The sequence below is a fragment of the Wolffia australiana genome, chromosome 6 (assembly GCF_029677425.1).
Source record: "Wolffia australiana isolate 7733 chromosome 6, ASM2967742v1".
Lineage (NCBI taxonomy): Eukaryota > Viridiplantae > Streptophyta > Magnoliopsida > Alismatales > Araceae > Wolffia > Wolffia australiana.
In genome coordinates, this window is record NC_135840.1 from 10018662 (window position 1) to 10088928 (window position 70267).

General features: G+C 41.1%; 5 protein-coding genes across 7 annotated transcripts; 3 read left to right on the forward strand and 2 right to left on the reverse strand.

Annotated features, from left to right (window-relative positions):
- The first annotated feature begins 4911 nt into the window (after window positions 1–4911).
- CBSX6 (Cystathionine beta-synthase (CBS) family protein) lies at window positions 4912–8048 on the forward strand. The gene is made up of 2 exons (XM_078577505.1): window positions 4912–5386; window positions 7035–8048. Exons 1-2 carry the CDS (start codon window positions 5046–5048, stop codon window positions 7870–7872), a joined length of 1179 nt encoding a protein of 392 aa, XP_078433631.1. The 5' UTR covers window positions 4912–5045; the 3' UTR covers window positions 7873–8048.
- On the reverse strand, window positions 6913–11780 carry LOC144704918 (uncharacterized). Of its 2 annotated transcripts, none has more exons than XM_078577504.1 (15): window positions 11398–11780; window positions 10726–10848; window positions 10549–10620; window positions 10211–10309; window positions 9996–10076; window positions 9804–9922; window positions 9582–9683; window positions 9384–9503; window positions 9240–9305; window positions 8656–8722; window positions 8537–8590; window positions 8308–8394; window positions 8183–8227; window positions 7949–8095; window positions 6913–7861 (listed from the first exon to the last, which is right to left on the reverse strand). In XM_078577504.1, the coding sequence occupies exons 1-14, from the start codon at window positions 11626–11628 to the stop codon at window positions 7997–7999; spliced, it is 1365 nt and encodes a 454-aa protein (XP_078433630.1). In that variant the 5' UTR covers window positions 11629–11780; the 3' UTR covers window positions 6913–7861; window positions 7949–7996. The 2 variants fall into 2 exon arrangements, with proteins under 2 accessions (XP_078433630.1, XP_078433628.1); XM_078577502.1 differs by having other exon boundaries at window positions 9996–10079.
- A 7147-nt stretch (window positions 11781–18927) lies between these two features.
- LOC144704358 (uncharacterized) lies at window positions 18928–25060 on the forward strand. Of its 2 annotated transcripts, none has more exons than XM_078576768.1 (7): window positions 18928–19202; window positions 19584–19673; window positions 19740–19879; window positions 20238–20310; window positions 23507–23628; window positions 23738–23965; window positions 24880–25060. In XM_078576768.1, exons 2-6 carry the CDS (start codon window positions 19592–19594, stop codon window positions 23957–23959), a joined length of 639 nt encoding a protein of 212 aa, XP_078432894.1. In that variant the 5' UTR covers window positions 18928–19202; window positions 19584–19591; the 3' UTR covers window positions 23960–23965; window positions 24880–25060. The 2 variants fall into 2 exon arrangements, with proteins under 2 accessions (XP_078432894.1, XP_078432893.1); XM_078576767.1 differs by having other exon boundaries at window positions 18928–19177.
- Window positions 25061–25991: 931 nt separating this feature from the next.
- LOC144704536 (putative sucrose-phosphate synthase 2) lies at window positions 25992–40248 on the forward strand. The gene is made up of 12 exons (XM_078576985.1): window positions 25992–26475; window positions 27418–27647; window positions 28715–28778; window positions 28842–29540; window positions 29977–30084; window positions 30169–30300; window positions 30380–30556; window positions 30622–30675; window positions 30752–30814; window positions 31388–32269; window positions 39003–39134; window positions 39820–40248. The coding sequence occupies exons 1-12, from the start codon at window positions 26119–26121 to the stop codon at window positions 40102–40104; spliced, it is 3183 nt and encodes a 1060-aa protein (XP_078433111.1). The 5' UTR covers window positions 25992–26118; the 3' UTR covers window positions 40105–40248.
- A 2187-nt stretch (window positions 40249–42435) lies between these two features.
- LOC144704953 (putative transcriptional regulator tpeD) lies at window positions 42436–43654 on the reverse strand. The gene is made up of 3 exons (XM_078577537.1): window positions 43120–43654; window positions 42623–43008; window positions 42436–42498 (listed from the first exon to the last, which is right to left on the reverse strand). Exons 1-3 carry the CDS (start codon window positions 43652–43654, stop codon window positions 42436–42438), a joined length of 984 nt encoding a protein of 327 aa, XP_078433663.1.
- Window positions 43655–70267: the final 26613 nt, after the last annotated feature.

Sequence of the window (70267 nt, forward strand, 5' to 3'; positions counted from 1 at the left end):
ATTTTAGACTTAATGGGAATTGGGATTGGCCAAAAAATAATGTATTTAAAATATATCTTTTGGCATGATGCGCTGGGGCTCGAGAAGCGAGGCAAGTGGACCATACTGACAAGCAAAGTGGGAGACAACACAACATGTAGCCAATGGGGTGTGGTAGGTAGATGGGTAGCAAACACTAGCATTGCATGGTATCCGGAGGATAGACTATATGTCCACATAAGACTTTTTTCAAACAACTGGTAAACACACGTTAAATAAATCACTATGTTGAAAGTCCAAGAAGTGAAAAGATGGGAGGAGAAAGAATAGAAATGAAGAGAGGAAAAAGAAAAGTGATGAGATATGGAAGAAGATTGAGAGAAGAAAGGAGACAGAAGAATCAGTTGATATCATGCATATTCTGCAAACATTAAAAAATTGGTTGGTTGATATTTATAATGTATATAATAGCCATTATAATAGTTGTTGGGTTCTAAAGGCCTAGATCTGGATGAAGAAATCGAAATGATTCGCAGTAGAAGACTTGAACAGAATCGAATGACATAGATAAAATCATGCAACAAAGTACCTTTGCACAGATCGCATACACGATTTCTTGGATCCCGGAGGGAGACGAGTCGAGCTTCTCAACTGTGCTGCCTCTAGACGTATCCACGCGATCCTCGGCACGTCAAATCTCCTCCTCCTTGACGAGCCCCGTTCTACATCCACCGTCATCATTACGTCATTCCGATCGCATTGGGCATGGAGAGGGGGTGTAGGGAGAGTGGAAAAGAAGGGGAAGGCCCCTGAACAACTCTGGCCTGGGTGAATTTAGTTCAGGGCCTTCCTCTATTTATACTAAGTGGGTATTTTTCAAAAAAATCCCTAAAACTTAAGTATATCTTCTAACGTCCAAAAAACCATTTGCCTGTGACCCTCTAGACCCATGTATCAGTCTAGTTAACGGCTCAAGCGTCCCTATAACCTTTATTGGCCTTCCAAAATAATTAAATATATCATCATACATATTAATTAATGTCGGATCGATTTTACCCAATCAATAGGTCGAGTCTCCAACACGTGGGGTGCCAAGCTACACCTCGTGTCCTAGAAGATACAAAGGAGTGTGTATCGACTCACTTCATGGAACATGTTCGTCATCAGTTACCGTGTATGTATAGACCCTCATCCACTTGATGCTCCTTGGACGACTTAGGGTATGGTCAACTGTCAAACCCTAATCGGTCATCCAAGTTAGTACTGATGCATTTGGAAATCATTGGAGAACTCTTCTCCGATATTTCACTACCTTGGCCAAGGACTTCATTGCATCGTCTTCCTTGATCTGTCACCTCTTAAACCGATGGTGGACGATCCCATCTTGACCCCTCAATCGTCTTCTTGAACGTCTTGATGTACCCAAACTAAGACCATTTAGAATCCTATGACTAGAGACTCATTGGCCATAGTCAATGTACAACCTTCCGTCCACAAGACGTCTATGGTTTCTCATGTCTAAGGACCACTTACACAACCATGATGTGAATACACCTGATTGACAATTTGTTAGAATACCATTCAGGGATTTGTATGGATCAATTTAGTAAAATATTTCCACTAAAGAGCACCCACTATCTATCCTTAGTGTCTCCACACTAATGGCTATGGGAACGGCCATACTCATCATATGAGTGAGGCTAGATAGTGTTATTCTATCCGGATACTTCGATGTCCTTCTCGCGTATCCTTCGAACAGGAATGTTTAGAACACATGCTTAAAAACTAGTGATCTCCGTATTACGATCTCATCATAATTCACTAAGTCCAATCATGTATTCATGGACCTCATTACAAGCATCACACGTGCACTATAATGAATATGTTGTATTAATAAACATGAAACGAGATGTGGAATGTGTGATTGACTTGCCGGCCACATATATTTCCATCAATAGTAAGTTTCTAACTTAATCATAGTCATTATAACTAAATATAAAGGCTATATTAAGATATGATCCTAGCCATTGATATGTTTTCTATCTAGGTTTAATCTAGCCATCTATGTTTAATCCTATTCCAGAGTTAAACCTAGATTGGTTCCTAGCTGCTAATTCGCATAACAGACATAGGGACATGTGTTCAATTATTACTAGCTACTCTTTATGAAGAATCTTATCGATCCAACATGCGACTGACTGGATGCCGAGTCTGCTGATTTTTAGAACATGAGCGGCGTGGGGTATACAGAGATGGAACCATACCATGATTGTGTGAATCCATAGGGTGATGGCGTCTAGTGTAGCCGGGGTTCTTGGTGTAGCTGAGGATAATTGTTCTGTTACGTTAAAAGAGTGTGCGATAAGAGAGATATGAGCAAGGATAGAGAGAGATAGGAGACAAGGTGAGAGGAGAAACAAGAGTGTGTGTGAGATAAGAGAGATATGAGCAAGGAGAGTGAGATTGAGATAGAGAGAGACACGAGATGAGACAAGATAGGAGGATAAACAAGAGAGTGTGTGATATAAGAGAGATATGAGCAAGGATAGAGAGAGATAGAGAGAGAGAGACACAAGACGAGACAAGATGGGAGGAGTATCAAGAGAGTGTGTGAGATAACAGAGATATGAGTTATGAGATATATATATATATAGAGAGAGAGGAGTTGAGATGAGACGAGACGAAATGAAAATTAAGAGTGTGTGAGATTAGAGTGAGATGAGCTACGAGAGAGAGAGAGAGAGAGAGAGAGAGAGAGAGAGAGAGAGAGAGAGAGAGAGAGAGAGAGAGAGAGAGAGAGAGAGAGAGAGAGAGAGAGAGAGAGAGAGAGAGAGAGAGAGAGAGAGAGAGAGAGAGAGAGAGAGAGAGAGAGAGAGAGAGAGAGAGAGAGAGAGAGAGAGAGAGAGAGAGAGAGAGAGAGAGAGAGAGAGAGAGAGAGAGAGAGAGAGAGAGGCAGAGATAAGAGTGAAATGAGCTACACGAGAGAAAGTGTTGAAGAAAATATAACCCAAGATGCTATGGTAGAAATGCAGAATATATCAACTAGGACAAGATAAGTATGTCGGTGTATAGAGACATATAATAAGAACCTCCTTGCGTCACTGGCGTGACGTCAACATCCAAGGCTCTCGGTGCAGGGCACTAGCTTCTCGTGCGGTGCAGTAGAGCAACTCCTTCAAATTCCAAGCCAAGGGAGTGACCACCAAGGAGTGATGAAGACAAAACAGGGGAGAGAGAAAGAGGATAAGAGAGGAAGAGACGAGAAGAATAAACATAAAATACTTTGACGGCTGCAGATCGGATTAGGGTTCAAGTGGGATGAACACCCCCTTTAGATAAGAGATAAATGGCCCCCCAAATGGGCCATTTCCTCACAAAAGGACAAGAGGGGAGGGGCGCACCTAGATTCCGTGCGCCGCTCCCTTATTGGGGCTTTGACCAGTCATTCCCGCATGATGGGCTGACAAACCCCAACAGAAAGAGAGCGAGAGCGAGAGAGAGAGAGAGAGAGAGAGAGAGAGAGAGAGAGAGAGAGAGAGAGAGAGAGAGAGAGAGAGAGAGAGAGAGAGAGAGAGAGAGAGAGAGAGAGAGAGAGAGAGAGAGAGAGAGAGAGAGAGAGAGAGAGAGAGAGAGAGAGAGAGAGAGAGAGAGAGAGAGAGAGAGAGAGAGAGAGAGAGAGAGAGAGAGAGAGAGAGAGAGAGAGAGAGAGAGAGAGAGAGAGAGAGAGAGAGAGAGAGAGAGAGAGAGAGAGAGAGAGAGAGAGAGAGAGAGAGAGAGAGAGAGAGAGAGAGAGAGAGAGAGAGAGAGAGAGAGAGAAAGAAAGGGATAGAGAGAGAGAGATAAGAGTGAGATGAGCTACGCGAGAGAAAGAGAGAGAGAGAGATAAGAGTGAGATGAGCTACGCAAGAGAAAGAGAGAGAGATAAGAGTGAGATGAGCTACGCGAGAGAAGAGCGAGATAAGAGTGAAATGAGCTACGCGAGAGAAAGAGAGAGAGATAAGAGTGAGATGAGCTAGGGGAGAGAAAGGGAGAGAGAGATAAGAGTGAGATGAGCTACGCGAGAGAAAGAGAGAGAGAGATAAGAGTGAGATGAGCTACGCGAGAGAAAGAGAGAGATAAGAGTGATATGAGCTACGGGAGAGAAAGAGAGAGAGAGATAAGAGTGGGATGAGCTACGCGAGAGAAAGAGAGAGATAAGAGTGATATGAGCTACGGGAGAGAAAGAGAGAGAGATAAGAGTGAGATGAGCTACGTGAGAGAGAGAGATAGATAGATAGATAGATATAAAGAGAGATAAGAGTGAGATGAGCGACGGGGGAGAGGGAGATAGATAAATAGAGAGAGAGATAAGAGTGAGATGAGCAACCCGGGAGAGAGAGAGAGAGAGAGATGAGCGACGCGAGAGAGAGAGATAGATAGATAGATAGATAGATAGATAGATAGATAGATAGATAGATAGAGAGAGAGAGAGAGATAAGAGTAAGATGAGCGACGGGGGAGAGAGCGATAGATAAATAGAGAGACAGAGAGAGATAAGAGTGAGATGAGCAACGCGGGAGAGAGAGAGAGAGAGAGAGGAGAAGATCAGAGAAGAGAGATGAGCAACGAGAGCAACGAAAGAGACATAAGAAACGAGAGAGATGGGAGACTTGAAAAACGAGAGCGCGAGAGCGACAAAGAAACGAAAACAAACGCCCCGGAATCGCACAACCGTTCTGCTCGAGACCGCGCGAAAAAAAAAATCGACTATTCGAACCGCATCGCGCAACCGCACAACCGCGCACCGCACGTTATCCCCGTAGGATGAGGATAAAATACAGGTCCCACCAAGCCACGTGGAAACATCTAAACCCCTCGAACGAGGCAGAGCCCATCTATCCGACGGTCAGAATCTCACTCCTTCCCTTTCTCTCTTATTTCTACTCTTCCCCAACGATCGACGGCCATCGCTGCAGTCTCTCCGAACTCGAATCTTGCTCCGATCGATGCCGATCAACGCGCGAATCGATCGCGATTCTGCCGGATTCTGATTCAGATTCCTGTTCATCTTGTTCTAGTTCGAATCCATGACTTCGCCGGTGTTCTTGAACTACGTGGTGGGCGATTTGACGTTGGGGAAGCCCGATCTAGTCGAGTTTCTTGAAACGGAGACCGTCGAGGCGGCGATCAGGGCCGTCGGCGAGCAGAGCGAGGGCGCCATCGCGGTGTGGAGGAAGAAGGAATCGAATCTGCCCAAGATTCCAGAGAAGGGGCCCGGGATGGGGAGATTTGTGGGGATGGTGAATTCGCTTGATCTGGTGGCGTTCATGGCGCGCGTCGGGGACGCGGAGGTCGCGCTACGGGCGCCCGTCTCGGAGGTGGTCACCCCCAACGATTCACTTCTTAGCGAGGTGGATCCCGGGACCAGGTCGGATTCCCTGATTCTGATTGATTTCGGGTTTTTTAATCCCCTTTGATCGTCGCAGTCATTGATTGATCTTCTTTCGGTACATCGTTATTGGAATTTAATTGGGTTTATTCGTTTTGGATTTTTTTATCCCCTTTGATCGTCGCAGACATTGATTGATCTTCTTTTGGTCCATCGCTATTGGAATTTAATTGGGTTTCTTTGAATCCGGTGTTTTAATTCGATTTTGTAATCCTCCTTATTATAATGACTTGATTCCCTCATTCTGATTGATTTTGGATTTTTTTATCCCCCTTGATCGTCGCAGACATTGATTGATCTTCTTTCGGTCCATCGCTATGGGAATTTAATTGGGTTTCTTTGTATCCGGCGTTTTAATTCGATTTTGTAATCCTCCTAAATCATCATGACTGGATTCCCTCATTCTGATTGATTTTGAATTTTTTTATCCCCCTCGATCGTCGCGGACATTGACTCATCTTCATTTAGTTTATATCGATGGGAATTTATTTGGTTTTCTTCGTATCCACCGTTTTCTTTCGATTTTGTGATCCTCACCGATCATCATGATTGAATTCCATGGTTCTGATAGATTTCGGCTTCTCTTAGCCTCCTTGATCGTCGCAAATATTGATTCATGTTCGTTCGGTCCATTGTGATGGGAATTTAGTTGGGTTTCTTCGTATCCGGTGTTTGGATTCGATTTTGTTATCATCCTTGATCACCATGATCGGATTCCCTGATCTGAATGATTTCGGCTTTTTTATCCTCCGTGATTATCGCGGACATTGATTCTTCGTATCCAGCGTTTTCATTCGATTTTGTAATCCTCACCGATCATCATGATCGAATTCCTTGATTCTGATCGATTTCGGTTTTTTTAATCCTCCTAGATCGTCGCGGACATTGATTCATCGTCATTCAGTCCATTGCGATGGGAATTTATTTGGGTTTATTTGTATTCGGTGTTTTAATTCGATTTTGTAATCCTCCTTTATCATCATTACTGGATTCCCTCATTCTGATTAATTTTGAATTTTTTTACCCCCCTTGATCGTCACGGACATTGATTCATCTTCATTCAGTCCATCATGATGGGAATTTATTTGGGTTTCTTCGTATCCGATGTGTGTTCATCATCCTCGATCATCATTATTGTCGTCGAGGTCTGTTTCTTCTGCATTGGATTCTTTGAATCGAGTTAATTTTTGTTTGTTTGGTCTATATCGGTTAGGATGTGGATGTCGATCAGCTCGTTTCAATCAGTTTCGAGATCTTGTTAGAATCTAGAGAAAATCAAATTCCACAATCCAGCAAATCGTTTCCAATACTTGCGAACAACAAATTCGGTTTCAGATAATTCCATTTCATTTCAATCCGCAAAAACAAACTCAGACGGAATTATTTTCAAGATTTCTACTTGAATCACCCTTCCAATTCTTCCTCGATTCTCGATCAAAATCTTTTACAATAAAAGGGGACGCAAGTTTTGGAAATAATCTGGAAAAGATGAACAAAACAGGGTATTCATGAATCATGAAAATAATTGAATTTTTATAATAAAAAAATGTATACAACTGAATTTGATTCTCCTTTCTAATACCTTTTTCCATCGATACTGAAACTTTTTTTTTGGGTGATGATCAAGGCTGATCGATGCGCTGGAGATGATGAAACAGGGCGTGAGGCGGCTCCTGGTCCGAAAGACGGTGCCATGGCGAGGCATGAGCAAGCGCTTTTCAGTCATCTTTAACGGCCGGTGGATGAAGAACTGCGAGTCAACGGCCGGCACCTGGTCAACGGCCATGTCGTCCTTCTGCTGTCTTACCAGAGAAGATGTGGTCCGCTTCCTCCTCAGCTGCCTCGGCGCCCTCGCTCCCCTCCCGTTGACTTCCATCGCAGAAGTCAACGCCATCTCCGTTGACTACGCCCACGTGGACCCCGCCACTCCCGCCATCCATGTAGCCCAGAACATCCCCCCTGACCCATGCGCGGTCGCTGTGGTGGAGACGGCATCCGACGGCACGCGCAAGATCATCGGCGAGATCTCCGCCTACAAGCTCTGGAGATCAGACCACGTTGCAGCGTCCTGGGCCATGGCGGGGCTCTCCGCCGCCCAATTCGTCACCGGCTTCGAGGATACGGCCACGGTGCCCGCACCCGTGCCTCCTCCGCTGCCTTTGTTTGGCGGCACTGCGAGGCATAGAAAGTTCAGCAGCCGGCGCGTGGCAGGGTGGAGCTTTGGGGCGGCGGCGGTGACGGCGGCGGCAGGGATGTACCGGGGACGGAGCCGCCCATTGACTTGTCGTCAAAGCAGCTCGTTGGCGGCGGTCATGGCGCAGATGCTGTCCCATAGGGCCACGCACGTGTGGGTCACCGAGCCCGCCGCCGATGCCGCCGACGCCGAGGATGATGACGTCCTCGTCGGCGTGGTCAGCTACGTCGACATTCTCCGTGCCGTCACCCGGGGCTATGCTGATGAATAAAATTGGCTTGTGAGAGAAGAGATAGAGAGAGAAAGAGAAATAGATAGAGAGAGCGAGAGAGGAGCTAGTGATTTACAGGGATCTTTGACCAGGTTCGCCGGTCGTTGACCAATTGGTGTTTTGACTATGTGGAGTAAGGATCAGACCAACAGGTGTCCTCCTTGGCTGCTTTTTCCCATCTCCTCTTGAAGATTTCCATCTCTGCATGAGACTGCCTTCGGACCTGTGAGACAACCCAACATGTCACTCTCTCTCTTCCCATTACTTTCTCTCTCTAGGAGTCTCTCTGAAGGTAGAAGAGTCAACTCACGTTTGATCTCGAGGGTGATGACGATGGGGATGGGCTCGGAGCGCCCTAGAGAAGATAGAGAGAGAAAGTTTGAGCTTGTGGAGATGAGGGAGAAAGAATGTGCAGAATGACGAAAATGCCCTTACCATGTCATCAGATCCACCCAGGGTGGGAATGTCCTTATGTACCACATACTCGGCATCCACAACCCCAATCTTTAGGCTTCTCTCTCCCTGCCACGTGGCAAAATGGGAATTTTCTTATATTCTAGATTTTTCCTTATATTCTGGATTTTTTAAAATGATAATCTGATGATAATGCGTATTTTTTTAGATCTTCTGATTTTTTGGATTTTTAATGAAGAAATTGGAGTACCTGAGCACAGTAGCCGAGTCTGTAGTCTAGTCCCCAGGCGTAGATCAGATCGTTCTTAATGAAAGAGAGAAAATATTAAGATTTTAAGAATATTAGTTTAATGATGTGGAAATGCCTACCTGGATCATATGCCATGTGCAGCGCCATGCGGCCCTCGAAAAGACCGGTGCCATCATTTCCACCCACCTAAAAAAAATAAAATTTAGATATATTAAAAAATGATATCCCAGTTATGTGATAAGATTTCTGAGTAGATAATATTTCTCTTTGTCCACGGGGGAAACAGTTATCATATTTTTGTGAAATATTTGTTTAAAAATTCAAGAATTAATTTTCAGGTATAATAGAAAAAATATTCCCATTCATGTGAATATTTGAAATATGGCACAAAAAACTCTTGATCATGTTGACATATTTGGACTCAATAAGCATATATTCTGTGGAATATATTAAAAAAACTCAAGAAATAATGTTCAGGCATGTTGGATAAAAAATATACTTCCATTCATGGTAGAAAAAAAGTGTATAATGGCACTAAAAGTCGAAACCATGTTGGTCAATCGGGAGTCAATAATCATATATTTTGTGATTTTTTTCAAACTCAACATCTAATTTTCAGGTATATTGGAAAAACTTATACTCCCATTTATGTGGTAAGATATTTATGTCCATTTATAAGTTTATCTAAAAAAACTACTCATACCCTGTGCAGGGGGGACCTGTTGAGTTTTCGTAACACCTAAAACCACCTGCGTGTTTATAGATTCTCCTGGAAAGAAATTAGTAATCAAATATTAAAATTCAAGTTTTTTTCCCTGTGGTGAATAATATATAAATAAGTTTAAACCTGTGGAGTTTTTGTTTTGGATCACGGGCGGTGATGCGATGATGAACCTTAGATCCATGTCTGGCATCCAAAGCTGGTTGAGATATCTCCAGTCCTTCCTCCTTGATTATCTTTAAATATCTGAGAGTATTTATAATTTAAAAACATGAATCAATATTTTCATTTATGATAACGTAAATTTTGTATAATTATTACTACCTTTCTGGGTGGAAATTTTCCACGTCGAGATCTTCATCCCACAAAAATACATAATTGTACTCAGAAATTATGTCTGGATGTAAGAAACGTTTGGCAAACCACCTGCCAAAAACAACAAAAATAATCAATTGTGGAGTGAATAAAATAGAATAGGACAATTTGAAAATTTGAATGAATTAAGTAAATGAAGTAAAATTAAATAATTCGATTTCTTATGGTTACCATTTTGCCTGGTTGATTGCAGAGACATGAATTGATTGGTCATACCAAGGAAATACTCGCCATTCATCCACAAAACCATCATAATGGAACATCATCACTTGGAATCCACAGGAAATGAACTGTCCAAGATATTGTAATAAAATAAGAGATATAATTCCGTCAAACAATAAGTTTTTTATATTTAATTGTTACCTTTGAAACTATCTGATTCACGATTTCCTTTTGTTTGATCCCCACAGGAATGGCTAGCAAGTTCTTCAAACTGCTTGAACTCTTCTGGAATAATTAAACCGCGATTTATAAATTTTAATATCTTTCTCGATCATATACATATTAAAATTCAGGGAAAACCATATACATGACAAAGTTAATGATTTTTTCAAAAAGTGGATAAAAATTGCACGAACCTCGGATGTTCGAGGCCCAAATAAAGGTTTCAATTCAAGATCAGAAGTAGATGTGATTATGCCCCTTGGCAAGGAATCAATCACTGGCGGCTTATCCCACTGTAAGAACAAAAAAATCATTAATCTGTATTGCATAAATTAATAGATTAGATAAATAATTCTGTATAGAAATTTGGAAATCACTGAAAGTATTTTTTGAGCTCGATGGAAAAGCATTTTAATTTCTAACTAAAGTAGTTCTAAACCAGTTTTCAGCGTACAAAAATTAATTTTCTGTTTTGATCAATTAAATACATTGTAAAACCTTGTAATCTAAAACATAAAAATCTCATAAAAACCTTGCATTTGCCGGATTCTGTTCTCCGTTGGGAAACGATCGTTGAACTTACTTGAGATTCCTCAAGAACGGCCTAAAATAAATCCAAAAAAAAGAAGCAATACGCAAGTAAATAAAAGCTTTAACTAATAATACTACTACAAATAAAAAAATATTGATCATTAGGAGGGGGGATCACCGTGGTGGGAGCGAGAGAGTAGAAACTATTCCATAAGATGATGAACAGGATGAGCAGCGCAACGAAGCAAGCAGGGGAGGACCGAAGCCACCGGTTTATGGTGATCATTATGGGATTAAATGGCTGGCAAAGACAAGTATTTTATCAGAAAATCTCAACGCGATAAAATCTCATTTAATCTCAACGCAATAAAAGCAAGCAAGTATTTTTTAGCCCCGGGGAGAAAAAATAATTTCAACGGGGTTTTTTGACATTAAATGAGTTTATTGCGTGATATCACATAAAACAAGCTTAATGATCAGTAGAGACGATAATTTTTCTAGCTCCAGAGTCCAGCGGAAAATTTCAAAATTGTAGAGCAGAAAAAATAACGAGCTCGAAGTTCTCTGAAAGTTTCGGTCGAGAAAATGAAAAAAGAGAGAAACTTCCGAAGTTACCCATAACCAGGGAAAGCTTTGACGGGTTCTTTTCACAGTAAATGACAGACCAAAATTCACTTAAAACAATGCAAATAAACCGAGAAACGATGAATTTTCAAGCTAAACAGTCCGGCGGAAAATATCACAATTATCGAGCCAATTATACAAAACCAGGAAAAGAGAGATAATTCGAGAGATTTCTCTATGAAGAACGCAATTCTCGAAAGTACCCATGACTGAAAATCAAGCTTACCGATCGTGGAAAAAGCTTTGGGCGATAACTTTTCCAGATCCGAGAGCATGCATGTACAAACTGGAAGAAGCAGCGGGAAAGAAGATAAAGGGAAGAAGATGGACGAAATGGAACGGCGTGGACAAGAAGCATTCGCGCGTAGTGTCGACGCTCATCTTCACGATATTTGGAGAAAAAAGCTGACGTCCGCGTTGATCTATCGCTCTTCCTTGTTTCTGACCTGGTCTTCATTTCTCTTTCCTCTTCTCCACTTCGACAACGACGAGCAAAGACTATACCAGTGGGTAGATTGCCAGCTAGACAGATCGGTAACTTGAGAGAAAGAGAGAGATGATTAAAGAGAGAGATGTAGATAGACGAGAGAGAAAGCGGGAGATGGATAGAAAGAGAGATGTAGATAGACGAGAGAGAAAGCGGCAGATGGATAGAAAGAGAGATGTAGATAGACGAGAGAGAAAGCGGCAGATGGATAGCGAGAGAGAGAGATGTAGATAGACGAGAGAGAAAGCTGCAGATGGATAGAGAGAGAGAGATGTAGATAGACGAGAGAGAAAGCGGCAGATGGATAGAGAGAGAGATGTAAAAAGAGGCAGATAGATGGAGAGAGAGGGGGGCCAGATAGATCGACAGATTAAATAGATCTACAGTTAGAGAGAGTAAAAGAGAGATAGAAAACTGGAGGGAGAGATAGAGAGATTTAGATAGATATACAGCTGAGAGAGAGTAAAAGAGAAATAGAGAACTGGAGAAAGAGCTAGAGACATTTAGAGGGATAGCTTGAGAGAGAGATTAGATAGATAAAGAGATAAAGAGAGATATTGAGGTCGACAAATCGATGGATAAATAAAGAGAGAGATTGAGAGATGTATAGAGAAAGAAAGAGAAATGAAGAGAGAGGTAGATAGGATTGAGAAACAAAGAGATGAGAAGAAAGAAAGAGAGATGAAGAGAGAGGTAGATAGGTAGATGGATAGAGAAACAAAGAGACGAGAAGAAAGAGAGATGATGAGAGAGACATAGGTAAATGGGTAGAGAAAGAAAGAGAGATATTGATAGGAAGATGGGTCGTGATAGAAAGAGAGAAAAGAAGAGAGAGAGAGAGATAAGGAGAGATATTGATAGGAAGATGTGTAGAGAAAGAAAGAGAGATAAGAAGAGAGAGATGAAGAAAGAGAGAGAGAGATATGTAGATGGTAGAGAAAGAAAGAGAGAAGAGAAGAGAGAGATGAAGAAAGAGAGAGAGATATGCAGATGGGTAGAGAAAGAAAGAGAGATAATAAGAGAGAGATATAAGAAAAGAGAGATTGCTTGGTAGATGGGTGGAGAAAGAAAGAGAGATAAGAAGAGAGATATAAGAAAAGAGAGAGAGATTGGTAGATGGGTAGAGAACGAAAGGTATATGAGAAGAGAGAGAGAGAGAGAGAGAGAGAGAGAGAGAGAGAGAGAGAGAGAGAGAGAGAGAGAGAGAGAGAGAGAGAGAGAGAGAGAGAGAGAGAGAGAGAGAGAGAGAGAGAGAGAGAGAGAGAGAGAGAGAGAGAGAGAGAGAGAGAGAGAGAGAGAGAGAGAGAGAGAGAGAGAGAGAGAGAGAGAGAGAGAGAGAGAGAGAGAGATGATTTTCAATTTTAAATGCATTGGCGATACGTGTAGAATAGAAGTGGCTTTGCCGGTTGTTGACCGGCGGACAGTCCGTGAGTTGTCTTCTTCTTCACGCGGCGGGGAACCCACGCCGTTGCTTGCTAGCATCGCCCATCCCCTGTTTCCCTTGTCCGTTAAATTTCTCTTTCCTTCCGATTCTACCCTTTCATAGTTAAACTACATAAAAGATACATCATAAACTTTATTTTTTCAATGAAGATGCAGAAAATCGGGGCTGTGTGTGGTCAGATCTGTCGGCAGGGCTGGTATGTGTTTCAAATGTTTCACATGATGAAGCTCTGCTCCAGAACGAGTTGAAGAGACATTAATAAGATTAAAGAAGAGAGAGAATTCTTTCAAGCTGTCTCTCTCTCTATCTATCTTTCTCTCCAAATATCGCGGGAACTCTGCACTTTAGATTTGCAAATAGGGAAAGTAGGTGGGTGGGGTGAAAATTTGCTTGTGCGTTGGAATATATCAATGAGAAGATGAAAATATAGGTAAATAAAATGCATGTAGTGATAGGTCAAGAAACACATTGAACTGTATGGATGGACATGCATTCACATGGGATAATATGTCTGAGATAAGATGTAAAGATAGGTAAATAAAATGCATGAAGAGATAGGTCAAGTAACACATAAAACTATATAGGTGGACAGGCATTCACATGGGAGAATATGTCTGAGAGAAGATGTAAAGATAGGTGAATAAAGTGCATTAAGTGATAGATCAAGAAACACGAAAAACTATACGGATGGACAGGCATTCACATGAAATAATATGTCATGAGAAGACGTAAAAATAGGTAAATAAAATGCCTGAAGTTATAGGTGCAAGAAATAAATAAAAATATAGAGCTGGGCAGGCATTCAATTGAAAGAATTTGTCTATGAGAAGAAGTAGCGATAGGTAAATAAAATGCATGCAGTGAAAGTTCAAGAAACAAAAATATATATACCGATGGACAGGTATTCACATGGAATAATACGTCTATGAGAAGAAGTAAAGATAGGTAAATAAAATGCATGCAGTGAAAGTTCAAGAAACAAAAATATATATACCGATGGACAGGTATTCACATGGAATAATACGTCTATGAGAAGAAGTAAAGATAGGTAAATAAAATGCATGCAGTGAAAGTTCAAGAAACAAAAATATATATACCGATGGACAGGTATTCACATGGAATAATACGTCTATGAGAAGAAGTAAAGATAGGTAAATAAAATGCATGCAGTGAAAGTTCAAGAAACAAAAATATATATACTGATGGACAGATATTCACATGGATATCGATTTATTGCTGCGACAGATAGAGGGGTAGGTACATATAGAGAGAGAGAGAGAGAGAGAGAGAGAGAGAGAGAGAGAGAGAGAGAGAGAGAGAGAGAGAGAGAGAGAGAGAGGGAGAGAGAGAGAGAGAGAGAGAGAGAGAGAGAGAGAGAGAGAGAGAGAGAGAGAGAGAGAGAGAGAGAGAGAGAGAGAGAGAGAGAGAGAGAGAGAGAGAGAGAGAGAGAGAGAGAGAGAGAGAGAGAGGGAGAGAGAGAGAGAGAGAGAGAGAGAGAGAGAGAGAGAGAGAGAGAGAGAGAGAGAGAGAGAGAGAGAGAGAGAGAGAGAGAGAGAGAGAGAGAGAGAGGGAGAGAGAGAGGGAGAGAGAGAGAGAGAGAGAGAGAGAGAGAGAGAGAGAGAGAGAGAGAGAGGGAGAGAGTGAAAGAGAGAGAGAGGGACAAAGTGAAAGAGAGAGAGAGGGATAAAGTCAAAGAGAGAGGGAGCGAGAGAGGGAGCGAGTGAAAGAGAGAGAGAGGGAGAGAGGGTGAAAGTGAAAGAGAGAGAGATAGGGAGAGAGGGAGAAAATGAAAGAGAGAGAGAGAGGGAGAGAGAGAGAGGAGGGAGGGAGAAAAGAGAGAAAGAGAAGAGAGAGAGAGAAAGGAGAGAAATGAGAGAGAGAGAGAGAGAGAGAAAATAGAGTGAGAAAGCGAGAGAAGAGAAAGAAAAATGAGAAAGCTAGGGAAGAAAGAAAGAATGATGATGAGGAAGAGAGAGAAAGAAAGGAGTGAGAAAGAGAGGGAGAGTGAGAGAATAAAAAGAATGAGATATGCTGAGAGAGAGAAAGAATGAGAGATAAAGGAAAAGAAGGAGAGAGATAGAAGACATAAAGAATGAGATACACTGAGACAGAGTATAGAATAAAATGAGAAAAAGGGAGAAGATAGAAAGAATGAGATATAGTGAGAGAGAGAGAGTATGGAAAGAACAAGGGAGAGGGAGAGAAAATAGAAAGAATGAGATAGAGGGAGAAAGAGATCGGAAGAATGAGACAGACGGAGAGAAAGAGAGAATAGAAAGAATGAGAAAGAGGGAGAGAAAGACAGAGTAGACAGAATTAGAAAGAGGGAGAAAGAGGGGGGGAAAAAAGAGAGAATATGGAAATAATGAGAATGAGGGAGAGAAAATAGGGAGAATGAGATAGAGTGAGAGAGAGATAGGAAGAATGAGAAAGAGGGAGAGAGCGAGTATAGAAGCATGATATAGAGGGCGAGAGAGCAAGCATAGAAAGAATGAGAAAAAAGGAGAGAGAGAAGATAGAAAGAGAGAGAGAGACAGAGAGAAGATAGACAAGAAGAGAGACATAGAGAGATGATAGAAAGAAAGAGAACGAGAGAAAAGATGGAAAAAAAGAAAGAGAGACTTTGGAGAGAGAGAGAGAGAAGAAAGAAAGAGAGAGAGACAAGATAGAAAGAAAGAGAGATATATAGAAAATATAGAAAGAATGAGTTATAACGAGAGAGAGAGACGATAGAAAGAATGAGATACAAAGAGAGAGAAGATATAGAAAGAGAGAGAGAGAACGAGAGAGAGAGAGAGACAGAGAGAAGATAGAAAGAAAGAGATACAGAGAGAGAGAGAAGAGAGAAAGAATGAGCGGGAGAGAAAGTATGAGGAATGAGAGAGAGAGAAGAGAGAAAGAATGAGAAAGAGAGAGAGATGTAGAAAGAAAGAGAGACAGAAGAAACGAAGAATGAGAAAGAGAGAGAGAGAAAAAAGAAAGAATGAGAAAGAGAGAGAGTAGAAAGAAAGATAGAGAGAGAGAAGATAGGAAGAATGAGAAAGAGAGAGAGAGAGAAGAGAGAAAGATGAGAAAGAGAGAGAGGTAGAAAGAAAGTTACAGAGAGAGAGAATGAAGAGAAGAGAGAAGATATGAAGAATGAGAAAGAGAGAGAGAGAAGAGAGAAAGCACGAGTAAGAGAGAGAGAGAATGAAGAGAAGAGAGAAGAGAGAAAGAATGAGACAGAGAGAGAGAAGGAAGAGAGAAAGAATGAGAAGGAGAGAGAAGGAATGAGAAGGAGAGAGTAGCGATCGGGGATTCGGACAGATTGTTCGAATGTTCAATCGGATTGGGCATTCGAACCAACGAATCCGAACACCGATCTGTCCAGTTCAGATCCGATCCAAACACGATCTGCGTGTTTGTTCAGATCAGATTGTTCGAACAAGATGGCTGTTCGGATCGAATGTTCGAATACGATCCAATTTGAACACGTTGTTTGAATCGGATTGAATCGAATGTTCGAACCAGCGGCGCCAGCGGCATCCAGCAGCGGCCAGCGCCGCACAGCAGCCGCCAGCTCCGGCCAGAAGCCGCCAGCACCGCCCAGAGGCCCTCAGCCCCGGCCAGCGGCCGCCAGCGACCGGCAGCGTCGGCCGGCGACCGCCAGAGAGAAAGTCGCTAGTGGTCGCCCGCTGGCCATTTGTTCGAACAGTTAGAACAAATGGCTGACTAAACACGAACGAACCAATTTGTTCGTTCGAAACATTCGATCAAACACGAACAAAGGGTCTGTTCGATCTAAAGATTCGAAAAGATCAGTTCGAATAAGCAATTGTTCGTTTGAATCTTTCGAGCAAGATTCAAATGATCCAATCCGTTCCGATCCCCGATGCCTCGGAGAGAGAGATCGAGAGAAAGAATGAGAAGGAGAGAGAGAAGAAAAGAATGAGAAGGAGAGAGAGAGAGAGAGAAAGAATGAGAAGGAGAGAGAGAAGAAAAGAATGAGAAGGAGAGAGAGAGAATGATAGAGATAGAGAGAGGGAGAGAGAGAGTGAGAAATAAAGGGAGAGAGGGAAAGAATGAGAAAGAGTTAGAGAGAAAAATAATGAGAAAGAGATAGAGAGAGGGAGAAAGAATGAGAAAGAGAGAGAGGGAGAGAATGAGAAAGTGAGAGAGAGGGAGAAATATGTGAAAGAGAGAGAGAGGGGGAGAAAGAATGAGAAAGTGAGAGAGAGGCGGAGAAATTTGTGAAATAGAGAGAGAGAGGGAGAAAGAAGAGAGAATGAATGAGAAGGGGAGAGAGAGAAAGAATAAGAAGGGGAGAGAGAGAGAAAGAATGAGAAGAGAGAGAGAGACAGAAAGAGGTTGAAAGAACGAGAAAGTGAGAGAGAGACGGAGAAATATAAGAAAGAGAGGGAGAGAGAGAAATGAGAAAGCGATAGAGAGAGGGAGAAAGAAATATGTGAAAGAGAAAGAGAGAGAAAGAATGAGTTGGAGAGAGAGAAAGAAATATGTGAAAGAGAAAGAGAGAGAGAAAGAATGAGTAGGAGAGAGAGAGAGAAAGAAATATGTGAAAGAGAAAGAGAGAGAGAAAGAATGAGTAGGAGAGAGAGAGAAAGAAATATGTGAAAGAAAAAGAGAGAAAGAATGAGTAGGAGAGAGAGAGAAAGTAATATGTGAAAGAAAAAGAGAGAAAGAATGAGTAGGAGAGAGAGAGAAAGTAATATGTGAAAGAGAAAGAGAGAGAGAGAAAGAATGAGTAGGAGAGAGAGAGAAAGAAATATGTGAAAGAAAAAGAGAGAGAGAGAAAGAATGAGTAGGAGAGAGAGAAAGAAATATGTGAAAGAAAAAGAGAGAGAGAGAAAGAATGAGTTGGAGAGAGAGAGAGAGAAAGAAATATGTGAAAGAGAAAGAGAGAGAAAGAATAAGTAAGAGAGAGTGAGAAAGAAATATGTGAAAGAGAAAGAGAGAGAGAAAGAATAAGTAAGAGAGAGAGAGAGAAAGAAATATGTGAAAGAGAAAGAGAGAGAGAGAAAGAAATATGAGAGAGAGAGAAAGAAATATAAGAGAGAAGGAGAGAAAGAGAGAGAGAGATAGAGATAGAGAGAGAGAAGGAGAGAAGGAGAGAGAGATAGAGATAGAGAGAGATAGAGAGAGATAGAGAGATAGAGAGAGAGAGATAGAGATAGAGAGAGATAGAGAGAGATAGAGAGAGATATATATATATATATATATATATATATATATATATATAGAGAGAGAGAGAGAGAGAGAGAGAGAGAGAGAGAGAGAGAGAGAGAGAGAGAGAGAGGGGGGGAGAGAGAGAGGGGGGGAGAGAGAGAGGGGGAGAGGGGGAGAGAGAGAGAGAGAGAGAGAGAGAGAGAGAGAGAGAGAGAGAGAGAGAGAGAGAGAGAGAGAGAGAGAGAGAGAGAGAGAGAGAGAGAGAGAGAGAGAGAGAGAGAGAGAGAGAGAGAGAGAGAGAGAGAGAGAGAGAGAGAGAGAGAGAGAGAGAGAGAGAGAGAGAGAGAGAGAGAGAGAGAGAGAGAGAGAGAGGGGGGCCCACAACAACGGCCTAATGTTTAAATATCAAAAGCTTGATGGCTAAGCGCTTGTCCTTTTTCCTCTGAAACAAGGGCCCATGCATTTAATTGCTCTGAACAAAAACAGGCCCATTGAGATCCATCCGAGTGAGCCTATTAAGGCCCAAACCAACATGCCCAAGCCCAACCCAAAATCCCAACAATATTTTAATTAATATTTTTCTAGATTATAATTTTCTAGATTATAATTTTCAGTTATTTATCCATTATTCATAGTCCCACACACCAGCACTAGTTCTTTTATAAGGGAACGCGGCGGATGCGCTCTAAAGCGCTGGGGGGTGTCTCCGAGGAAGAAAGAGACATCCCGAGGAAGGGGAAAATTCGAAATTTCTTCCGTGATCATCAATTTGGCATATTTCGATCCGATCGAACGGTGGGCGGTGCTCATCTTTGCTGGAAAACCATCTGAAGATTAAAGAAGGGATCTTTGGGGGCTCGTTCTTGGGCTTTTGCTACGATTCCTCTTCGAATCCTCCCCGGACTTCCACGGGTGATCTTGCCTTCTTCTTTTTCGCGTACCCTTCTATTTTTATGGTTTACTTCTCTTTGGTTGTCCTTCCGCGGTTATCCTGTTGGATTTTGGGGGTTTTGTTGGATCTTTGATTGATTTAGGGCTCCGTTTTGTTGTTTCCATGCCAAAGGTTTGATTGTTTTAGATTCCTTCATCTTTTGAAAATTTTGAATTTTCTGGACTAGAATGAGTATCCCAGTGACATCGAAGCGGCCTTCAATGATATCTTTAATCTAAATAAAAGTACTTGATAAACTTCATTTTAAAATGATATCTTAGTTTATGGATGACTCATAAGCTTAGATTGCCGATTAAGATCTTCGATTCCGTGCTGTTTATCTCATCATGTTACTTAGTTAAATGAGCATCTTTTTTGAATTTTCAGGACTAAGAATGAGTATCCCAGTGGCATCAAGGCGGCCTTCTCGGCGGGCTGCATCGGAATCAAACAGCGTTAATGGAAAGATTATACAGAGTATGGATTCGAATTTAGAATCAGATGCATCCTTTGGGAGTGTTAATATGCGTGGTATTCAACCAGGAACGGATGCTATGCCCACTTCTCAGTCAAGTGTGATTCTGGGGCGACAGTCTACTTCTCTGCATCCAAATTCTCCTATCAATGTCGAGGAAATAGACGATGATGTCCAGCTTCTGTCTTCTTCAAGACACTTCCACCGGGTTTGTTAGCCAGTTCCTCTCTCTGTGTTGTCGCCTTTCCATCTTTGAAGAACTCTCTTAAAAGAAATTGCCTTTTTCTTCATAGAAAAAATTAAGTGACTGCGTTAGATACGTTATTCTTTCTCGTCATTTATAGTTCAAAAAAAAAAAAAATTCTTTCTCGTGATTTGTTTTATCCATTTCAATAGGATATATTGGATAGTGTATGAAAGGATGGATTTCCATGGTACCTGGATCTCTATTTAGATTTTTCAAGTTAATATCTCGATAGTTTTGTTTTAGTATTTACTTCAACAATAGGATCAACTTGTGCTGCTTTGCGCATGACGTCGCATCTTTTCTTGGTCTCCATTTACAGATAAGGCCGAGAAGGAACCGTCATATCACGGTAATCCTGGATGATGAGTTAGATTTGGAGGTGCCGCAGTCAGGTTGTTTATATTTTGTTTTTCCTTGTTAACGAATACGTAACTATTTTCATATCGTTATTGATTTTTCTCCCTCAGTGGCGACAGTTTGTTTGAATACGATAATACTATTGAGTGGTTTAATCATTACTTTAATCTAGCATTTTCCCTGAATAGTTAGAAGAATGGTGGGAGCCTTCAATTTAATCATTTGCCCTCTGGGAAGTGTAATAGTCGGAATCACTGAATATCTGATCATCGGCTAGCATATTGAATAACTGAATCCCTTCACTGTTTCATTTTCGTCTGGCTTATTGAATATCTGATCATTGGACCTTGTCTTTACTGTCATAGGAATCACTTCATCATTAGCACATTATGTTTAAACCAAATTGACAGATTTTTTATGTTATCAGATTTCGATGTAATGGTGGATATTAAGATAGTAGGAAGTTGATGGGATCTTTGCCTAATTTAATGACGGCAAAGGGGCCAATATTTATTTTACAACCATAATGTAATGTGTATTATAGTATATATTATAAGAAGAGGAGAATAGTTTTCTTTTGATTCTTGAATGAAATCTTGTGGTGGTAAGGGTTTATGAGAACGTCAGCTGGCATGTTGTCTTTGTTGAAAACTTGTTCTCAAATCTTGGACACCACCTGTTCATTACATACTTGGAAAAAGTGACATGACTAAATTGAGCTCTTCGAGGCATAAGCTTGGATTACAATGAATATCATGGAAGCTTCTTCTTTAGATCAAAGGGAATGATATTCAACATGAAGTGACAGATTGCCCTTAAACAATCCTCAAATTTTTATATGGGTGTTATCTTTCAAAAAAACTTTTTGGTGGGGTATTTCTGTTATTTTAGCCCACTAGGGCATTTTGATCTTTTAAGTACAAGTTTTCCTTTAAATAGGATAGCCAAGAAGTATGAGGTTGAAGTTTCTGTTCCCCTATCCATTTCCTCAGCCAATTTCTGTAGTCATCCAATGAATAGGTCGATGATAAGATCCTTGAGAGAATCCTAAACCTATCTAGGGGTAGTTTCGTCATGTTAGCCCATAGGGGCATTTCAGTCATTTGGGTATTATGTATTTCCTTTAAATAGGGATGCCCTCCCTTTAAGAGGGCAGCCAAGAAGAAGAAGTAGATTGAAGTAAGGTCTTCTTGTCTCCCCTCTCCTCATCTAGGTCTGGCCTTCCCCTCTCCCTCTACGATCCCCGTTCTCGAGATCGTCCCTTTAGGAGGGCAGCCAAGAAGAAGAAGTAGATTGAAGTAAGGTCTTCTTGTCTCCCCTCTCCTCGTCTAGGTCTGGCCTTCCCCTCTCCCTCTATGATCCCCGTTCTCGAGATTGTCTCTACTTCACTGCGTCTTCAGGTGGCTCGTCCTCGGCCGATCCCTACCCCTTCTGCTTGGCCTTATCCGATCCTTCCTGTTTCACCTCTCTACCCTGGGAATTTCTACCTTATCTCATCCTCTACCCTCCTTCCGATACAAGCCTAGATCCAGCTTCGTATCAGTCAAGTTGGGAAGGGCTCAAAATTTTCCAGTTGAAATCTTGAGACAACAGTTTGTTTCCTTTGCTGAACAAGAGTTGGATCGCAGCCGCCCATCCTTTTTGCTGCGGCACCGCAGCGCAGGCAGACACAGGGATTAGTTGGTTGAAATCACATGGGCTGTGGTCATAACAGCTTGACTGGTGGTTTAACACTGGTCTGGATTAGGTCATTGCGGCCTGGGTAACGTGGGGCTGGGCTATGATGGGCAGGATAGTGATACGATCCCTGCCATAGATATGTCTATTTCATTATTCCAGTCCAATGGGGGCATTTTAGTCATGTGGACATTATGTAATTTCTTTAAGTAGGATAGCCCTCCCTTTAGGAGACCAGCCAAGAAGTATCAATACATTGTGTTTGGCTCTGTGGCAATGCCCATCCCGCCGTTATCTTCCCTTTGGTGACATCCACCCCGTTGGACCTCCTCCTGGGCAACGCCCATTCCGCCTGCCTCTCATCTGGCCAAAGTCCACCCCGACCTTCCCTGTTACGACGCCAACAACCATTTTAATGTCTTCTCCCTCCCTTCCATCCTCTTCCCAATACAAATTTGGGAATCTCTGCCTGGACCTGCCTGGTGAACTGAGTGGGGTGGGGTCACCCCAGGGTTTCCCTGTGGGTCTGGTCTGCAGGGAAAAGCCCAACCCTAAACCCTAAACCCGAAACCCTAAACCCTAAACCCTAAGCCCTATGGTTTAACACAGGTGAAAGTCCTATGGTTCAACACAGGTGGTGCCCCAGCAGTCGTGACGGGTGCCATCAAGACAGCAGGTAAATATGATGATGGCTGGTGGAACGGCGACATTGTTTGCAGTGATGGTGGCCACTGCTTGTAGAGGATGGCAGACTCTCATACCACTGATAGGAATCTTGATTTAGGTTCCAATCAAGAAGGGGTAGAGGATTGATCTATTGGAGGCGATAGGGATGGACTGGGAACGAGCCGCCTGTAGATGTGGTGAAACGGAGACAATCTTGGGGACAGCATATTGTAGGGGGTTAAGAGGAGGAGCCAGAAAAGGAGGCAAGGGTGGTGATATGTTCTTTTCCAAGAACCAGAAGTTAGCCGGTCAACGGCCCGTTGACCTCACGACCTGACCAAGGGAGGGTCACGCCCTATAAATAAGAGGAGAAAGGAAGGAGGAACTATCGGGCTTTTCTTGAATCTCGAGGCTGACAGTTACGACCACCAGAAAGGGCTGGAGCAGGAGCAGGGAGGAGCCACCCGGCAAGCCACCCCCTCTATTTCTTCTCATCTCATCCTTTCTCTATTCAATTCGGAATGTAAATTGGTGAATTCTTGGGGATTTCTTGAGTTCCAAGTCGAGAAGTGTTCATCAATACCGCAAGTCGCATCAGGTGCCAATCCCATTGAGGGCTTCAAACTTCAATACTCTTAGTTTTCCTCCTAAAGGGAGAGCCACACTATTTAAAAGGAAGCACACACTTAGGAGAAATCACAAAAGTGTCACTAATTAGCGGAAATGTCTGGAATACCGCACACAAGGGCTGGGGTCGGTATCAAATTTATTGCTCGTTGTTGCAAAGTTGGGAATTAAAAACAGTTTCCTATTCGTTGTCTTGTTCTTCCTTTCTCCCTTGTTTATTCATTCTCAAGCTTAGACTCTTTTTCATTCTTTTTTGAGCAGGTACGTCCAATCGCGAATCGTTTGTAAGGCCTCCGAGTGGCGGTCACAACAGGCATAAGGTCCCTAGTACGCGAATCACTTTGATCAACTCTGAAACACCTGATAAACCAGGCGACACAAAGGTGAGAACAATCATTCCTTAGCAGCAGCAGCAGCAGCAGCAGCAGTAGTAGAGAGAGAGAGAAAGGGGGATATTTTTCAAATTATTAAATATTGAGGGTTGAATTGCAGAGGAGACGCATTTCTCCGAGCTCAGAGCCTCCAAAGGAGCCGTCATTCACGTGCAACATCTGCTGGGGTACGCTGTTGGAAGAGACATCTACCACGTGCGGGCACATCTTTTGCCTGGGCTGCATCAAAGCTGCCATCCAGGCACAAAAGAAATGCCCCACGTGCCGCCGGGCCCTCACCTTGAAGCACATTCATCGGATCTACCTTCCTGTGGCCAAGTGAGATTAGGTGAACCCCCATAATTCTCTCTCTTTCTCTCTCTTGATTTATTTTCCTGGACGCGTATCTCTCTGTTTCATTTGTAATTATGTATTCAAATGAGTTTGGTGATTCACATTCTCCTTGTCTTTATCTCTCTTTCTCTCTCTTGATTTCTCTATCTTTCTTTTCAGTCACACAAGTTTCTTCTGTAATGATGTATTTTATTGAGTTGGGTGATTTCCATTCTCTCTCTCTCTCTCTCTCTCTCTCTCTCTTTCTCTCTTTTGTTATCTCTATCTTTCTATCTCTACTTCTATTTCCTTTCCTCAGCACATTTCTCTCTGTTTCTTTGTAAATATGTATTCGGTTGAGTAAGGTGATTCTGATTCTTTCTCTTATCTTTCTATCTCTTCCTATATTCCTTTTTCTTCATACACGTCTTCTGTTTCTTCTGTTATTATGTGTTTGTTTGAGTAAGGTCATTCCCGTTCTCTCTCTTTATCTCTCTCTCTCTCTATCATTGTTCAAGAAAAAAGTTTCTCTCTCTCTCTTGATTTTTCTCTCTTTCTATCTCTCCATCTACTTTCTGTACCGTAACACTATTCTTTAACACATTTCTCTCTGTTTCTTCTTCTGTAGTTATATTTTCGATGGAGTGTCTTCCCATGCCTTCCATATATCTCTCTTTTATTCTCTTCTTATCCGAATATTGTTTTGTATAATCCTTTTATGTTATCATGTGAATCTTCCTCGCATAAACATCTATTCGTCTCAATCTGTTTCTACTTCAATATTTTTGTTTCATCTCTCTCCCCCTCCCTGTCTCTATTTATCTCTCTTCTATATCACTTATATTTACATATATTTCTTATTCATCTCTCTCTCTTCTACTTGTATATGTATCCCCTGTGTCCACGTCATTAATCGAGTTTTCCCCTCAGGCTTCCGCCTCGGGTGCCACGTAGGCTTCAACGACGGGCATCTCCGACACGTGGGATTCCAGCTCAGAATCGACTCGCTCTCTTTAGATTTGACTCTTACTGTCATGAACTCGAGTCCACGTCATCCCAGTGGGACCCACTCTTTCAGTCAATTCAGTCAAAAAGAAATCCGTTGACCAAATCTCTTCCGCGCCTAGAACTGGAGGACGGACGACATTTCGTCATCTGTCCGTTCATAAATCGTCATCTGTCATCGTCCGGAGCGACGGACGGATGACTGAACGAAAGTGACAGATGATGGATGAATTTTCCAATTTATATAATATATTAATGAAAAAACTCTAAAGTGACGAGAAGGTAAGTCGACGGCAAGAAGGTAACTCCCGGGCTAATTCTACGTCAGGGGATGGCAAGGATCAAGATCTCCCACGGCGAGCTAGTGATCTCCACCGATCAACGCCGAGGCGAGGGCGGCGCCGCAGGCGTGCCCAGACGACCGCCCCGGCGAAGGCGGCGAGGAAGAAGGTGTTGCCGGTGGCACTCTGGCAGAGCTCGTTTCGGGTGCAGGTCATGGAAGAGACGAGTGGCTGTCGTGGGCCTCGTTGCTGGCCTGGGTGGCGGTGGAGAAGCCGACGAATATGAAGTCGTTAACGAAGTGGGAGAGGTCGATGGGAAACATTAAAAAAAGGCCCCCGTTCCGTCATCTAAACGTCCGTTATCCGTTCCATTTTTTCGAACGGACGAATGACGGAACGGGACTGATGACGAACTTGTGACGATGACGAGACTGTGATGAATGACGAATCGGACGACAAAAATTCCATGACGGATAACGGAACGGAAGCCCGTTCAGTCCCGTTCCGTCTGATCGAAAACCGTAGAGGAGTTAAATTAACAGTGAAGGGGGTCGCGGAGGGGGTTTTTGAGAAATAATAATACGCCGAGGTTTTATTGCAAGTCCGTTGATGCCACGTGGACTGTAACTACCCCAGACTCGTTCTCCTCAACTCCCGCGCGTTTCGCAACTGGCGGTGGACTGAGACGCTGACACGTACCCCACTCGGCCTCCCTCAACTTCTCTCTGCGCCTCTCTCAAGAGCAGGAATTTTGAATTTCGTCGATGTCGATTTCTGTTGATCTTGCGACGAATCCGAGATCAGAGAGGCGCGATTCGCGGTGATGTTTCCTTGAAGTGGAATGTTTGATTTGATCGTGTTCGTCGTCCGATCATAGCGAGAAATGGCAGCAAACGAGTGGATCAATGGATATTTGGAGGCGATTTTGGACGCCGGAGGCCCTCCGGTGAATGCAGGCGACGAGAGTGTTCATCAGAGAGGGGCAGCTTCTCTGGTGTTCCTTGGAGAGAGCCCTCGGAGAGCTGTTCCTTCAGAAGGCGCCGCTGCTGGCCTTGGAACTGGGACGATTCACTTTAATCCGACTAGGTATTTTGTTGATGAAGTCGTGACGGGAGTTGATGAGAGTGACCTTCACCGGGCATGGATCAAGGTGATCGCCACTCGCCACACGCGAGAGCGCAGTTCTCGCCTCGAGAATATGTGCTGGCGTATCTGGAATCTCACGCGGAAGATTAAGCAGGTTATTTATTTATATATATTTTTTTCTTGAGAGATTGTGGATACTTTTAGGTTTCACGCTGGCATTAACTGTATGTATACATCTCGTATTGGAATCTAAGAAGCCATTTTCTTTCCTTTTGGGAGTATAAAAATCAATATCGGGGTCATAGAACTTTATATTATTTGGTTTTCAAGGATGTTTGATCCTTATGGTCTCGAGCACCACCAAAAAGAGTTAGCGCAAAGAGAATAGAAACATTTTATTTATCGATGTGTTTCATGATGATTCCATGTTCTACATTTGATCAATTTCGCGAAAGTGAGGGATTGCGGTTGATTTTAAGTTTCAGGCTCTCATTTGATCATGAAAATTTCCATAAAACTTGATATTTTATGCTTCACGTAGATACCAGATCCTTCCCGATCCCGAGTTCCAGCAGCATGAAATCATGCAAAAGCACTAAAAACCTTTTCTAGTTTTCTTTTTTTCTGATATTCCATGTTTTGCATATGATCAAGCTCGAGATTATGTGATAATTTGTGGCTTTTCCAAGTTTCATGCTCTCATTTCGTCACGAAGATTGTGGGTATCAACTTTGTACATCTCGTATTGGATTTTCATTAGCATTTCTTACAGTTTTAAATTCTTGCAGCAGAACCATCTGATCAGTAAAGTTGATTCCCTTTTTGGATCACGAAGTTTACTGATGGAGGCATCTGATGTCATAAACCTAGAGATTTTCGCGCTTCACAATTAGAGCAAAAGCATTAAAAAGCTTTTATACTCGTTGTTTTTATTATTATTCCATATTCTGCAAATGATAAAGCTCTAGAATAAGGGGAAAATGCGGTTTTTTTAAAGCTTCATGCTCTCATTAGATCCTGAAGATTGTTCAAGTAAATATTTTTTTAAGTAAAGGAAATAATTATGTCATTTCTAAAATCATGCCGAATTTATTAGGCTGGATTGGAAAATTTTCAACGGGAAGCCAGCCGGAGATTGGAATGGGAACAGGGCCGGAAGAATGTCACAGAGGAGTTGTCAGAGGACTTGGAAGGGGAGAAGGATGACGTTGTTCCTGAGATTCTTCCATCGCAGACCCCAATCCCTAAATTTCACAGAAACTTCTCCGGTCTCCAACTCTGGTCCGATGATAACAAAGAGAAGAAGCTCTACATTGTTCTCATCAGGTACTCTTTTCGTTTACCCTCTCAAAAAATAAAAATAAACCCCACAATAATTCTTCCAAATTTCCGACTTTTTGATTTCCAAACACGTAAACCCAGGTATAATCATTCCAAAGTTTCAAAATACCTTTTTTGATTTTTGATAGGATAGTTGATAGGATCCTAAACTTATCTAGGGGTAGTTTTGTCATGTTAGCCCACAGGGGCATTTCAGTCATTTAGCTATCATTGTATTTCCCTTAGGAGGGCAACCAAGAAGAAGTAGATTGAAGTAAGTATAGTTCCGGATCGTCCCGGACGTGAACGAAGGACGGGATGGGACGAATTTCGTCCCATCCTACGTCCGATGTTAGCTCACGGATAAAGGACGGGATGGTTTTTCGTCTACCGACAAAAAAACTGTCCCGCCCAATAATCTCGGGACGGTTTTTCGTCCCGTCCAGTCCTCCCGGGATGCATTTTCGTCCCGAAATTCGTCCCGGACGAAAAAATTCATTTTATATTTTTAATATATTAATATAGATTTTTCTAAGTATTTTAAGGGAAATATGGAGGAAAGAGAATGCAAATGTACATATGTACAATTAATTCTGAGCGGCGTCAATTTGCACGCGCAAAAAAACACAAGGACCTTGATGCAAATTGTCATAGCGAGGCCACGTGACGAAATCTCAACCGTCGGATGTGAATCCGGTGGTTTTTTGTCCTCATCCATCCGTACATCGTCCGAGACCTCCAGACGGGCGGTTTTTTCGTCCCACGGGACGAAAACCATCCCGTCCGGTAGTCCTCGGGACGAATTTTTGTCCCAAAATTCGTCTGTATCCTCGGACGGGCCTATAGAAGTAAGGTCTTCTTGTCTCCCTTCTCCTCGTCTAGGTCTAGTCTCCCTCTCTCCCTCTACGATCCCCTGCCCTCCTGATCGTCTCTACCTCTACCGTCCTTCCGATACGAGCCTAGATCCAACTTATTATCAGTTTTCTATTTGTTGGTAAAAGGATAACAAGATTATAGGGACATCAAAATTAGACAAAACTGAAAAGTAAAATCCAAGAAACTGTGCCAAACAGCTTGCACGGCCTCGTCCGGGGGGAGAACATGGAGCTAGGCCGAGATTCGGACACCGGAGGCCAGGTATTTTTTTTGAATTTAGATGCCCATTCTGAAGAAACAAAAACAAAAAAATGAAAAACCCAGGTGAAATACGTGGTGGAGCTGGCCAGAGCTCTAGCGAGAATGCCAGGAGTCTACAGGGTTGACCTCTTCACACGGCAGATCGCCGCCCCGGACGTTGACTGGAGCTACGGCGAGCCGACCGAGATGTTGACTACCGCCGACGAAGACATATCCGAAAACTCAACCGGAGACAGCGCCGGAGCCTACATAATTCGGATCCCGTTCGGGCCCCGGACCCGATATCTCCGCAAAGAGCTTCTCTGGCCCTACGTCCAAGAGTTCGTCGACGGCGCATTAGCCCACGTGATAAACATGTCAAAAGTCCTCGGCGACCAGATCGGCGACGGTCAACCCATTTGGCCTTACGTCATCCACGGTCACTACGCTGACGCAGGCGACAGCGCGGCGCTCCTCTCCGGCGCTCTGAACGTGCCCATGGTGGTGACTGGGCACTCTCTTGGGAGGAACAAGATGGAGCAATTGCTCAAGCAGGGCCGCCAATCAATGGACGAGATCAACGCGAGTTACAAGATCCTACGGCGGATAGAGGCCGAGGAGCTCTCTCTTGATGCCGCCGAGCTCGTCATTACCAGCACTAATCAGGAGATTGAGGAGCAGTGGGGGCTTTATGATGGGTTTGATGTTAAGCTTGAGAAGATCTTGAGAGCTCGCGCTAGGCGAGGCGTCTGCTGCCATGGCCGCTACATGCCCCGGATGGTGGTAAGTGCGTATATTGCTTTAATTCAAGTTATCAGATTATGTTTTCTCTATCTCTATCTCTATCTCTATCTCTATCTCTATCTCTATCTCTGTCTCTGTCTCTGTCTCTGTCTCTGTCTCTGTCTCTGTCTCTGTCTCTGTCTCTGTCTCTGTCTCTGTCTCTGTCTCTATCTCTATCTCTGTCTCTGTCTCTGTCTCTGTGTCTGTCTTTATCTCTATCTATATCTCTGTCTCTGTCTCTCTCTGTATCTCTGTCTCTGTCTCTCTCTGTATCTCTGTCTCTGTCTCTCTCTGTATCTCTATCCCTATCTCTCTCTTTATCTCCATATCTATCTCTCTCTTTATCTCCATCTCTATCTGTATCTCATCTCTTATCTATCAATATCTCCGTCTCTATCTCTAATAATAAAGATGGGTTTTTTTTTATTTGGTTAAGGTTATTTGGCCTGGCATGGATTTCGGCAGTGTCACGAATTTGGAGGAGATAACTTACACTGTTGGAGAAGCCGCTGAAGCTCCTGCTAACCCCCCCATCTGGTCTGAGGCAAGTGAATCCAAACCCCTGAAAAAAAAAACCGGAAAATAATTAGTTATCAGTGTTTTTTAATGAAAAATTTGATTTTTTAAGGTGACTCGCTTCCTCACCAACCCTCACAAACCGATGATTCTGGCTTTATCGAGGCCTGACCCGAAGAAGAACATCACTACCCTGTTGAAGGCCTATGGAGAATGCCGGGCTCTGAGAGACCTGGCGAACCTGGTGAGAAAGCAAAAATTAGACCCTTTGAAGTTGAATTTTTTTTTTTTGAAAATTTTGAATTTTATTTTATTGTTTATAGACGCTGATAATGGGGACAAGAGAAGATATCGATGATATGTCCGCCGGCAACGCGGGCGTCCTCACCACCGTTTTAAAGTTGGTCGACAAGTATGATCTCTACGGTCAAGTGTCTTACCCCAAGCACCATAAGCAGTCTGACGTTCCAGAAATTTATCGCCTCGCAGCGAGTACAAAGGTCTAACAAAGTCCGAGTTTATAAAATTCTTGGTTTTAATATTGAAATTAAAAATGCTTGGACAGGGCGTCTTCATCAACCCAGCTCTGGTTGAGCCGTTTGGTCTAACGCTGATTGAGGTGAGCGAATGATTTAATGTTGCATTTGTTTTAGAAAATGAATTAATTGTGGAAAAAAATGGTCTAAAATGCGCAGGCTGCGGCACACGGGCTCCCGGTGGTCGCCACCCAGAACGGCGGCCCCGTCGACATTCACGGGGTAAATCTATCGAATATTCTGTTTTTATATATTTAAATCCATTTCCTAATTAATAAATCGCACCCATGAATCCCATGATTAAGAAATTTTCGTAGTCACTGAGTTCTCTTTTGCAGATATTTTCTTCCATTTTCCAAATTCGCCAATCAGATTGATTTCCCGTGTTCCTATACTTATTCCTTAATTCCTTTAATATCCCATTTACAAGTTTCCAAATCAGACCCATGTTTTTAAACCTTGCTCGTAGAAGATCACAAAAATGCTATCGTCGAACAAATTTTTCGTTTCACAAATTCGCAAATCAGATTAATTTTCCGTGTCCGTTAATTCCTTCAATATTCCATTTACAAATTTCCAACATCACACCCATGATTTAAATCCTCTGTCGCCGAAGACGATGAAAATGGTACCGTCGTACAAATCTTTCGTTCCCCCAAAATACCATATCTTCCATTCACAAACCTCCCAATCGACCCATGATTGATGATCAAGAACAAAGATACAAAACAGGGACACCAAAAAAATTTCCAAAAAAAAAGAAAAAAACTCTAACTTGATCGTCTTCCAAACCAGGCCCTGAACAACGGCCTGCTGGTCGACCCGCACAACCAATGGAGCATAGCCGAGGCGCTACTCAAGCTCCTAACGGACAAGCCTTTGTGGCACGAGTGCCGGCGGAACGGCTGGGATAACGTGCACCTCTTCTCCTGGCCGGAGCACTGCCGCACGTACCTCACACGTGCGGCGGCCTGCCGCATGCGCCACCCGCAGTGGCAGCCCGACACGCCCTCGGCGGACCTCGCCGGCGACGACTCCTTAAACGATTCCCTCGGCGATGACTCCTTCACCGATTCCCTCGGCGACCCCGTCCTCGAAGAAGACGAGCTGCAGGACCAGGTTAACAAGATACTCTGCCGGATCAGGAGATCGCAGCCCCCGCCTCAACCACAGCCTTCGCTCCGCAGGCCGGACGCGGCGGCGCTCCGCCGGCGCCGCCGCCTCGTCGTGGCGGCGCTGGACTGCTACGACGGCGCCGGCGCGCCCGCCCGGGCCGCCGCGCTCGCCCTTGAACAAGTCTTCCGGGCCGTCAAGATGGATCCGAATTGGGGGCGCTTATCGGGCCTGGCGCTATCCACTGCCATGCCCATTTCGGAGACTCTGGGCCTGCTCCGGTCTGCCCGGATTCTTCCCTCTGATTTTGATGTTATTGTTTGCAGCAGCGGGGGCGAGCTTTACTACCCTGGCAACTTCCGCTGGGCTGAGGAGGAAGGTAATCTCTGCCCGGATCCGGATTACGCTGCCCATATCGAGTACAGGTGGGATTTTGATGGCGTCAGAGGTACTCTGGGGGATATGATCAATCAAGGGGGGGATTTGCCTGAGACTGTTGCGCTTGTCGACGCCAAGTCTTGCCGGCCTCACTGCGTTTCCTTCCTCGTCCCAGACCCTTCAAAGGTCAGCGAGTTTCTTCTCTTGTTGTTTCTTTCGATTTTGTTTGTGCCCACATGAACCAAATTAAGAGTACGACTTAACAGAAGCCTACCGCAAACCCTCTCAGACCAACAGACACGGATTGAAATGTTAAAGATTAATTCGCGCATTGAAATGTTCCTTCTTTTTATTGAGTGCCTTCGTGCTGTTTTTTTTTAAAAACTTTGAGCGCGTGTATGTTGGTCTGAGAGGGTCTGTGGTAGGCTTTAATTAAATGGTAATTTGTTTCGTGTTCCCAGTCTTAATTTGAAGTTAAATGGCAATATTGGCTTGGTGTATTTCAAAGATTAGTTGGTTTATTCCCATGCCTTGGTTATGATCGCTGATGTGATTTCTTAATTCTCGGATCGAAATGTTCCTTCTTTTTCTTCACCATCGTCCTGTTGGTTTTTTTCTTTTTCTAAAAAAAACTTTGTAACCGTGCCTGTTGGTCTGAGAGGGTTTGTGGTAGGCATTGATTAAATGGCAATTTGGTTAGTGTTCCCAGTCTTAATTTGAAGTTAAATGGCAATATTGGCGTTGTGTATTTTAAAGATTAATTGATTTATTTCCATGCCATGGTAAGGATCGATGATTTGATTTCTTGATTCTAGGGCTAAAAGTTTTCTTTCCTTTTGTTGAGCATAGTGAGAAATCAGTGGGGAGGAGATAAAGAGAGGAAGAAGAGAGAGAAAGTAGAGAGGGAGTGAGAGAGTGGAGAGAGGGAGGAAAAACTACACACAAATTAGGGGCCAAAAAAGATCTTATTTAGATCAAAAAAAGACCCCTTATTTATAGCTTTACAATGAAGAATCAAAGGGAGGGAGGTGACCATACTAGGGAGGTGACCAGACCCCTTCTAACGGCCATATTTTTAAAAATATGGCTGTTAGAAGAACCTGTCCAACGGCTATAAATTTATAGCCGTTGGACAGGATAATTTATTGGGTCATTTAATGACCCAATATCCACCTTTAGTGGGTTTAATATTGGGCCCATAAGGACCCAATATTAAACCCTAATCGGGCCCACTATTGGGCCCTTAGTGGGCCTTACGTGGACCCTTAATGGGATTTGGGCCTGCCCTTTTCCTGCATTTATCTTGGTCTTTTTTATATGATTACAATGGCCTTAGGCCCACTTAGTTAGTTGTTTCATCTTGCTTCTTGGGCTCATGATCTAACACCCCCCCTCAAGTTGGGTATAGATGTTAATCATGCCCAACTTGGACACTAAAGCTTGAAATTGGGGCCCCGCAATGCCCTTGGTCAGCAAGTCGGCCGTCTGCTCCAGAGTAGAGATGTACTGGGAATGATGAAGCCTTTCGATGCTTTGTTTGATGTAGTGCCTGGCCACCCGTGCATGCTTAGTGCGCTCGTGCTGGACTGGGTTCTTGGCCAGTGCAATGGCTGACTTGCTATCTGAAAACAGAACCATACCCTTGTCTTGGTATAGTCGTAGGTCTTGTAGAATGCCTTTTAGCCACATTCCCTCGCAAACTCCCTTCTTCAGTGCTCGAAGCTCAGCTTCGGCACTGGACAGGGAGACCTCCTTCTGCTTCTTACTGCGCCATGTCACCAAGTTCCCCCCAATGAAACTGTAGTAACCTGAGGGTGACCGGCTGTCCTCGAAAGAACCTGCATAGTCCGAGTCAGTAAACAAAGCGACAGTAGGCTCACCTCAGATCTGAACAATAGGCCTTGTCCAATGGTCCCCTTTAGGTAGGCCAGAATGCGGTTTCGGCCCCTTGGTGTGACTCCCACGGATCATTCATAAATTGGCTCAGGGAGTTCACTGCAAATGCTATATCTGGCCTGGTGTGGTTCAGATATAACAGCTTACCAATGAGCCTTTGGAAGGATGTCTTGTCGATAGGTGCATCCTTGTCATGTTGTTCCACCTTTAGCTTCACGCTTACATCGACCGGAGTGGCTGCTGGGCGGCAGTCCAAGTTCCTGTCTCCTTTAGTAAATCAAAGGTATACTTATGTTGGGTTAGTACAATTCCTAATTTGAATATACCACTTCAATTCCTAGGAAGTATGTCATCAATCCCAATGATTTAATATCAAAAGAGGACGACAAGTGTTTTTCAAGATTCTGAATTTCTGCACTGTCATTTCCCGTGATGATAATATCATCTACATAGACTATCAGAATAGCTATCTTACCATTATCACAGTGCTTAATAAAAAGTATGATCACCCTCACTTTGCAAGTATCCTGCTGCTATCATTACCTTTGAGAATTTTCCAAACCAAGCCCTGGGGACTGTTTCAGTCCATAGAGTGACTTCTTAAGGTGACATACATCTCCTAAATTTTTACTTAGACAATAACCTGGTGGGGTGCCATATATACCTCTTCCTCTAAATCTCCATGCAAAAGGCATTTTTACATCATATTGATAAAGTTTCCATCCATAAATAGCAGCAAGTGCGATTAAGATTCTTACCGTGTTCAACTTAGCAACTGGGGCAAATGTCTCATTATAATCTATGCCATATGACTGTGTATACCCTTGGGCCACCAGCCTGGCCTTGTATCTGGCAATGGATCCATCTGAGTGGTGTTTGACGGTGAAGACCCATCTACTACCCACTACCTTCTTTCCCTGTGGAAGTGGACCCATCTCCCAAGTCTTGTTCCTTACTAGTGCCTCCATTTCTTCATTCATGGCTTGCTGCCATTCCGGTAAGGACATAGCTTCTCGGAAATTCTTAGGGACTGATACCGTCATTAGTGCATGAACTATATCTTTATATTCAGGTGAAAAACGGGTATACGACAAATAGTTGCTTACCGGATACCGCTTGGTCTTGGTGCATTGCCGTGTCCCTTTCGGACGGCCATGGACCACCCACTGCCGCTCGGATGAGTCTCAAGAGCCTGGACTTCGTCCTCACATGGGCTGTCCTCTGGTGCTTGAGATCCTTCCCCTGCTGAAGTTGGAATATCAATCTCAGCAGAGGTAAACTCACCTTGGTTTGATGATGGGATCATTCTGAACTCGTCATCTTCAGTCCTTTCCTCAGATTTGTCCATGTAGGCCTCAGCACGCTCCCTTTCGTCATGGTACATGTGCAATTCATCAAACTGTGCGTCTGCCGAGACGAAAAATCTTCTCGTTGGTGGATGATAACACTTGTAGCCTTTCTGGGTGTTAGAGTATCCCAGGAAGATGCATTTCAGGGCTCGATGATCCAATTTTCCTGCATAGTGATCGTGGATATATACTGTACAGCCAAATATCCTGGCTGGTAAGTTAGTCTTCAAGCTTACTTTTGAAAAAACAGAAGATAAAAGGTCAATTGGGGCACTAAAATTCAAAGTTTTAGATGCTGTTCTGTTTATTAAATGTGTAGCCGTTGCTACTGCTTCTGTCCAATACCTTTTTGGACAATTTCCTTGGAACAATAGGGCTCTTGCAGTGGACATAATATGTCCAATTTTCCTCTCAGCAAGCCCATTTTGCTGAGGGGTGTTTACACATGAAGACTGATGAACTATCCCATTTCTTCCGAAGTATTGATTGACTTCCTGGCAAAAGAATTCTCTAGCGTTATCCGATCTAAATCGCTGGATTTTTTTACCAAACTGATTGTGAATCATTTCACAAAATAGTTGGATGACTGCTGGGACTTCATCTTTGGATTTCAATAGATATACCCATGTATATCTAGAGAAATCATCCACAAAAAGGATGAACCATCTGTGTTGCGTCAATCCGGGCATGGAGCATGGTCCCCATACATCACTGTGAACGCATTCGAAGGCTGATAACGCCATATGATTTGTATTAGGGTACGATGACTTTTTGTGTTTAGCATATTGACAACTTTCACACATAAGTTGATCAAAAATAACCCCTTTAAATAAATCCGGATACGAATGTTTTAAAATATGAAATGAGGGATGTCCTAGACGCCTATGGAGAAGGGTGATGCGTTCTGCACTCTGGGCAGCATAGGTCACCCTCTGCTCCCCACCTTCCCTTAGTCCATCCAGCATGAGAAGTCCCCCTCTCCTGCTAACTGAGGAAATCTTCTGCCCGGTGCCCTTTAGACAGAGGAAACACTCATCAGAGTCTAGACTAAATTGCCACCCAGTATCATCTACCAACTGAGTTAAAGACAATAAGTTTGCCTTTAAATCGGGTACATGTAACACCCCCTTCAAGATTTTCCCCTTAACCTTAATAGATCCTTTTCCATCTACCCTTAATATCCCACCATTAGCAGTAAATACCTTTAAATTACTAGTTTCGGTTTCATAAGAGAAAAATAAGTTTTTGTGGGGTGACATATGATCTGTCGCCCCTGAATCCAAAATCCAATTTTCAGAAATAGCTGCATTATTATTAAAGGTAGTTAGTGCGAAGATTTTACCTGTCTGTGCCAGTGAGGTGGAGCTGAATTTCTGCAGCAGTTTGTTTACCTCAGACTGCATTTGCAGAATTTTCTGAAGGTCGGCATCTTCTTCCTTCTTCCCGGAGGGTTGCGTTTCCTCCCCTTCACTAGTCAGGTAGGCTTTCTTGTGCTGTCCAGGGTTCCATGTGCCTTTCCGGACCTGCTCCTCTTTCCATGCCAGTTTGCGGCACTCCTTTTTGATGTGCCCTGGCTTCCTGCAATATCCACAGATGAGATCCGAGGTGTTACCTTCTTTTGGTGACGCCTTGGGCTGCTGTGGAGCAGTGGTCTGTGCTGCTGTGGAGCAGTGGTCTGTGCTGCTGAAGAATTCGAATTGCTTTGTCCCTCCTTCTTTGCCAAGTGGACTACCGTGGTTGATGTGGTGGTTCCACTTCCCTTGGTGCTGATTGTCTTGCGACTTTCAGCACCTTGCAACTCCGAAATTGCTTCCTCCAAAGTGGGAAATCGTTCCCTATGGAGAAGCTGACTCCTGAGCACTTCATACTCCGGGTTGAGACCCATCAGGAACTGAATTGTTCTGTAGGTCACCTCCCGGATGTAGGAAGGGTGATCCCTATCCCGGCAGGAATAGAAGGTCAATTCCCTCCAAATTGCTTTGAGCTTTGCTAAGTAGGAGGAGATACTCATGCTGCCTTGCTTCGATTTCCGCTCTTGTTCTCGGAGATCATAGACTCGGAAGTACTTGTGCACTTCTGCACACGACTTGTTGATTTCCTTCCACAAATCTCGAACAATGTTGACCAGGAGGTAATCATCCTTCTGCTCTTCCTCCATATTCTTTATCATCCAATTCATGATGAGGGCCTCTTCGGAGTCCCAAATATCCATTGCGTATGCGTCTTCCATTGGTGGTGCTTCAGTCAGATGTTTCCCAAGGTAAGCTGCCTTGAGAGTTCTTTGGGCCAGCGTGACCCACTTCTGGCCGTTGCGGCCATTATACTTCATGTCGAGGTCCGGTAGAGTGATTCTGACCGGGGCAGGTGCAGGGGCAGAGGCGATGGCTGCTGCACTTGCTGGAGCCACTGGGGCAGCAGCCATGGCAGACAATTCTTCAGACTCCCTTTCAGCTCTGGCACTCATCCTGGTTCTGGTCTTCCCCATCAACTTCAAGCTTTGATCCCTCTGAAGTGGAGCTTCAAAAAGAACTGCAACTGGAGCCTTCAAGTCCCTCAAACAGGGCTTCAATCTTGCTGCAAAAAGGGCTGCTTTTAGGGCTGAAGAAGGACTTCAGAAAGGAGCTGCAACTAGGGCCTCCAAATCCTTCAATAGCACTTCAATCTCCTGCAATCAGGGCTGCATTCAGGGCTGCAAACAGGCTCAGATCGAGCTCTGCTCTGATACCATGAGAAATCAGTGGGGAGGAGATAAAGAGAGAAAGAAGAGAGAGAAAGTAGAGAGGGAGTGAGAGAGTGGAGAGAGGGAGGAAAAACTACACACAAATTAGGGGCCAAAAAAGATCTTATTTAGATCAAAAAAAGACCCCTTATTTATAGCTTTACAATGAAGAATCAAAGGGAGGGAGGTGACCATACTAGGGAGGTGACCAGACCCCTTCTAACGGCCATATTTTTTTAAAAATATGGCTGTTAGAAGGGCCTGTCCAACGGCTATTTTTTATAGCCGTTGGACAGGATGGATTTATTGGGCCATTTAATGACCCAATATCCACCTTTAGTGGGTTTAATATTGGGCCCATAAGGACCCAATATTAAACCCTAATCGGGCCCACTATTGGGCCCTTAGTGGGCCTTACGTGGACCCTTAATGGGATTTGGGCCTGCCCTTTTCCTGCATTTATCTTGGTCTTTTTTATATGATTACAATGGCCTTAGGCCCACTTAGTTAGTTGTTTCATCTTGCTTCTTGGGCTCATGATCTAACACATAGTAGTGTTGGGTTTTTTCTTTTTTAACTTTGGTCTGAGAGAGATTGTGTTAGGCTTTTATTAAATGACAATTTGGTACGTGTTCTCAGTTGTAATTTGACGTTAAATGGCAGTATTGACGTGGTGTCTCTGAGAGATAATTGGTGTTATTTTCCAAATGTCGTGTATGGTAGAAAATTTTTATTCGATTAATGGAAATATATCAATGGTTGACTGTTATGTTTCAAACATCGGATGTAAACCCAGTCCGTTTAAGTTAAATCGAAATCATAACATGATCACGTTTTTAATTAACCAGAGTTAATTCTCGAGTGTCTTGTTTATCTATAATCCTCTCGATTATTTCACGGAATCGTGGTCGGTTTTCAGAAAGAAAACGTAGTTAATTTTTGGGTGACGTGACAGGCAAGAAGGGTTGATTTCTTGAGACGGAAGCTTAGGATGCGTGGGATACGCTGCCATTTGATGTACTGCAGGAACTCCACTCGCCTCCAGGCCATCCCTCTTCTTGCATCCCGGTCTCAGGCGCTCAGGCAACTCACCTTATCTTTGTTCAGTTGCTAAATTTTAAGCAATTATCGTGCTGATTTTTAGGAATTTGCTTCAGAAGTTTGACATAGTTGCTATAGCAGTTCCCATGATAAATGAATGCCTAACGAATTGATTTATGTACCTCATTGAATCAAAACTTCCAGGATTCTCTCTTCGGTTATTTTAACCTTAGATGGATTCGATCTGTGATGTAGTTCCATTCTCCTTTTCATATAGAATAAACATATTAAGAAAATTACCTTGATGAACTGTAGATGGGATGGAAGGATAATCAGATAAATTTATCTTCCACCTGTCAGATGGTAATCTTTCCGTTCTGATGATTTTTCTTCGACTGGAAGAAAAATCAAATTCATTTAATCTCCGGGTTTCGTTTATATCAAATTCATTTAATCCATACTTTGCTCTGTTTGGAAGGGAGGTCAAAATGAAAAGAAAAATAAATAAATTCATGTAAGGTAATTAAAATGATAAACCATGGATCATCATAGAGATAAGCCTTATACATCTCAGGTAGCCGTTTTAGAATTTACGATGAAGAAATGTTTACTTGCTCAGACTCATACCTGATCTGATTCAAATTTGTAGGATTAAAGAGCTTAGACCTTATTTGTTTTTAATCAATTCAACCGGTGAAACTCAGTGATTCATTTCTTTATTGGGCAGGTACTTGTTTGTGAGATGGGGGCTGAATGTGTCCAACATGTTTGTCATCTTGGGGGAACGAGGCGACACGGATCACGAGGAGATGATCGCAGGATCTCACAAGACAATCATCCTTGGCGACGTTGTCACCCGGGGCTCGGAGGAGCTGCTCAGATCGCCCGGTAGCTACCAGAAAGAGGACATCTTCCCCGCTGAGAGCCCCCTCGTCATCTCTGGCACCGGCGGCATCACCGCAGATCAGATCCTCAAAGCTCTCAAGGACTCATCCCAGGCACCCTCAAATCGGTAGCTCTTCTCGTTTCATTTTATTCGTGTTCTTCGATTTGGGTTCATTTTTTTATTTTTCTTTAGAGCAGGGATGGTCCTCAAGTAGATATATTCTTTGATTTCAAAATCGTTTAGAAGCAACTCAATAAAACCAGTTTTCCCTGAACTCTGACCATAAAAAAATCTCAATTTTTTTGATATAATTTATCTACTATGATCTTCTTTTTTCCAGATGAAACATCACTTGATTATTCAGTTATTTATTTCTCCATAAAATTATTAAAGTGTTTGGTCTGGATTGAGTTAGACCATCACAAATTGCGGTAGAGATGGCTCCAAGTTCGCACCACCGAGTAGGGTTCGCCCGTCCCGATATCCGTCCGATATCCGATATCGGACAACCGATATCCGATATCCGGACTAAAGAGGGACGGTATAGGATCTCGGATATCGGATATCGGCCGATATCCGTCCCTCAGGTGGTGGACGGATATCGATATCAGATATCGGAGGGGTAGGGACGTGGCGGATCTCGGATGCCGGATATCGGTTTTCGATATCTGGATATCGGTTTTTGATATCCGGATATCGAAAATCGACATCCGGCGAATTCTTTGTACAGTTTTTGCTATCCCATACCGGAAACTTTTAAATTCCGGGAGAGTATAAGTACGGGCGGCCCATTTTTTAATTGAAACACATTTGAGCCGCCCCGTGGCCCATTAATAACGATGTTAACATTTCAAAACGACCTTAAGGAGTGTGGTTGTAATTAATAGAAATAATAATAAAATTGTATTAATTGAATCAAAAAGTAAATACAATTTTCATTTACGTGAACAAACTCACGTGTTGTAGTTAGTGTATTTGGCAGTGTAGATGTAGATAACAAAAATATTTATTAACGTGTTGTACTGAACAGAAACAGTAAAAAATGTTAATAATTTTTTTAATTGAATTAAGAAGTAAGAACAATTTTTATTTTAAGTGAACAGAATTACGTGATGTAGTTAATAAAAATATTAATAAATATTTGTTAATTGAATTAAGAAGTAAAAACAATTTTTATTTTAAGCTAACAGAATTACGGGTTGTAGTTAATAAAAATACTAAAAATTTTAATGTTATCTTGGGAAAATTCATGGCATTTGATATTTAGTTAGTGGAATTAATAAATTAATGGAGTTTTCACTTTAAGAGAAGTAAGTCACGTGTTGTAGTTAGTGTATTAAGGAGTGTGGATGTAGTTAACAGAAATATTTATTAACGTGTTGTAGTTAACAGAAACAGTAAAAAATATTAATAAAATTTTTTAATTGAATTAAGAAGTAAGAACAATCTTTATTTTAAGTGAACAGAATTACGTGATGTAGTTAATAAAAATATTAATAAATATTTGTTAATTGAATTAAGAAGTAAAAACAATTTTTATTTTAAGCTAACAGAATTACGGGTTGTAGTTAATAAAAATAATAATAAATTTGTATAAACTGAATTAAAGAGTAAATACAAATTTCATTTACGTGAACAAAGTCCCGTGTTGTAGTTAGTGTATTTGGGAGCATAGATGTAGGTAACAAAAATATTAACTAACGTGTTGTAGTTATCAAAAACAGTAAAAAATAGTAATAAATAATTTTTAATTGAATTAAGAAGTGAAAACAATTTTTATTTTAAGTGAACAGAATTACGTGATGTATTTCATAAAAATAATAATAAATTTGCGTTAACTGAATTAAAGAGTAAATACAAATTTCATTTACGCGAACAAAGTCCCATGTTGTAGTCAGTGTATTTGGGAGCGTAGTCAGTGTATTTGGGAGCGTAGTTAGTGTATTTGGGAGCGTAGAAGTCACGTGTTGTAGTTAGTGTATTGAGGAGTGCAGATTTAGTTATTAAGAGTAATGAACATATTAAGTTAATTGAGTTTATGGTGTTTCATACATAGTTAATTGAATTAAGAACTGGAAACGATTTTCATTTCAAGCGAACATACTCACGGGTTGTAGTTAATTTTCATTTATGGCGTTTGATAGTTAGTGAATGGAATGAAGAAATTAATGGCAAGTGCATTCAACTGTATTGTCGTAGTAAATTCGGGATATTTAATTACATGACTGGCCAGTGCATTAAAACTCTACTAATACAAAAGACACCATACAGTAGTGTTCGCCGGTATCCGGTTTTTCGATATTCGGCCAAAAAATTTACGGGTATGCTATGAATGCAGCCATGTCAAAAAAATATAAGCCCAACGTCTCTGTCAAAGATTTCTGCTCACCTGATCGTCACCTGCGTTGCATAAGAGAAGTGATAAGTAGTGATAAATATGTATAAATAACATTTGGTTGAGTTATGTGACGTATACCTCGAGAACAGCTAACCCCACCATCTTCGTCGTCCTCAATATCCTCGTCTAGCTCGACGTCATTGTACCAACGTTTGTTGTCCGCACGGAGCCAACACTTCACGGTGATGAGTGTTTCAATGCTTATCGGCGAGAGACAGGAACGCTTGTACGTGACAATACCGTTGCCAACCGAGAACATGCGCTCGGCGGGGGCGCTCGTCACACATACGGATAACAAGTCCCTCGCGACGGCTGCAAGCAAGGGGAAATGCTTCGCCCCCGTCGTTGCCCACCAAGACAGTGGAGTGTAGACACCCTCGTTCGGCACAGTCTTCGCAAGGAACTGGTCGAACTCATCCCAGGCCGACCGCGTTGTCAACGGTGCCGGTTCCACGTGTCGCATAGTGGTGCTAAGCCACCCAACCAACTCTGCACCTCCTCGCCGCCCCCTCTGAGCGGCCATTCTCGGAACACGGCTCGACCTGTCACCGGGCAACAACGACTGTACGTACGCGATAGTCGCCTCTCGAACACCCAGGCGGAGCATTGACCCTTTGTGGATTGGGTCCATCAACGCTGCGACAGTGATCGCCTCATTCGCCCACAATATCTCCGCGTACTGTTTAAGTTTGGAAAGCATCGCTCTACACGCCTGTGCCATATTCGACCGATCTCCTTTGTGCAAACGTCGAACAGATGTGAAGAATGTGCCGTCTTCAATTTGCTCAACCACTTCCTCCATGTGAACCCTCAGGCCTTCTATGAGATGTAGGACATCGCAGATCGCTAGCGTCACGGACTTGCAAACATGGTCTGTGGATACGGCAAAACGGCCAAGGATGCGACAGAACTGTCTGACCAATTCCCACTCGTCCTTCGACAGCTTCGAGGACGTCGCCTTCCGGCTGAAAGCCATCGAGACTTCGTCCAGCACATCACGCTTCTCTACGGCGGCCGCCAGCATATCGTACGTGCTATTCCATCGGGTGGGGCAGTCTAGGACAACCATGTTGGTGTCCTCAACTTCGGGGTCGTCTTCACATGCTTGGGTGTACAGTTCTCCTCGTTGCGTAGAGCTTCGAATACTCCGCACTAAGTTGCGTACCTTCGCAACTGCGTCACCCAGACATAATGGCTTGCGCAGCCCGTCAATCTCATCGGATACTGAGTAGACATCTACGAGTTCATTGTCCTGGTCGCTGTCATATTGATCTGCGGTCATCATCACATCGCCCTCTTCAGGTTCCACACTCTAGGCCGAAGGAATGTTGAAGCTTTTCAACGCCGCTTGCACGACAATGTTCAAAATATGTGCGACACAAGGGACGTGCCTCCTGGCAGTAAACGTCAGGTTCACGCTCCTGACCTTCCTCGCCAACAAAGCCAACATCTTCTTGTTCGCCGTCGCATTGTTCGTAGTAACAACATAGACCTGCAAAATTACGTTAGACAAGAAAACTAGCAAGCTCTACTAATAGAACGATCAACACGCTGAGTTCTGACCTTCGTCCGCAAACAGAACTCATCTAGTGCTTGGAGAACAATGGATGCCATGTTCCCCCTGTCGTGCTTGCCGACGATTTCACGGATGGCAAGAACCCGCTCTCTGTACGTCCACGTGTCGTCCACCCAGTGGACGGTGATGCCTAGCAACCCGGTCCCGTTGTCCGCAGTCCACGCGTCTACGGTCAGTGATACTCAGGCCACGGTCTCCCAAAGCTTCCTCACACCAATCTTCATTTGGCCGTGCATTTGGATGGTCCACCTCTTTATGACCTTCGCACTTGGAGGATCCAAGTCTATAAGCGTAGCATACTGCAACATATCCTTGAATGCGACGTTGTCAACGATGCTCCATGGAGAATCTGTCAGGCATACGAACCGCGCAATGAAGTTCTTCGTCTCGTCTGGGGTGTGCCCTCTGATCGGCCCCCGTCGGCTTCGCTCTCCCTGTTACCTGCTCTGCATTCTGTCGGTGATGCGTGTCTGACCACGATCTTCAGGGACTTCGCCCTTCAGTTCAGCATGACGATCTGGATGGCATGATTTGAAGTGGCGCCAAAACACATTTGTGCTTCTGTCCGCCTGCCTCTTAATGAGTCTCCTCTTACTGTGCGGGTTCAACTCCCGGCACAGTAAGCATATATAGTACCCATCTCCCGTCAGCTCGAAGTAGTCGATGATGAGGGAACGATTCATACGAGGCCGACTCTGTGCGACACGGAAAGTTCCCTCCTATGTACGTTCGGGACGTACGACTCCTGACCCAGCTCTTTCTTGGGCTGGGTCACCGCCTCCAGTTGGATTCATCTTTCTGCACAAATTCAAGTTATCCTACATGTTTTGGACCAATTAAATTCAAATCTAGATTCATTAATAATCAATCGAAACAGTGGAAGTACAGAAAACTTGGCATAATCAAAATCACGACCTCCATTTTCATCATCGTAATTAACATATTCCCCACAATTTCGACGTTTGTTTTCAGAATCGTGAAGTGATAAAATATGCACGAAAAGTAGATCTAAGTTAACCATAAAAATCACATTGCCTAGACTGACACCTAAACACCAAATCAACAATAAAATCCATAGTGTAATAAAGGATTTTAGGTGAAGAAATACCGTTGAAGAGCTCTTCTTCAGTTGTAATAATGCCCATATGTGGGTCTTCTACTCTTCCGGTCCTCAATCAGACAAGCTCGTCTTCAATTAAGAGAGGGAGAAGAAAAAATGGAGTTATGAAATTGAGAGAGGGGGAAGAAAAATAGAGATTTCAAATTGCGGGAGGGAGAAGAAAAATGGAGTTATGAAATTGAGGGAGGGAGAAGAAAAATGGAGTTATGAAATTAATAGATGGAGAGGTAAAATGGAGAAATGAATTTGAGGGAGGGAGAAGAGAAATAGAGATATGAAATTGAGAGAGGGAGAAGAGAAATAGAGATATGAAGTTGAGGGAGGGAGAAGAAAAATGGAGTTCTGAAATTAATAGATGGAGAAGTAAAATGGAGATATGAATTTGAGAGAGGGAGAAGAGAAATAGAGATATGAAATTGAGAGAGGGAGAGCAGTAATAGAGTTATGAAATTAAGAGATGGGGGAAAAAATAGTGATATGATATTGAAATAGGAAGAAGTAAAATAGAGATATGAAATTGAGAGAGGGAGAAGAGAAATGGAGTTATAAAATTGAGGGAGGGAGAAGCAAAATGTAGTTATGAAATTAATAGATGGAGAAGTTAAATGGAGATATGAATTTGAGAGAGGAAGAAGAGAAATAGAGATATGAAATTGAGAGAGGGAGAAGTAAAATAGAGATATGAAACTGAGAGAGAGAGAAGAGAAATAGAGTTATGAAATTAAGAGATGGAGAAGTAAAATGGTGATATGAAATTGAGAGAGGGAGAAGTAAACTAGAGATATGAAATTGAGAGAGGGAGAAGAGAAATGGAGTTATAAAATTGAGGGAGGGAGAACGAAAATGTAGTTATGAAATTAGTAGATGGAGAAGTTAAATGGAGATATGAATTTGAGAGAGGGAGAAGAGAAATAGAGATATGAAATTGAGAGAGGGAGAGGAGTAATAGAGTTATGAAATTAAGAGATGGAGAAGTAAAATAGTGATATGATACTGAAAGAGGAAGAAGTAAAATAGAGATATGAAATTGAGAGAGGGAGAAGAGAAATGGAGTTATAAAATTGAGGGAGGGAGAAGAAAAATGTAGTTATGAAAATAATAGATGGAGAAGTTAAATGGAGATATGAATTTGAGAGAGGGAGAAGAGAAATAGAGATATGAAATTGAGAGAGGAGAAGTAAAATAGAGATATGAAATTGAGAGAGGGAGAAGAGTTATGGAGTTATAAAATTGAGGGAGGGAGAACAAAAATGGAGTTATAAAATTAGTAGATGGAGAAGTTAAATGGAGATATGAATTTGAGAGAGGGAGAAGAGAAATAGAGATATGAAATTGAGAGAGGGAGAGGAGTAATAGAGTTATGAAATTAAGAGATGGGGAAAAAAATAGTGATATGATATTGAAAGAGGAAGAAGTAAAATAGAGATATGAAATTGAGAGAGGGAGAAGAGAAATGGAGTTATAAAATTGAGGGAGGGAGAAGTAAAATGGAGATATGAATTTGAGAGATGGAGAAATAAAATGGAGATATGAAATTGAGAGAGGGAGAAGTAAAATAGAGATATGAAATTGAGAGAGGGAGAAGTAAAATAGAGATATGAAATTGAGAGAGGGAGAGGAGAAATGGAATTATAAAATTGAGGGAGGGAGAACAAAAATGGAGTTATGAAATTAGTAGATGGAGAAGTTAAATGGAGGTATGAATTTGAGAGAGGGAGAAGAGAAATAGAGATATGAAATTGAGAGAGGGAGAGGAGTAATAGAGTTATGAAATTAAGAGATGGGGAAAAAAATAGTGATATGATATTGAAAGAGGAAGATGTAAAATAGAGATATGAAATTGGGAGAGGGAGAAGAAAAATGGAGTTATGAAATTAATAGATGGAGAAGTAAAATGGAGATATGAATTTGAGAGATGGAGAAATAAAATGGAGATATGAAATTGAGAGAGGGAGAAGTAAAATAGGGATATGAAATTGAGAGAGGGAGAAGAAAAATAGAGATAGGAAATTGAGAGAGGAGAACAAATAGAATTATAAAATTGAGGAGGGAGAAGAAAAATAGAGTTATGAAATTAGTAGATGGAGAAGTAAAATAGAGATATGAATTTGAGAGAGGGAGAAGAGAAATAGAGATATGAAATTGAGAGAGGAGAAGTAAAATAGAGATATGAAATTGAGAGATGGGGAAAAAATAGTGATATGAAATTGAAAGAGGAACATGTAAAATAGAGATATGAAATTGAGAGAGGGAGAAGAAAAATAGAGCTATGAAATTGATAGATGGAGAAGTAAAATAGAGATATGAAAGTGAGAGATGGAGAAATAAAATGGAGATATGAAATGGAGAGAGGAGAAGTAAAATAGGGATAAGAAATTGAGAGAGGGAGGAGAAAAATAGAGATAGGAAATTGACAGAGATATAACTTGAGAGAGGGAGAACAAAAATAGAGGTGAAATTGAGAGAGGGAGAAGAAAAATAGAGCTATGAAATTTCGAAAGGGAGAAGTAAAATAGAGAGAGGGAGAGGACGAAGAGAGATAGGAAATTGAGAGAGGACGAAGATAACGGGAGAGAAAAGATAGAGAAAAAGAGGAAGCTGAGAGGAAAGATAGAGAGAGAGCTGAAATTGACCGAAACAGAAGAGCAATGGTCCTATTTTGTCAGCAGAAAATCGACTTACCCCTGTTGCCTTCTGCCGCCGTTGCCCGCCGTTGCTTGCCATTGCCCGCCGGTGCTTGCCGATGCCCGCTCCCGCCGTTGCCAGAAAACAAGGTTCAAAACTTTAAAAAATTGAAATACGTAACTTATACGAAATTTCATAAAAGAACTAACTTATATGAAATGTTTATGAAATTCAATGCGGATATCAAAAACCAATATCCGCATCCGATATCCGATACCGTCATCTGTCCCCCTGAGACGGGAGATGGATCACGGTATCGGACGGATACCGGTATCGGATATCGGCACTGTAGCAACCGATATCCGATACCGATATCCGGTATCTGGATATCGGAAAAAACCGGTACCAGAATTTTCCGGTACCGGCATCCGTCCAGCATCCGTCCCGATACCGGTATCCGGTACCGGCATCGGGACGGGCGAACATTACCACCGAGCATGGAGGGGGGTGAGTGATGTGGGCTTTACAGCCAATTGTGGTCATGGAAATGGAGGCTGATACTCATCAGCCAGCGTCAGAGTTGGGGGCGGTGTTTGTGACGGTGAAACCATATCGTGACCTTGTTCATTCAAGTTTGTCGTAAAAAAGAAAAAAAGGATGATCAAGGACAAAAACGCTAGTCATAAAAGGAACTGCTATCACACTAACCTCATCATCATGCACCCAACGGGTCGAGTAGTTATTTTTTCCTGAATTTAGATCTGAATGTCACTCCTTCGATCATTCCTTGCAATGAAAGAGGGGGACCAAATGGTATGTTTAATGAGCAAATCACTCCACCAATAGCAATTTGGAATAAAATGCAAGGGTGTCTTTATTTAGAAGGATGGGGGTTCTATTTATGTTTAAGATTGTGTATGGATAGAGGACGTCATTATGAGACCACCCTCAAAATTTATGATCAAAAGTTATTGTAGATCATTAGATATCTCCATTCAAATTTCAAGCAATCTAAGCCATCCGATTATCTCTTTGTAGTCCATGAAGTGGATTGGCATCATGGCAAGAAATTTGAGGAAGTTCGAAAAAAGTCAAAATTCTTTGAAAATACTTTGAAATTACAAATTATATTTTCTTTATTATAAATTTGTTTTCTTTATGAATTTAATGTTAGAATTTTTCATAAAATATGAGAAAATCAAGAAAATTAGAATTTCATTCTATAAATATAAGTTAAATCCTGAAATATTCAAATAAATATAAATATATGTTTTCTGAGACAAATTATTTTATTTTATGACTTAATATCAGATACCTTCATAAAAAATAGAAGATCAGAAAAATAAGTATTTCATTTTGAAACTATAAAAACACTCTACAATAAATCTAAATTTACAGTTTCTTCATTATAGAAAATATTTTATTTGTGGAAGTAATGGCAGAAAATTCTGTAATCATAGCATCGAATTCATGAAAATACAATATTGTCTTAGTAACATGTATATGATCATTTAAATGAATATACAACAAAAATACTTCAAATTAATATCAATATTAGCATGTTATTTCATATTATCAGTATGAATAGCCAAATTCATGAAAATACAATGTGAGACATATAAAAAGAATCAAATATTAATCAAAACTATGATGCCCTTTATATCTTAGTCAAGGTTCACATATCTATTGGGACATATTGAAATAATTGTTTCAAAAAGTTTTAAGCCAAAATATTGAATATAACATTAGTTTTTGACATGAAAATGTTATAAATAGGTTTTAACTGAAAATTTACAAGAGCTGAATGGGATTTAACTCAATGAATTAATGAGCTTACCTAAGATATTTAGAATATTCCGTATGAAAATTTCAAATTTTTAACTCAGAATGAATATTGATGTGTGATGAATTTTGTTACATGTTTACATATTCACATGCATAAAAGGCCACGAGCAACTTAAGCTTCTCAATTTGTGTTATTAAATGGTAGATCTGTCATTTGTAATTTTAGAGATGTATGTCATTTGTAACTTGAGGTGTATAGGGTTTATAATAAGAATTGTATAGTTTGAAATTTTGGAGCAGGTCAAAATTTGGACATCATAGGAGTGCTCATAATAATTTAAGAACAACCCAATCATGACATATAGTAACATGGTGTAAGCATTATCTTCGTGGATAACTTGATACATGGCTATACCTTTAAGATAAAAGTATGAAGGTCATAAAGGTGTATTATCCAAGCTCAGATTCTTTGTTACAATCTCAATCGATATCCTAGGATATATTTGGGGATATCTATTATACTCATGAAGAATAATTGATATTCATGAAATGGTGAATAAATAATGCAATTATATGGCATGCAAGATAGACACACATCCATGTCTTTTTTTGAATTCATTTATACAAACCATATTTGTGGATAATGAAGTGCATGGACATGTGAAATGATGACTGAATATGATACGGTCATATGATGATCATTAAATATCTTTTAACATGTATCATACATATTTATAGTCATAAGATATTATATAATGGCATCAAAATATCTAAATAGGATAGCACTATCTAATATTTCTCATATGATGAGGATGGATGATCCTTTAACCATTTGGGTGGAGAAACTAATGAGAGATATTATCTTTTCTTTCAGGAAAGAGTTTATTGAGTCCATCCATGTGAATCCATAGATGGTTTTATAAGAACCATAAACCATGCCAATTCATGTCACGATTGTGTTAGTAGTCCTTAGTCTTAAAATACCAAGGACATCTTAGGGTTGGATGGATTTTTTTTACAATGACTCTAATCAAATGTAGAAAAAGTCCATAAAAGTGATTGTGTGGTAACTATGAGACTGTTCATCCTTGACCACAACAGATGATGTACTGAAATCCTTTGCCAAAGGCAGTAGATGTATCATAAAATGAGTTTTATGATGATTTTACTATGCATCATTCCTAAATAGGATGAATATTTAGGTTTTAACAGTTAACCATGTCTTAAGTCATTCAATGATTATCATATGGGTGATTGATTAAATGCATATGTTAAGTAATTTCAGATATATTCCATCAAAGGATTGAATAGACCCCTTGTAACTTTTAGAACACGTAGTGTAACTTGGCACATCATGTGTTTGTGACTGGACCTATTGATTGGAATAAATTGGTCCAATATTAATTAGTATCTCAATGAAATATTGAATAAATTGGGTAAGCCAATAAATATTTATTAAAGAATTGGAGTAATTAACTAGACTAGTGTTTTTTTGATGTTGGAGGATATGGAAACATTAAGGATATAAGTTCCTAATGTCCAAGCCAAGAAATATGCATACAAGTCTTTCCTCTCCCCCCCTTCTCCCTTCTTCTTAGGCACCCCCTTCATGTTGTCACCGGAACTGTGAGGTTATATTTTTGGATATTTGGAAGCACTGATCTAGAAGAAAAGGAGATCTGATGCCCCTAGGACAACAATGATACATCAAGGGGCCAAATGATGTTGGACATCGTCTGTGAAGTCATCAGACAGTACATAGACGATGCTCTGTTACCAATTTAATGTCGTACATCATCAATGACGTCATCCGACGGGTAACTCCTTAAGGATATGAAACTACGTGATGCGATGAATCCTAGGTGGAAGTACGTGGTGGCCTCGACTCGTGGGGTTTTGCCGAGCTTCGAGATCTGGGTGGGCGATCGGTGATGGTGACAGTGACCTTCTAACCCTCGTCGGAGCGATGACGGTGACTACGACATCAAGCAAACTAAGTCCACAAGCGCTTGCACATAACAGACAGGATCGACCCGTACCTAGGAAGTCACTCAATTAGTAGTTTTTGATAGTTATAAACTCTCACCTAATTCTAACCCGAGCACGGTGGAGTGCAGCCAAAATATAGTGGAAGACGTAATATAACTAACAAGCAACAAAAATGACATACCTCATCGGCGATGTCGATCGTCGTCGGAGTCTTCTTCATTACAAAGGCCAGCACGGGCAGGTGCGGTGGAGAGGTGCCAGAGACCAGATCTAGTGGGGCGCGACCTTAAGCAGGATCCGCGCGGGCGGATTCAGGCGATTGATGCAAGCGGCTGTCGTGTGATAGGCGGGTGTCCCAAGGGTGATGACAGCAGCTCAAAGCATGCAACAACCTAGCCGACCGCACGACAACTCAGCAGGAGCGGCGGTGGCACTAGGTTATGACCGCATAGCGGCGATCACACCAGGCCTCAAACTAGCGACGGGAAGATCAGAGATGCTGGTAGCGACTCGATGGGGGGCAGCACGCGCGTAGGGCTGGGAGCTGATGAGTTGTAGTCTGTTGTCCAGATGGTGTCATCGCTGCGACTCGACGATCAACATGCGCCATACGGAGATCGCGAGGGTTGACCGTCACAAAATTAATCCTGTGCAGGAGATGAAAGTCATCGGTGTTGGGTTCTAGAGGCCTAGATCTCGATTAAGAAATCAAAACGACACGCAGTGAAAGACTTTTGCAAAATCGTACGTAACTTGTAACTTTACATGTATCGCATTTGTGATTTCTTGGACCCTAGAGCAAGCCGAGTTAAGTTACTCAAATGTGCAGCCTCTAGATGTATCCACGCAATCCTCATCACGTTGAATATCTTCCTTCTCATTGACGAGCCCCATTCTACCTCCATTGTCGTTGTTGCGCCGTCCCGATCGCATCAAGCATGGAGAGGGTGTGTGGGTCGAAGGGAGAAGACGTGAAAGGCTCCCTAAACAATTCTGACCTGGGTGCATTTCATTCAGGGCCTTCCCCTATTTATACTAAGGGGGTATTTTTCATAAAACCCCCAAAACTTAAGTATATCTTCCGATGTCCAAAAGACCATTTGCGTGTGACCCTCTAGGCCCATGTATCAGTCTAGTTAATGACTCTAGTAGCCCAATAACCTTTTTTGGCCTTTCAAATTAATTAACTATATCATCATATAAATTAATTAATGTCGAATCAATATAACCCAATCGATAGGTCGAATCTTCAACGCGTGGGATGCCAAGCTACACCTCGTGTTCTAGAAGAAACAAAGGAGTGTGTACCAACTCACTTCATGGAACCTGTTCATCATCGGTTATTGTGCAGGTACAATCCCTCATCCACTTGACGCTCCTTGGACGACTTAGGGTATGATCAACTGTCAAACCCTAATCGGTCATCTGAGTTAGTATTGATGCATTCAGAAATTATCAGAGAACACTTCTCTGACATTTCACTGCCTTTGCCAAGAACTTGATTGCTTCATCTTTCTTGAGCTGTCACCTCTTATACCGAGGGTGGATGATCCCATCTTGACCACTCAATTGTCTTCGTGAACGTCTTGATGTACCCAAACTAAGACCATTTAGAATCCTATGACTAGAGACTCATTGGCCAAAGTCAAAGTACAACCGTCCGTCCACAAGACGTCTATGGTTTCTCACGTCTAAGGACCACTTACACAATCGTGACATGAATCAACCTGATTGACAGTTCAATATAATACCATTCAGGGATTCATACAGATCAACTCAGTGAACTATTTCCACTAAAGATCACCCATTATATGAATGGGATTCATACACCCATTATATGCCTTACTCATCATACGAGTGAGGTTAGATAGTGTTATTTTATCCAGATACTTCGATGTCCATCTCACGTATCCTTCAAATAGAAATGTTTAGAACACATGCCTAAAGACTAGTGATCTCCGTATTACGATCTCATCATAATTCACTAAGTCCGAACATGTATTCATGGACTTCATCATACGCATCACACGTGCACTATAATGAATATGTTCTATTAATGAACATGGAACGAGTGTAGAATGTGTGATTGGCCTGTCGGCCACATATTGTTTCATCATTGGGGCAGGTTTGCATGCTTGGTGTGCGGGACCAGGCGCTTGTATGACGATCGTGCATGTGAGGGTCATCGCTTGAAGACCACGATGGTTGACCGATCTGAAATGAATCCTGTGCAGGCAATGAAAGCCATTGGGCAGACTCGCATGATCGACGCATGGGACCAGGGGCTTGTATGAAGATCGTGCAAGGGGTGGCCATCGCAGGAAGGTTGTGACAGTTAACCGGCATGAAATTAATCAAGTGCTCAGGTGACGGCGGATTGTCGGGAAATCCACTCCGCGGTGCAAGAGGAGATGGCCCTCGGTATACATTGCGATAGTAGTCACCGACCCACGTAACTTGTAGGTAGAAGGGAGTCCTGGTGACTTTGTTCAAGGTTGCGACGGGGCCGACGACCAACTGACCGGAACCGAGGGGTGCAACAACAAATGGAAATAAGGGGTGGAGGGGGTTCAATGCTGGCAAGCCTTCTCCCTCCTTCCCTCTTTCTTCTCCTTCTCCTCCCTCTTCCTCTCCTCCTTCTCTTCTCCTTGTTCCTTCGTGAGACATAGTCCTTGAAAAACAATTCAACAAAAAAAAACCAGGTCTACAGACCTAGGGTGCCCATCTTTCCCTTATATGGGGGGTCAAAATGGCCCCCTTAGGTAGGTCCAATACGGGAGGGTCCACTAAGGGGCCCTTATACATGGGGCCCCCTTTTACAAAAAAAAAAGAACAAAAGAAAACATAAAGACAGAACCACATGACACACGATGAACACAATACGACACAATGAAAATGAACACGAACAGGATAATCATCGAACTAAATGAGCACGGACTGGCGAAAATAAAACATTCAAACTCATGGATGTGCTTTCACCTGGGGTATTTTAACCCGGATGTCTTCACCTTCACCTTGGTGTGCCGGTCGGGCTGGACGCGAACTGGCGGGGCTGTCGATGATGACAATGGTGGCTTTGAAGACGTCTCTTGTGGAGCATACTGCGCGCTCCATCACCAAATATGTATGGTTTGGGCTGATTCACTTGAGGTACCAAGTTTTAGCATTTTTACTTTGAGAAAGGTGATTCAATCATCAAAAAGTTTGGCTTTTAGTTTGAAAAGTCCAATTTGATTCATATTTTTTTCTATGTGAATATTATCTCGTACCGTCAATCTTGGCAGAATATAGGCATAGAGGGTGATTAAAAACACAAGTTTAAATGAAGTGAAACTATGTATGAAGAGTGAAACACCCATGCAAGCTTTGTCATTGAGATACCCCTTCTTCTCTCTTATTTTTGGGCAAAAACCCCTTTTTATGACTTGGAATGGTGATAACATCCTCAAGGATATTTAGAAATGCTGACAAAGAAGAACGTGAGTAATTTAACATGAGGACAGTATGTATAAGTCATGAGGTCAGAGCATGTGTCCAGCTTAAATAGCTCAATAAAAAAAATCATCCAGTAAAAGATTATATTCCATACAATGTGAAATTCTCATATTCTATTCTTTTTCCTTTTTGCTATGCAAAACCAATCTCAACGTCAAGCATGCCAAACCCAAATGTGAGAGGGTTTTAAAATGAATAAATTTCACATAAATTTTTTTTTTTTAAAATAAAATTTATAAAAAACACAAAAAATTATCTTCCTATATTTTCCACAATTTGTTATATTTATCTATTACGTTGTGATCGCCCTCCACTTGGGTAACTTGCAAGTAACGCTAGAAATCCTTCTGGAAAGAAACATCAATAGGCGTTTGAATTCGATGGGGATAGTTAGGATCTAAAAAAGAGTGGTTGGAGGAAGGAGATATTGGCAAATGAAGATAGAAATTGGGATAAAAGTTTACAAATATGCCCCTATTGAAAGGCAAAATTAGCTTAATCACATTTTGAAATAATATCAAACAATTGATTTCATTAAATTACATATTATTAGTTGATATTGTATCATTAGATGATATGATAAAATAATAATCAAAATTAAATTTCATAATGAATAGGATTCAAATGCCAAATCAGGATGAAATCACTAGTGTTTCAAGCCTTAAAAATTAGATGAACATCGGGTCTAATCCCATGCGGAAGAAATCAAGAAGCAAACATAGTAATTTGGAAAGTTATCACTTAGAACCCAACCCCTAGTTGTTCCACACAGTAGCTTGAAGCACCAACTTGGAAGGTTGGGTTGGGTGAAAGAGTCGCATGTCTTTCTAATAACGATAATAACTAATTAATCTTATAAGTTTACACATTTATTTGCATTCGAATGGTCATATATGTATGTTACCATGATTAAAATTTTAAATCTATGTTTTTAATGATATTCTAATTTTAACTGATTTTTTTAGTATTTATGAGATTTTTGACATCATATTTCTAAAGAAAATAATTTTTCACTTGGACTATTTTTTAGATTTATTTGAATAGATTTACGGATTCAAAACGTGACTTATTGTGGGTTGAACCCAGTCATTAGATGTGTAAAATATGATTTATTCAGGTTTAACCCAGTCATTAGATGTGTCAATCTACTATGTGACCAATGATTGGTTTCCACAATCATAGTGATTTAGTTCATTGGGACACATAGCGGTGCATAAAAAACTCAAGGAGTAAAATTACGATAAATATGGTTCAAGACGGAAGGATAGTAGCCCAAAAATATTCAGAGATTTAGGCTTCGATAAATATGATGGGAAATCCATAATAAATATGTCATTAAGGCATCACCAGGCTGAGGCATGATAATATTTGATTCATTGAAATAAAATCTATGGGTGTCAGTCACATATAATTAAGCTCACATTTTGGTGACTTTGAGGATGATATTTTGAGATACGTCAAATCAAGGTTAAAAGTGAGGAAACTGATGCATGATATTTAAAAATGTTAGGATTCTGGTGGCACACTGGCAATTCAACATAGATTGATGGAGGAGAGAGAAAAATAATGTCTTTGCATCATCCAACTTAAGAACATGACATCTAACAGTTTTAAAGGAGTTCTGACCTAAAATTATAAAGGTATATTTTTCTATCTCTCCTTTCATTTATAAATAGATCCACATATCTATGTTAAAACTATCTTGGAAATTCAGGTGCATCAGTAGGCCTAGTAAATGAGGTGATTTTAAGATCCATCAAGATTTCTTGATGTTCTCATCGTTGGTTGAAGTTTGAAGACAAAAGGGAAGTGGAGTAGATTTCCTGCATCACAAAATCACCTTAATCTTGGCATAATATAAATATCTAATATGAGTTATGTGCACTTACAATGCCATCGTCTTGTAAACACTCCTAGTTTATAAACATTCATCTAAATCCATTTCATCCATGACCTAAACTCTTCGTCATCATATTTCTCATCATTCTACGTGCCCCCCTATTTCATAAATACATATCATCATGGATTTATAGGTATACACAAATGTATATGTATTTATCATCATTTTCATTCCTTCACCATTTTATGCCTTTATCCCTCATCATTTTATTCTCCATATTACACATCCTTCCACATTTAATACATCAAAATTTTATTTCTTGCCCATCTCTCCATCAGTCATTGTTATGCCTATTTATTACCTTATAAAAAAATCAATATGATCCCCTAATCACCATTTAAAATACTCTAATCTATGTTCCTTATGGAAGCAACCCTTTCTTGTCACTAATCTAATAATATTTTTATGGGTATCATATAACCATCAAGTCTATAACACTTCCATGTCATGTTTAAGTTCATTGAAATATATCTTTCTTCATGGATCCCTTGAATTCATGTAATGATTTAGTGCATTATGTTGAGAAGGAGATAGCTATCTGATCTTATATGATGAATATGGCTGATCATGTGACCATTAATGTGGGGACACTAAGCACGAACAGTGCGTACTCTTTATAAAAGAGTTCTCTAAATTAATTATTATGGATTCTTGTATGGTGTTATACCCAAACATCAATCAAGATGATTCATCTCATGGTTGTATAAGTTGCTCTTAGACCTAAGAGGACATATACATCATGTTTTGATTATGACATATAAATCTTATACTAGTGTTAGTTTAGGTTGCCAAGGAATAACCTGGGGGGGGGTGAATTAGGTTCTCTATTTATATTATATTTTTATTTTAATTAGCATAGGATTTTTCTCCTTAAGAAATGAGGGAGGGGAAATGGGAGACACAATTATTTTTTTAGACAACTTAGACTAATCCTTAATGATGTCCGGGGGTATCCGTCCCGAGGTGATGATGTGCCCTAACCAAGTTTGTGTGAATGCCCCCCAAGAAAATCACTTGGAAATAGGGCTGAACAAGGATACCAAGAAAAAATAAAAAGTCAATGAAGCTTTGTCATCCTCAACCCTCAAAGGCTTCCACGGAATGACGTTGCTTAATCTACTTCAACTTAGCCCCAAACGCCTTCTTCTTATGCCCCCAAAGCCTTAACATGAGTGATCACAAAGATCTAGCAATAACAGTATATTTGTGAATAATGTATTCTCCCTAACAGCACTTAGTATTGATGGCTACTCAAAATAGTATTCATGACAATGATCAATTTTAAGTATTTCAACTAGAAAACATTTATGTCACAATTTTATTAATTCAGAGATAAAGATTCATAAATATAACTACAACTTCCCTTCAGTAATACCTCCTTGTTTGTGGTCGTTCTTTCTTCTGTCCTTTTCTCCTCCACATTTATCTTTGGATAAAATTCTCAATTTTTGTTTGACCTTTGATGCATAAAATTCCAATATCTTTTTCAATCCTGTACCAAATGCAATGATTCTGCCTGAAAAAATTTCATAACACCATTTTGCACAACTGTTTGCTCACACAAAGTATTAAAAAACAAATCAGAGAAATCTCCAGAGATCAATCTTTCAATGTCCTTTGTTTACCACTCCATTCCTCCGTGTCCAACTTCAAACCCCTGTAACTCTTTCCAAACTCAACCAAATGATGTGATTTAAATTTCTTTGATTTTGTATGTATGTGAGAAAAACATTTATATTTTGAACAAAAGCTCAAAATCAGTATAAAAAATATGCTAAAAATTATAAACTTATCACAGGGTCGATGATGTGCGACATTCGGATCCCAGCCTTCTTTTCTTTGAATCTTTAAATACCCTGCACCAAAAACCACGATTCCAAATTCTATGGACATGGATTGATGTTAGAAAATAATGATCTCTTAAAAGAATGCTCAAAAACTGCTTCAAAGGGCAAGGAGAAGGGGTTTGAAATTAGGGCTCAAAACTGCATGTGGACTTGGAAATCTGAAAGGGCATAATGGTAATATGTCAAAAGTCCAAAAGTCATATTCATTGATTATGATTAAGCAATAAAAAATAATAATGATTTTAATTTTGAGTTTTTTATTTACAATTTTGCCATCAATTCAAAATACCTTTGAAGAGTTAAGAGCAAAAACTAGACATATGCCAAGGACTTGAGATTTAAAATAATATTAAACTTTTATATATGTTTACCATATTATTTAAGTAAATATATCACCATTTAATAATGTCTTCATGTAATTAATTTTCATTAAATCATCAATAAATTCAGCCTTAAATACTCGAAGGTGGTAATTAAGATTTTGAACAGGTTATTCAACAAATCAAATGAAAAAAAATTACACAAACCTTAACAGTGGTAAAAACTATGTTTATCTTCATGTCATAAAATTACAAGTCCTAAATACATAAATTTACATGTTCAGTTTTTGGTTAAACTAAGTAACCTTTTAATATATCTAAGGCTCTTATTCTATCTTTGCATACAATCAGTCAATTACTTGACTGAGGGCCTATTGTGCTTTGATCACAATCCATATTGAGGCATGCATCACTTTGAGCATTCATCAAAACACACATTAAAGTATGTGCTAAAAATACCCTAAATACTTAATCTTCGATTAGATTTAAAAAGAAGTACATGAAGGTGATTGCATGGTCAACAAGGATTGTTCTCCCTCAATATAAGATGGGATTGAATTGAGGAAAAAGATGTATTAAATCCCTGGCTTGGGTAGTGGAGGTATTATAGAAGACGTTCTCGAATGATCTTCGCTATGCATCAGCACCAAATAGAATGACAGATTACAGTTTGATGACTGACCATATCCTCAAACATATGTAGTAACTGATAATGGAAAAGGTTCCATGAGAGATTTCACTCATTACTCTCTATCATCTAGATCACGAGGTGAAGCTTGGCCCTCTCATACTTGAATTTTAATTTATCAACTAGGTTCAATTGATCTTTCATTAGTTAATCTATATGCCGACATGATTAATTAATAAGGTTGGCTAATAAGTATCATTAGCCCATTAAAATTATTAACAAGATTAATATATTGGCCTAGAGGGTCACATGAGAAAGATATATGAATGTTTTTAGATAAATTGATGTTGGTGTATATATAAAAATTATTAGGAATTTATGAAAAATTAAATAGAACACCCTCCTCCCACTAGTGTGAGTTTATGAGGGGGATGTCTATTTTAGCTACCCATGCCGGCCATATTTGAACCCCCTTATACCAACCTCCTCAAAACCCTCCTCCCACTAGTGTGGCTTTACTGCAATAACATCTACAAGATCTTTTAAAGATTTGAAGAAGTTCAAGGGGGGTAGATCATTGAATGAATTACATGGATATGTCATAAGGATGTGCATATGTGATAACACCCTAAATTCGGTCTTTATTTCATGCTATTTAGAACAATTTTATGCATTTAAAGAGCTTAAAATGGAATTTTTATCATATATTTACATAAATTTAATGTTTCCAAGTGATTTCTGATTTTTCCCTAATTTGCTGTTAATTTTATGAATTTCTGAGATTTATTTGAGCTTGAAATAATTATTTTTAAATGAAAATGGCAGGTTTAAAATTTAATTTCGAGCTTAATTATTATGGGGATGAAATACTGAATTTTCTAGAATTTTATGGAATTTTTTAGAATTTATTTAGGATTTAATTGGATTTTTTGAGATTTAGTTAAGTGAGAAATGAAAATTTTAAGAGGAAAAGGATATATTTATAATGAGAAAAATGAGTTTTAAAGCAATTTCTACTCTTTTAGGGGCTTTTCGTAAATTTTAGTTTTAATGATGCCCTCAAAAACAGCTCTCGGTCGTGGTTGCAGGCGTAAAGATGTTATTTAAACTGTTCCAAGGTTTTATTGCAATTATTTAATATTTGTTTTAATGTTTTTAGGAGAAACCAGAGGAGAGAGAGTGCGCAAGGGGCATATACACAATTACTTTTGGGCGGCGTCCAACAACAATTCTGGCCTTTTTAAAGGACTTTTTTGCAAAAAAGAGAATTCAAACTGCGCCAGCCAATGAGAGAGCGACACGTCAAGGAATGTTAAAAAAAGAAATGAATAAATAAATCAATTTAAATCCAATGGATTAAATTGGTTTAAAATTTATTTATTAATAACTTTTGATCCTGAAGTCTCATTGAGATGATTTTTTTATGGATTTGCTCGTCTTGATTCCCTCTTTCAATGTAGTTTTTACCATGTAACCTAAGTATAAAAGCTAAATTTTGAGAGGGGGAGCTCATTCTTGATGGTGCTCTATCAGAGCTGCAAGACAGAGAGGAGCTCCAGCTTGGATCAACCTATCTGGTACTTTTTCCTTCATTGTATTTGAATTTTTTGGTGTATTTTGGATGTTGTTAGTTGAATCTCTTAATCGTTCTTCTTAATTTCTGTCTGAACTTCCAAATCACTTGGCTTGAGTGGCATGTACAACCCTGACTAGGATTGAAAGGAGAAATTGAGAGATTTACCTGGCTACTCAAGTGCATTTCAAGAAAACTATAAAAAAACATATAAAAAGGGTTAACTTTCTTGGAGATTGAATTTCCCATTCAATTATGCAATAGAGTAGTTGTTCTTGAATTATCAAATCTACAGAATCAACCAAAACACATCTAAATCTTCTTCTTAATCTCTCTAATTGAGTTCTTTGATCATTTCAATTGGATCAATTAATTCAATTTAGAGCCCCTTATTTCTTCTACTTCTCTCATCTATTCTACCCCCCTTTCCAAATTTCTCATCTAATTAGGGTGATTTAATCTTTGTTGAAGATTAAATTAACCCCACTTAGGTTCAAATTCTTCAAGAAAAATATCAATTGGATTCCTTACTAGCTTCCCTTGGATGACACTCGTACTTATCACTACACATCTGAAGTAGAGTTTTTATAAATTTTATTGTATAAGCTAAAATTGACAACGACAAGGGTTTAAAATTGCATAAAATTTACCCCTATTTTTGGCTTATCAATATGAAAGACTGAATAAAGCTCGTCCAAGGAGTAAAGTGCATCTGATATCAGGTCCATACAATGTATAGATAAAACCATCAAGAAATCATGGTTATAAATGTCATTTAAGGCTTCTGGTTTATGCAGCAATGTTCAAAATTTTTCCTTAAAAGCATAATGTAAGCAAGGGTCAAATCCACAAGGAGCAAGCATTGCATAGGTAAATTTTAGCTTCAATTTCTATTTTTCTATTTTTTATTATTTTTATTTTAGGAATTTAATCTAAATTAATAAAACAAATTAGTCAAAATTAATCAAAATAATTCTAAAATGGTTATAAAATAAGTTTCTTGCAACTTATTCATAATTTCTACAATATTTTAAGATATTTGATATGATTTTATAGTTTAACATTAATAATTAATTATAAATAAATACCTTTGCCAACAACTAGGTAGTGTCTGGTGACAATTGACAATGATGGAGGTGAGTTGAATGGAGCCGATGAAAGAGATAAAGCCTCTAATTAAATTGGAGATTATGGTGAATACAGACCGATGAGTTGTCAAGGATGATGGAAATATATATGGCCGACAAGCCAATCACACATTCCAGATCGCGTTCCATGTTCATTAATAGAACATATTCATTATAGTGCACGTGTGATGCTTATAATGAAGTCCATGAATACATGATCAAACTTAGTGAGTTATGATGATATCATAATATGGAGATCACTAGTTTTTAATGATGTGTTCTAAATATTCCTATTCAAAGGATACTAAAGAAGGAGATCGAAGTATCCCAATAGAATAACACTATCTAGCCTTACTCATATAATTAGTATAGCCATTCCCATAGCCACTAGTGTGGAGACACCAATGATAGATAGTGGGTGCTCTTTAGTGGAAATTTTTCACTGAATTGATTCTTACGAATCCCAAAATGTTATTATACTGAACTGTCAATCAGGTTGATTCACATCACAGTTGTGTTAGTGGTCCTTAGACCTGAGACATTAAACACGTCTTGTCGACGAACAGTTGTACATTGACTATGACCTACGTGTCCCTAATCATGAGATTCTAAATGATCTTAGTTTGGGTACATCATGAAGTTCACAAAGACGATTGAGTGGTCAATATGGGATCGTCCACCCTTGGTATAAGAGGTGACAACTCAAGGAAGATGATCCAATGAAGTCTTTGGCCAACATTGTGAAATATCGGGAGAAGAGTTCTCCGATGATTTCCGAATGCATCAGTACTAACACAGATGACTGATTAGGGTTTAACAGTTGCCCATACCCTAAGTCGTCCTAGGAGCATCGAGTGGATGATAGACTATATGTACACCATACCGATGAGAAACAGATTCCATAAGTCTGTCAATACACACTCCTTTGTAACTTCTAGAGCATGAAGTGTAGCTTGGAACCCCATGTGTTGGAGAGTCAACCCATCGATTGGATTAATTCGATACGACATTAATTAATCTATCTGATGATAAAATTAATTAATTTTGAAGGCCTATAAAGGTTATTGGCTCGCTGGAGTAATTAACTGGATTGATACATGGGCCTCGAGAGTCACGTGCAAAAGGTCTTTTGGACATCAGAATAAATAAACTTTTAGGAATTTTATGAAAAATAACCACTTAGTATAAATAGGGGAAGGCCGTGAACGAAATTTACCTAGGCAAAAATAGTTCAAGGGCCTACCCCTTTCTTCTCCCATCTCCCCAAGAGTGCGCGCGGCAGGCCTGGGCGACCGCACACGCCCGCCCACGATCTCTCCCCCAAGGCCCCCGGAGCCAAATTTCGTCCAAGTATTTGGGTGGCCCACACTGTGGGGGGAAGTCGTGTGCGGGCTGCCTGTACACTCCCGCACATGATCTCCTCTCCATTCCTGATGCAATCGGGACAGAGATTTAATGGGGCTCAAGTACAAGCGATCTAGATTGACAATAGAGAGCATCAAATTACTAATGACACTCAAATATTGGTGGCGAGTGGATGACGATGTCAACTTTTCTACCAAGATGACATACAAAGACAATAGCAAAGACCTGACTATTGATTAAGTTCATTTCATAATGCTTCAACTTATCGAACCATTTATACATTTATTTGGAGATTCGAACTAGTTGTGGTGTTCAATATTTCATTTTACTTCAAGAAAAACTTATTACATGTATTTATGCCAAATAGATAAATTAGGAGGACTATCTCTAATTTCTAGTTGTGAAAGTCCCACCCTCAGTCAAGTTATTAATGCTTTTGATTTTCTTTACTTCTGTTCCCTATTTTGGGATGTCAAAACTAGTGTTCATGGTAGGGTTCTTCATAGGCAGGCTTTAGTGTTAATGTTTAATCATTTTTGTGAGGATATGAGATCATCAGTGCCTTAATGATTTCTATCTCTCAATGAAGATTCAAAAAATCTCTTAAGTCAGAGTAAAAATAATCTACAAATCAAAGTGGTGAATGGTGGAAAGGGTGTGAGTAGTGGTTTCATCTATGATACCATTGGAAAAAGCTGCGCACAAATGCCATGGCAGGGTTTAAAACAATAGTCCAAGTATCTCGTCAAATGTACTTGTCCATACCCAGGGATCATAGCCATGGAGTTTGATCTTTCTTTGATGTTGTCAAACGAGTGGCAATCCTATGAAACAGGTGACAATGTTGAGAAATCTAACTCTTCAAGAGACGGCAAGTTGCTTGTAGAGTTTATATTGCACTCCAGTCTGTCGCTTTTACATCTATGGAATATTGATCATGAAGTAGACAAGTTCCTCGTTGATAAGATGAACATGCGGAAACCGCCTCCATTTTTAACATCTGGCATCCTGGGAAATGGAGGAGTTGTGGCCCTTATATTCCCTTTTTTGGATGGTTCGCTTGAGGTAAATTTGAGTTTTCAAACTATCCATTCATTAAGACAAAATTCCATTACCTATTAATAAAGTACATATGTCCATAACACCGGCATAGTACAATGAACCATGAGTACATGATCTGAAGAGGACATTCAGATGGATTATGAAATCTGTAACACGATCATTCACTGTTAATCTTTGAACAGAATTAAGTTCTCAGCGATAATCAAGAGACAAAAAATTAAAAAAATTGGGTAAGACATGTGCAAATTTGTGTGATGTGCGGTGCAAAAATCCGCACAAATTCGCACCGCACATCACGAAGGGGGTTTTGTGCAAGCGAAAATTCGCATGAACTGTGCAAATAAATAGCACACAATGCATGACCATCTCTAGGTAGAAGAAGAGTCTCTAAATAAACAAAGATGAATTATGTAAAGTTGAGAGAACAGAGTCATCCTCTATTTATAGATGGTGCATCTGACAGATGCTTAAAGGAATTTGAAAGGGTTGATGTCAAAGGTTCAATTGAATCATCACTTATTCACTAAGTCGTCACATAACTAGATCATCTTCTCCTCATATTCCACCTATTAGGTGATATGCCTAGAGATTTTCAGTCTGATATCCATCCGATATCCGGTATCAGACATTCAATATCTAATATCCTGAAAAAATGAGACAGTGTCGGATATCGATTATCGGATATCAGACAATATCTGTCCGATAGGTGAAGACGGATATCGTAGATGGATATCAATGGGTAGGGACGAGAGGATATCAGATAAAAGATATCGGCATTTGATATCGGGATATCGGAACCGGTATCCGGTATCAACAGAAAAATTGATATTTATCATCATCTTAGATACTCTGTGTTAAAAACGCCATATGTTTTTAACATGTTTCCTACCTCGTTTAATATATAGAGCTTAAAATTTTGATTTTTTTTCATATGGGATAACAGGATTCGGAATTTAACATTAACTTTGAATCCTATTGTTCCATATGGAAGAAAACATAAATTCTCACCTCTATATATTAAAAGAGGTAGGAAATATATTAAATGATATACTAATATTTTAATAAATAATTACTACATTATTAGTCTGTAAATGCGTAAGATATTTTATAAATTACATATATTTAACATATAGTTTACTCGTTCAACAAATAGAGTTCAAAATTTCTAATTTGTTCCATATGGGACAGAAGAATTCAGAGTTTAATGTTAAACTCCAAATCCTGTGATCCCTTATGGAAGAAAAAAAAAGTATGGGTTGTATATACTAAATGAGCTATATAATAAATTAGAAATCTCTCTTCTTACCCGCTGGCCCACGTAAATCTTCTCCAACCGTTGTACTATGACGATTAATTATATTATTATACAATATTCAAAGTTGGATACCGCAATCTGATACCCAACTCCGATATCTGATATCATCATCCTCCCCCTGAGACGGTGGCAGATGACGACATCGAGACAAATATCAATATCAGATATTGTTACTGTAGCAACCAATATCCGATATCAATATCTGATATCCGGATATCGGAAAAGATGGTTACCGGAAATTTCCTTTCTGGTATCCGATACATCATCCGTCTTGATACCGTAATCTGATACTGGTATCGGGACGGGCGAACACTAGATGTGCCACTTCAGTATATTTGACCTGTGTAATCTTCATATCTTCAATAGATTGCAATATCTATATCAAAGTCTTCTAGACATGGTAAATTTGAAAGAGTCTACTGAATGAGATAGAGGGAACGAGAGGGAAAGATATATATGTATAGAAAGAGTGAGAGAGAGAGAGAGAGGGAGGGAGAGAGAGACAGTAGTTTTTCTCTCTGTTTATCTGTCTCCCTTTGGCTCACTCTCTTTCTCTCTTTCTCTCTTTCTCTCTCTGGCTCTTTCTGTATGTTTCTCTATCACCCTCTAGCTTTCTCTCCCTTTGGCTCTCTCTCTCTTTCTCTGTCTCTCTCTCCCCCTCTAGCTCTCTCTTTCTCTCTCCCTCTAGCTTTCTCTGTCTTCCTCTCTCTGGCTCTCCCTCACTTTATCTCTCTCTCTCCTTCTAGCTATCTTTCTCCTTTCTCTCTCTGCCTCTCTTTTGGTCTGTCTTATTCTTGTTCTTTCTCTCGTTCTCAGTCTCTTGTTCTCTCTGTCTCATGTTCTTTCTCTCTCACGTGCTCTCTCTCTCTCTTGTTGGTTCACTTTTTCTTTCTCTTTCTTTCCGTTCATTTATTATATATATAATATAATTTGTAATTAATTCAAACAATTCAATCTGATCTAATCCGAACTGCTTGTTGGAAACAATTTAAATCACATTATTTGATCCAAACATTAGGCCTGATAAAAAATATGATACAAACCCCATTCAAAGATCGAGCATGGATCAGATGCATCGCGGGTCTGATTGAGGTTAGGATTAGACGGTTCAAATGCTCTATCCGACCAATTATTTGAATCATCAGATTAAATCGCTGATCCCTAATGACCATGATGATTGTTGTCAACATGGACTACCACTCTATCTCTCTCTCTCTCTATCTCTGTATCTCTCTCTATTTCTCTTTCTAACTCTTTCTCTCTCTATCTATCCCTTTTCCCACTTGCACTCTCCTTCTCTCTTTACCTCCATTTTCTCTCTCCCTTTCTCTCACTTGCACTCTCCCTCTCTCTCTCTCCTTCTTTGTCACTCAGAGTCTTAGACACTCACACACACACTCTCTCTCTCTCTTCCTCTTTCTTTTTCTCCCTCTCTCTCCCTTTTTCTCACTTGCACTCTCCCTCTCTATCCTCCTTTTTTTCTCTCCCTCTGTTCCTTTCTCTCACTTGCACTCTCCCTCTCTATCCTCCTTTTTTTCTCTCCCTCTAGTCCTTTCTCTCACTTGCACTCTCGCTCTCTCTTACTCTTTCTTTCTCTCTCTCTCTCTCCTTTTTTCTCACTCAGAGTCTCAGGCACTCTCCCTCTCTCTCTTCCTTTTTCTTTCTCTCCCTTTCTCTCACTTGCACTCTCCCTCTCTCTCTCTTCCTTTTTATTTCTCCCCCCCCTCTCTCTCTTGCTCTATCTTTCTCTCCATCTCTCTCCCTACCTCTTCTCTCTCTCTCTCCCTCTTTCTCTCTTTTCTCTCACTGTCTATTTCTCTCTCTCGTTCTGTCCCTCTCTCTCTCTCTCTCGTTCAAAAAACTCGTTCATGCTTACCACATTCAGACACTTTCCCGTAAGGAAGGACATGGACCGGTCTCGGTCCGGTTTCACCAAAAACCTAAACCTAGACCTGAAGTTCGGTCCGGTCTCGGTCTCGATCTCGGTCCGGTCTCGGTCTCGATCTCGGTCCAGGCTCGGTCCGGTCTGGTGTTCGGTAGGTCATGTTGACTAGTCAATGTTAAATTGACTTGGTCGTCTCACTGCATCTAATGTCACCTCTGGTGCTGAAGCAATGTTGAATAATGAGAGAGTGAGAGCGAGATAATGAATGAGTGTGAGAATGAGAAAGGAAGAGACTGACACTGAGATAATGCAAAGGCAGAGAGAATACCATAGGGAGAGAGTGAGAGGGCAAGACTGAGAGAGAGAGAGTGCGAGAGGGAGAGAGTGAGAGAGTGAGAGAGTGAGAGGGCGAGACTGAGCGAGAGTGAGAGCGGGAGAGAGCGAGAGAGGGAGAGAGGAAGCGGGTAAGAAGGAGAGTACAAGAGAGAAAGAGGAAGAGAGTGAGAGATGGACAGAGGGGGAACGAGAGGGGGAGAGTCGGAGAGGGAAGTGAGGGGAGAGAGGGAGAGGGAGCAGGCGAGAGGGAGAGAGCGTGTATGAGAGAATGAGAGAGGGAGAGCAAAAGAGAGGGCGAGCGAGAGAGAGAACTAGAGGGAGAGAGGCGGAGAGTGAGAGCAGGAGAAAGGGTGACATAGAGAGGGAGAGTGAGGGGGTGACAGAGAGCGGGAGAGAGAACGAGAGGGCTTGAGAGAGAGGGAGAGAAGAGAGGGAGAGCAGGACAGAGTTTGAGAGAGAGGGGGAGAGAGGAAGAGAGGGCGAGAGAGAGAGAGGAAGAGAGGAGGAGAGGTGAGAGAGAGAGAGAGAGAGAGAGGAAGAGAGGGCCTCGAGAGAGCGGGAGAGAGGGTGAGAGAGGAGGAGAGGGAGAGCGGGTAAGAGAGTGAGAGAGAAAAGAGAGGGAGAGCGGGAGAGAGGATGAGAGAGAGAGGAGATAGAGAGAGGAGGAGAGGGAGATCGGGAGAAAAGGTGAGAGAGAGGAACGAGAAGAGAGAGAGGGGAGAGAGGAAAGAAAAGGGAGGGAGAGAGTGAGAACGGGAGCAGTGGAAAGAGGAGCGAGGACTGGAGAGCGAATAAGAGAAAGAGAGAGTAAAACCGGAACAGAGGGGGAGAGAGGGAGAGAGAGAGGACGAGAGGAGGGAGAACGGGAGAGAGGGCGAGAGAAAGAGAGGGAGAGAACGCGATAGGGATAGGGAGACGGATAGAGGGATAGAAAATGAGAGGGAGAGAGTGAGAACGGGACAGAGGGCGAAATGGAGAGAGGGAGGGAGAGCGAACGAAAGGGAGAGTGAGACCGGAACAGAGGGAGAGAGAACGAACAGGAGAGAGTGAGAGAGAGCAAGCGGGAGAGAGGGAGAGATGAGGACGAGAGGACGAAAGGGAGAGAGAGAGGGAGAGAGAATGCGCAGAAGAGAGGGAAAGACGACGACAGAGAGAGAGAACGAGCGGGGGAGAGGGAGAGAGGACGAAAGAGAGAGGGAGAGAGAACGGGAGACAGAACAGAGAGAGGGGGAGAGGGAGCAGGTGAGAGAGAGAGAGGAACCGGACCCGGACCGAAAGGTTCGGTCAGCCCTAAAAAGTTTGACCGACGGTTCGGTTCGGTCAGACCGTGTCCTTCCCTAGTTTCCCGCAGTAATCGCAGTCCATCAACTGTCGGAACCACTATCCCTCCTCTTCGTCAGGGAGCCGTCAACATAGCCAAGAATCCTCTGTTGGAATTCCTCCATTAAAGTGGGCTACAACTGTTGTTTTCTTAACGGTTGCAACCTTTGGTATACCGGCGGTTGCAAGCCCTTGATGGAGGGGCTTGCAACTGCCACCCTTTCGAATCCCATTGGGATTCTTTTTAAGGAGTTTTTGGGTCCCCTTGGTCCACCATCGAGAGGAGTCCCCAAGGTGCCATCGTCCTCGAGGAAGAAGCTCCTCGGTGAAGGATCAAGAAGGACCCTCCACCCTCAAGAAAAAGTCAAAGGAGACTCAAATGGAAGGTACGCTTTTGTTTTTGATCTATCAAGTGGTATCAGAGCATGATAGGTCGAAGAAAATCGATCACTCTGAGTGATGATCTTCATCGTTTTGGATCTCCATAATCCGTTTCCGCATTGAGTTTTCGCAGCTTTCGTTTCGTTTTTTTTGGGAAGACGAAGGCTATTATGGTTTATAATATATTAAATATACCCATTTTCGTAAAATGATGGTGGCTGGGTTGGCTAAGGTGTTTGAGGGAAT

Excerpts from the sequence above, each read along its gene's own strand:
- CBSX6 (XM_078577505.1), top strand. The coding sequence starts at position 5,046 with ATGACTTCGCCGGTGTTCTTGAACTACGTGGTGGGCGATTTGACGTTG. Across the intron at positions 5,387-7,034 it reads GAGGTGGATCCCGGGACCAG|GCTGATCGATGCGCTGGAGA; the intron begins GTCGGATTCCCT and ends GTGATGATCAAG.
- LOC144704918 (XM_078577502.1), bottom strand. The coding sequence starts at position 11,628 with ATGAAGACCAGGTCAGAAACAAGGAAGAGCGATAGATCAACGCGGACG. Across the intron at positions 10,310-10,548 it reads CAGAATCCGGCAAATGCAAG|TGGGATAAGCCGCCAGTGAT; the intron begins GTTTTTATGAGA and ends TTGTTCTTACAG. Across the intron at positions 9,923-9,995 it reads TGAATCAGATAGTTTCAAAG|TTCATTTCCTGTGGATTCCA; the intron begins GTAACAATTAAA and ends TATCTTGGACAG.
- LOC144704358 (XM_078576768.1), top strand. The coding sequence starts at position 19,592 with ATGAGTATCCCAGTGGCATCAAGGCGGCCTTCTCGGCGGGCTGCATCG. Across the intron at positions 19,674-19,739 it reads TAATGGAAAGATTATACAGA|GAACGGATGCTATGCCCACT; the intron begins GTATGGATTCGA and ends GTATTCAACCAG. Across the intron at positions 19,880-20,237 it reads CTTCAAGACACTTCCACCGG|ATAAGGCCGAGAAGGAACCG; the intron begins GTTTGTTAGCCA and ends CTCCATTTACAG.
- LOC144704536 (XM_078576985.1), top strand. The coding sequence starts at position 26,119 with ATGGCAGCAAACGAGTGGATCAATGGATATTTGGAGGCGATTTTGGAC. Across the intron at positions 29,541-29,976 it reads GCTACATGCCCCGGATGGTG|GTTATTTGGCCTGGCATGGA; the intron begins GTAAGTGCGTAT and ends TATTTGGTTAAG. Across the intron at positions 30,085-30,168 it reads ACCCCCCCATCTGGTCTGAG|GTGACTCGCTTCCTCACCAA; the intron begins GCAAGTGAATCC and ends TGATTTTTTAAG.
- LOC144704953 (XM_078577537.1), bottom strand. The coding sequence starts at position 43,654 with ATGACCGCAGATCAATATGACAGCGACCAGGACAATGAACTCGTAGAT. Across the intron at positions 43,009-43,119 it reads ATTCTTCACATCTGTTCGAC|CGTTGATGGACCCAATCCAC; the intron begins GTTTGCACAAAG and ends TCACTGTCGCAG. Across the intron at positions 42,499-42,622 it reads CCGCCGAGCGCATGTTCTCG|ACGAGGATATTGAGGACGAC; the intron begins GTTGGCAACGGT and ends ACGTCGAGCTAG.